At 51.3% G+C, this 72,089-nt stretch overlaps 5 non-coding genes across 5 annotated transcripts; all 5 read right to left on the bottom strand.

Annotated features, from left to right (window-relative positions):
- Positions 1-14,503: 14,503 nt before the first annotated feature.
- Positions 14,504-14,575, bottom strand: TRNAA-UGC (transfer RNA alanine (anticodon UGC)). Its single transcript has one exon. It is a non-coding gene; the product is annotated as a tRNA-Ala (tRNA).
- Positions 14,576-24,650: 10,075 nt separating this feature from the next.
- TRNAA-UGC (transfer RNA alanine (anticodon UGC)) lies at positions 24,651-24,722 on the bottom strand. The gene has a single exon. It is a non-coding gene; the product is annotated as a tRNA-Ala (tRNA).
- A 5,419-nt stretch (positions 24,723-30,141) lies between these two features.
- Positions 30,142-30,213, bottom strand: TRNAA-UGC (transfer RNA alanine (anticodon UGC)). Its single transcript has one exon. It is a non-coding gene; the product is annotated as a tRNA-Ala (tRNA).
- Positions 30,214-32,012: 1,799 nt separating this feature from the next.
- TRNAA-UGC (transfer RNA alanine (anticodon UGC)) lies at positions 32,013-32,084 on the bottom strand. The gene has a single exon. It is a non-coding gene; the product is annotated as a tRNA-Ala (tRNA).
- Positions 32,085-39,182: 7,098 nt separating this feature from the next.
- Positions 39,183-39,254, bottom strand: TRNAA-UGC (transfer RNA alanine (anticodon UGC)). Its single transcript has one exon. It is a non-coding gene; the product is annotated as a tRNA-Ala (tRNA).
- Between the last annotated feature and the right edge of the window lie 32,835 nt (positions 39,255-72,089).

Genomic DNA, 72,089 nt, shown 5'->3' with positions numbered 1-72,089 from the left:
TGAGGAAAACATGCATGCCATGATGGGGAAAACATGCATGCCAGGATGGGGAAACATGCATGCCAGGATGGAGGAAACATGCATGCCAGGATGGGGAAACATGCATGCCAGGATGGGGAAAACATGCATGCCAGGATGGAGGAAACATGCATGCCAGGATGGGGGAAACATGCATGTGTCACGCTCCCCGGGTCCCCTGCGCTGCCCTCCGGCTCACCTGTCACGCTCCCCGGCTCCCCTGCCTCGCTTCCCGGTTTCTTGGTCCGGTCACCGCCGCTCCCCGCTCTCCAGCATCCATTGCCGGCGCGTCCCCGGCGTCCTGGTCCCCGCTCCCGGCGCCCGTCGGCTTCTCAGCCCCAGCCCGGCCCTGCTGCTTCCTCCTCGCAGCTTCCTGCTCTGGCTTCTGGCACTCGGGCCGCGCGCATGCGCATTAGGGCGCGCGCGCGGTCATTGACCCTTTCTTAAAGGGCCAGCGTCCATTAACAGGAAATGATGCAAACAGGTACAGGGTATAAAGGGGTTTGATGTCCAAGGGGGCGGGGCCTGATCTCCGTGTTTCTTAAGCTAGGAGTCAGGTCTCCTGGTGTCTCTATGATATACTCACCTATCTCTCTTGTAGAGCCGTGCCTGCCTCGCCATCCGGTCCTGCCGAATCCCGAACCCCCGAACGCTGTCCATCTGCCATCCTGACAGTCCGTACCATCTCGGATCCCTGCGGTGACCCGTCATCCCGCTCCAAAGGTTCCGGACCCCGCCTGACATCTTCTCGGCTTCCGAACCTGAGCTGCGTCACCCGGACTACCATCAGTGACTCCATGGTCCCAGGGACTTCTCCGTTATACTCGTATGCACGGACTGTTCTGCTGCCTATAGTGCTCCAGCTACCGGACCCCTTACCACCATCTAGGAGTTCGGCCCAGTGGATCCACCTCCTGGGTCTGCCCGTCCACCTGGCCCTGACAGTAAGATCAGGCCATGGATCCCGCTGCAGCACTAGCAGCCGTACAGGAGGAACTCCAACGCCAGCGTGAGACTCAGACCCGCATGCTGCAATTCATGTCTTCTGTGGACGCCCGCCTGAACACGCTACAAGCAGCAGTTACGTCTTCAACATCCCGGGCTTCCACTAGTCAAGCCACGGCTCCAGCTCCCGTGGCGACTTCTTCAGAAGCTTCCAGACTTCGTTTGGCCTCACCTCCCCGGTACGCCGGAGACCCCAAGACCTGCAGGGGATTCTTAAACCAATGCTCCCTCCATTTCACGCAGCTGCCGCATTTGTTTGCCTCCGACCAAGCCAAGGTCGCCTTCATCATGTCCCATCTAGAGGGTGAGGCACTGGCGTGGATGAACCCCTTGTGGGAGAAGGGGGATCCTGTGAACACGAACATCCAAGAGTTCCTGCAGGCATTCCGTGGCACCTTTGATGAGCCCGGACGCGCCTCCGCGTCTGCTTCGTCTCTTCTCCGCTTACGTCAGGGGACTCTGACGGTGGGTCAATACGCAATCCGGTTTCGCACCCTGGCTGCGGAACTCGGCTGGAACAATGAGGCCATAACCGCCGCCTTCTGGGAAGGACTCTCGGGGCGAATTAAAGATGAGCTGGCGGGTCGTGACGTACCGACCACCCTGGATGCCCTGATTGCCCTAGCGACTCGAGTAGACATTCGCTTTCAGGAGCGATCCAAGGAAGTGTCCCGTGAGAGACGTCCGGTACGGCATTCCTCTCCTCCGCAGAAACCCTCCGTACTTCAGTCTTCAACAGCTGGGGCCCCCGTCCACGAGCCCATGCAGATCGACCGAGTGCGACAGTCTGAACAACGTCGAGAAGAGCGGCTCGCCAAGGGTCTCTGATTTTACTGCGGAGAGGGCACACACCTGCTACGCTCCTGTCCAGAGAGGCCGGGAAACTCCAAAGCCTAGGGTTGGTAGGAGAGGCCACCCTAGGTGCTGGGACTCTCTCAGACCCGGTTACGTGGACTGTGCAAGTGACAACGGGAGAGACGCGGTTCACGGCTGAGGCATACCTCGATTCCGGGGCAGCAGGCAATTTCATCCAGCAGGCCACGGTGGACAAGTACCAGGTGCCTGTTACTCCACTCGACAAGCCCCTAGTGATTGCCTCTGTGGATGGGAGACCCCTCTCTGACACCATCTCCTGGATCACCAGGCCGGTCGAACTGCGTATCGGTGCCCTGCACACCGAGAACATCGCTCTCTACGTCCTTCCACACATGTCCCATCAAATCCTGCTGGGACTTCCCTGGTTGCGGACACACGAACCATCAGTCAGCTGGGGTACTGGCGAAATCACCCGATGGGGCTCTTCGTGCCATGAGAAGTGTCTGAAGACCATACAACCCGTCCGACGACCTCTGGTTCCAGAGAACCTACCGGGACTGCCCTCGGCCTATTGGTCCTTCGCAGACGTCTTTGATAAAAAGGAATCTGAGGTACTTCCGCCACATCGTCCTTACGATTGTGCCATCGACCTGCTCCCAGGAACTACACCACCTCGAGGACGGATATATCCATTGTCTCCAGCCGAAACAAGGGCCATGTCTACTTACATCACAGAGAGCCTGGCAAGGGGATTCATTCGGAGATCCTCCTCTCCTGCTGGAGCAGGCTTCTTCTTCGTCAAGAAGAAAGAGGGCGACTTACGCCCATGCATAGATTACCGGGGATTGAATCAAATCACCGTAAAAAACAAGTACCCTCTGCCGCTCATCCCCGAATTGTTTGACCGGCTTAGAGGAGCTCGTGTGTTCACCAAGCTGGATCTTCGGGGTGCTTACAATCTGGTACGCATCCGCTCTGGGGACGAATGGAAGACCGCGTTCAACACTCGCGATGGGCACTATGAATACTGCGTGATGCCCTTCGGCCTGTGTAACGCCCCAGCCGTCTTTCAAGAACTGGTGAACGACGTTTTCCGGGACCTTCTCTACGTCTGTGTGGTAGTGTATCTGGATGACATCCTTGTCTTCTCTCCGGACCTCCAGACCCACAGAGAGAACGTACAGCTGGTTCTACAAAGACTGAGAGAGAACCGTCTGTACGCCAAGTACGAGAAGTGTGTCTTTGAGCAGTCTTCTCTCCCCTTCCTGGGGTACATCATCTCTGATACCGGACTGCAGATGGATCCAAAGAAGGTCTCCTCCATTCTCAACTGGCCTCCTCCTTCTGGACTGAAGGCAATCCAACGTTTCCTGGGATTCGCCAACTACTACCGCCAGTTTATCCCTCACTTCTCTGCTCTGACTGCTCCTCTCTCCGCTTTGACCAAGAAGGAGGCTAATCCAAAGGACTGGTCACCTGCGGCCGACGCCGCGTTTGGCTCTCTGAAGCGGGCATTTGCCTCCTCTCCTGTACTCCACCGTCCGGAGTTAAACCGCCAGTTCACCTTGGAGGTGGATGCCTCCTCCTCGGGAGCCGGAGCAGTGCTCATGCAGAAGTCCTCCTCCGGGAAGATGGTGACTTGCGGTTTCTTCTCCAAGAGCTTCTCAGCGCCTGAACGCAACTACACCATCGGTGACCGAGAGCTATTGGCAGTCAAACTGGCTCTGGAGGAATGGCGCTACCTTCTGGAAGGAGCAGTGTACCCCGTGATTATTTACACGGACCACAAGAACCTGGAATACCTGCGGTCCGCTCAGCGACTGAATCCACGGCAAGCCAGGTGGTCCTTATTCTTTGCCAGGTTTGATTTCCAGCTCCATTTCCGACCCGCGGACAAGAATGTACGCGCAGATGCCTTGTCCAGGTCTTTCATGCCCATGGAGCAGGAGGAGGAGACTACCCAACCCATCATCTGTCCTAGCAAAATCATTTCGGTGGCTCCTGTCACCCTGGCCCAGATACCGCCCGGGAAGACCTATGTCTCTGAGACTGACAGGCAAAAAGTGTTACACTGGGGTCATGCCTCGAAAACAGCCGGTCATGCTGGCCAGAAGAGAACATGGGGTGCGATTGTACGCCATTACTGGTGGCCATCCCTTCGCACGGACGTCGCTGCTTTTGTCTCTGCCTGCTCCTCTTGTGCCAGGAACAAGACGCCCAAACACCTGCCATATGGCCGTCTTCTGCCTCTGCCGATACCCTCAGTTCCGTGGCAACACATAGCGATGGACTTTATTACGGACTTGCCATTGTCCTCCGGACACACAGTCATATGGGTCGTGGTGGATCGGTTCTCTAAAATGGCTCATTTCGTCCCTATGGCTGGACTGCCCTCTGCTCAGGAACTCGCGGACGCCTATATACATCATATCTTCCGCTTGCATGGCTTTCCATCACACATCGTATCCGACAGAGGAACTCAGTTCACCTCCCGCTTCTGGAGGGTGCTCTGCAAACATCTGGGAGTGACTCTGGACTTTTCTTCTGCCTACCATCCTCAGTCAAATGGCCAAGTGGAGAGGGTCAATCAAATCTTGACCTCCTTCTTACGTCACTATGTCAACGCCCATCACGAAGACTGGTCCACGCTTCTTCCTTGGGCTGAATTCTCCCATAACCACCACATCAGTGAGTCGTCCTCCAGCTCTCCCTTCCATGTCGTTTACGGACTTCAGCCCTCCGTTCCATTGCCTGTATCTCCTTCTTCGGATGTCCCTGCTGCTGATACTGTAGCCCGTGACTTTGCAACCATTTGGGACTCTGTCAAGGTGTCCCTTGGGCGTGCTTCCCTGCGGATGAAGAGACACGCAGACAAGAGACGTCTGGACCCTCCGTGTTTCTCTCCTGGAGATCTAGTCTGGCTTGCTTCCAAGTACGTCCGGTTGAAGATACCATCCTACAAGCTGGGTCCTCGCTACATCGGGCCGTTTAAAGTCCTCAATAAGATCAATGAGGTCTCCTACAAGCTACAGCTCCCGGCCACGATGAGGATACCCAATTCCTTCCACGTCTCCCTGCTCAAGCCGGTTGTCCTTGGTCCCTTCTCCGCTGCGGCCAGTTCGGCTCCTCCTCCTATTGCCGATGACGACATCTATGCGGTAAGGGATATCGTGGCCATGAAGACCGTACGGGGTCGACAGTTCTTTCTGGTGGACTGGGCTGGGTATGGTCCTGAGGATAGGTCCTGGGAGCCCCGGGAGAATGTGGGTACTCCGCTGATCCGTGCCTTCCTGTCCCGGTTGCGGGGAGGGGGGCGTGGGGGGGGGGGTACTGTCACGCTCCCCGGGTCCCCTGCGCTGCCCTCCGGCTCACCTGTCACGCTCCCCGGGTCCCCTGCGCTGCCCTCCGGCTCACCTGTCACGATCCCCGACTCCCCTGCCTCGCTTCCCGGTTCCTTGGTCCGGTCACCGCCGCTCCCCGCTCTCCAGCATCCATTGCCGGCGCGTCCCCGGCGTCCTGGTCCCCGCTCCCGGCACCCGTCGGCTTCTCAGCCCCAGCCCGGCCCTGCTGCTTCCTCCTCGCAGCTTCCTGCTCTGGCTTCTGGCACTCGGGCCGCGCGCATGCGCATTAGGGCGCGCGCGCGGTCATTGACCCTTTCTTAAAGGGCCAGCGTCCATTAACAGGAAATGATGCAAACAGGTACAGGGTATAAAGGGGTTTGATGTCCAAGGGCGCGGGGCCTGATCTTCGTGTTTCTTAAGCTAGGAGTCAGGTCTCCTGGTGTCTCTATGATATACTCACCTATCTCTCTTGTAGAGCCGTGCCTGCCTCGCCATCCGGTCCTGCCGAATCCCGAACCCCCGAACGCTGTCCATCTGCCATCCTGACAGTCCGTACCATCTCGGATCCCTGCGGTGACCCGTCATCCCGCTCCAAAGGTTCCGGACCCCGCCTGACATCTTCTCGGCTTCCGAACCTGAGCTGCGTCACCCGGACTACCATCAGTGACTCCGTGGTCCCAGGGACTTCTCCGTTATACTCGTGTGCACGGACTGTTCTGCTGCCTATAGTGCTCCAGCTACCGGACCCCTTACCACCATCTAGGAGTTCGGCCCAGTGGATCCCCTGACAGCATGCCAGGATGGAGGAAACATGCATGCCAGGATGGAGGAAACATGCATGCCAGGATGGGGAAACATGCATGCCAGGATGGGGAAAACATGCATGCCATGATGGGGAAAACATGCATGCCATGATGGGGAAACATGCATGCCAGGATGGAGGAAACATGCATGCCAGGATGGGGAAACATGCATGCCAGGATGGGGAAAACATGCATGCCATGATGGGGAAAACATGCATGCCAGGATGTGGAAAACATGCATGCCATGATGGGGAAAACATGCATGCCAGGATGGGGAAAACATGCATGCCAGGATGGGGAAACATGCATGCCAGGATGGAGGAAACATGCATGCCAGGATGGGGAAACATGCATGCCAGGATGGGGAAAACATGCATGCCAGGATGGAGGAAACATGCATGCCAGGATGGGGGAAACATGCATGTGAGGATGGGGAAAACATGCATGCCAGGATGGAGAAAACATGCATGCCAGGATGGGGGAAACATGCATGCCATGATGCATACCTCCCAACTTTTAAAGAAGGAAAAGAGGGACAAAGTTTGCGGCGCGCGTAGCGCGCCGCGGCAAATTTTTAGGCCACGCCCCTAACCACACCCATTTCACAGTCACGCCCATATCCACTCCCCATCCACACCCATTCAGCACAAACACGCAGGCAGCCGGCGGGCCTCCAGCACGGACACGCAGGCAGCCGGCGGGCCTCCAGCACGGACACGCAGGCAGCCGGCGGGCCTCCAGCACGGACACGCAGGCAGCCGGCGGGCCTCCAGCACGGACACGCAGGCAGCCGGCGGGCCTCCAGCACGGACACGCAGGCAGCCGGCGGGCCTCCAGCACGGACACGCAGGCAGCCGGCGGGCCTCCAGCACGGACACGCAGGCAGCCGGCGGGCCTCCAGCACGGACACGCAGGCAGCCGGCGGGCCTCCAGCACGGACACGCAGGCAGCCGGCGGGCCTCCAGCACGGACACGCAGGCAGCCGGCGGGCCTCCAGCACGGACACGCAGGCAGCCACAGTGAGGCGGCCGGTCGCCTTCACAGACAGGCGGCCGGCCGCCTTCACAGACAGGCGGCGGGCCGCCCGCAGAGAGAGGCGGCCGGCCGCCCGCACAATGAGGCGGCGGGCCGCCCGCACAGACAGGCGGCGGGGGGCGCCCGCACAGACAGGCGGCAGGGGGGCGCCCGCACAGACAGGCGGCAGGGGGGCGCCCGCACAGACAGGCGGCAGGGGGGCGCCCGCACAGACAGGCGGCAGGGGGGCGCCCGCACAGACAGGCGGCAGGGGGGCGCCCGCACAGACAGGCGGCAGGGGGGCGCCCGCACAGACAGGCGGCAGGGGGGCGCCCGCACAGACAGGCGGCGGGGGGCGCCCGCACAGACAGGTGGCGGGCCGACCGCACAGACAGGCGGCCGGCCGACCGCACAGACAGGCTCCGGCCGGGGGTGAGGGGGGAGGGAGGGAAATCAGCGCTGGGGAGATTAGTTTACTGTACCAGCAGCAGCACAGGCAGCGCTCCTCTCTATGCCACGTCTACTAGGATGGTAGGAGGGAAAAGCAGGGAGGCGGAGAGAGAGTGGGTGGGCGGAGCCCGGGAGCCGGCCGTCCCGCCCGTGGCAACGGGACAAACAACGTAAAGCGTGAAAGTCCCGCTGTATCCGGGACGGTTGGGAGGTATGCAGCATGTTAGAATGTGTACATAAGATCCTGCTGGTGGTGGCCGCAGCTTATAGGCCCCAAATCTGGTGACAGGTTCCCTTTAAAGTGAACCTGTCAGGTGCAATATGCACTCAGAGCCAGGAGCAGTTCTGGGTGTATATTGCTAATCCCTGCCTAACCGTCCCTGTATACACTAGCATAGATAAAGAGATCAAGAACAAATATTTTTAAAGATCTTATATCTTATGCTAATGAGCGCGGGGACTAGTCACAAGGGCGTTACTTCACTTGGCTAGTCGGCTCGCATAGCATGTTAGCATGTTATTACGCCCCTGTGTGAGTACTAACACGCTATATGAGCCGACTAGCCAAGTGAAGTAACGCCCTTGGGACTAGTCCCCGCGCTAATTAGCATAAGATATAAGCTCTTTAAAAATACTTTTTCTATAGATGCCTTTATCTATGCTAGTGTATACAGGGACAGTTAGGGAGGGATTAGCAATATACACCCAGAACTGCTCCTGGCTCTGAGTGCATATTGCACCTGATAGGTTCCCTTTAAAGGGAAACTGTCACCAGAAATTTAGCAAAAAAAATAAAAGATTCCCCTCTGCAGCTCCTGGGATGAATTCTGGAAAGGTTCCTGTTGCTATTGTGCCCCCTTTGAGACCTAAAATAATATTTTATGAAGTCTTACCTTTTTGTATGCAAATCTGTTTTTATGGTCACGGGGGCGGGCTGCCTGGCGTCCGTTATTCCCCCTCCTGCCGCTGTACGCCGTCCCCCATTGCTCATTTCCATACATGAGGATGCCTTCCTCATGTAACTGTCCTCCTGAAGTTTTGTGCATGCCCAGTGCCACTCTCGCGGGACTGAGCACTGTGCAAAGTGTGAACGCTTTTGAGGTGATTGCGCAGGCGCGAGATTATGGGCGGCGCTGTGATTGTCATCAGCAGCGTCATCCAAGTACCCACCCATAATCTCGTGCCCGCGCTTCTCACTCTGCCTCCACCGTTATGCGCAAGCACTGGCCATATGAACCACGTTACCTATTACCATGGGCGCGAGATTATGGGCGGCGCTGTGATTGTCATCAGCAAAGTCATCCAAGTACCCGCCCATAATCTCGTGCAAGCGGTAATAGGTAACATGGTTCATATGGCCAGCACTTGCGCATAACGGTGGAGTCAGAGGGAAAAGTGCGGGCACGAGATTATGGGCGGGTACTTGGTTAACGCTGCTGATGACAATCACAGCGCCGCCCATAATCTCGTGCAAGCAGTAATAGGTAACATGGTTCATATGGCCAGCACTTGCGCATAACGGTGGAGTCAGAGGGAAAAGTGCGGGCACGAGATTATGGGCGGGTACTTGGTTAACGCTGTTGATGACAATCACAGCGCCGCCCATAATCTCGTGCCTGCGCAATCACCTGAAAAAGCGTTCACATGCGCAAAACTTCGGGAGGACAGTTACATGAGGAAGGCGTTCTTGTGTATGTAAATGAGCAATGGGGGACTGCGTAAAGCGGCAGGAGGGGGAATAACGGACGCCAGACAGCCCGCCCCCGTGACCATAAAAACACATTTGCATACAAAAAGGTAAGACTTCATAAAGTATTTTTGTAGGTCTCAAAGGGGGCACAATAACAACAGGAACCTTTCTAGAAGCAGCCCAGGAGCTGCAGAGGGGAATCTTTTATTTTTATTGTGAAATTTCTGCTGACATGTTCCCTTTAACTGGTAGGGGAGCCAGGATAAAGCAGAGCTGAAGCTGTTGGGAAGCTAGGACCCAGCAGCTCTGCTCCACAGGCAGGAGACCACTGATCGGTAAGCTAATAGAAGCCTGCAGATGCCACTCTGCATAGGTTATTACTGGCCAGTGCTATCTGCAGGAGAGAGAAGTGCTGATTGCACGGTCTCCTCAGCGTCCTGACTCCCCGCGTGTCTGCAGCAGTGAGAAGCCGCACAGGGGGAATCAGAGAACAGCTGCCGACAAACGCAGGCTCCAGGACTGGGGGGGTCGGCTCTGGGGGAGGGGGGATCGCTCTGCTGCAGGGAGGGGTCGCTCTGCTGCAGGGGGTGATTCATACCTCAGCAGCAGTCACAGGAGTAGGTGCGCGCTCGGCTCTGTAATGAATAGTAGAAGGGAGAAACAGCGAGGCGGGGCTACAGTGGGTGGGTGGAGCCGGGACAATCAGCCTCACGGGCGGGACCCGGGATCAAAGGCTCAGAAGAGGGACTGTCCCGCTGTATCCGGGACGGTTGGGAGGTATGAATTGATGGGGAAAACATGCATGCCATGATGGGGAAAACATGCATGCCAGGATGGAGGAAAACATGCATGCCAGGATGGAGGAAAACATGCATGCCATGATGGGGAAAACATGCATGCCATGATGGGGAAAACATGCATGCCATGATGGGGAAAACATGCATGCCAGGATGGGGAAAACATGCATGCCATGATGGGGAAAACATGCATGCCATGATGGGGAAAACATGCATGCCAGGATGGGGAAAACATGCATGCCATGATGGGGAAAACATGCATGCCAGGATGGAGGAAAACATGCATGCCAGGATGGAGGAAAACATGCATGCCAGGATGGGGAAAACATGCATGCCATGATGGGGAAAACATGCATGCCATGATGGGGAAAACATGCATGCCATGATGGGGAAAACATGCATGCCAGGATGGAGGAAAACATGCATGCCAGGATGGAGGAAAACATGCATGCCAGGATGGAGGAAACATGCATACCAGGATGAGGAAACATGCATGCCAGGATGGGGAAAACATGCATGCCAGGATGGAGGAAACATGCATGCCAGGATGGGGAAAACATGCATGCCATGATGGGGAAAACATGCATGCCAGGATGGGGAAAACATGCATGCCATGATGGGGAAAACATGCATGCCAGGATGGGGAAAACATGCATGTCATGATGGGGAAACATGCATGCCAGGATGGAGGAAACATGCATGCCAGGATGGGGAAACATGCATGCCAGGATGGAGGAAAACATGCATGCCATGATGGGGAAAACATGCATGCCAGGATGGGGAAAACATGCATGCCATGATGGGGAAAACATGCATGCCAGGATGGGGAAAACATGCATGCCAGGATGGGGAAACATGCATGCCAGGATGGAGGAAACATGCATGCCAGGATGGGGAAACATGCATGCCAGGATGGAGGAAACATGCATGCCAGGATGGGGAAACATGTATGCCAGGATGGGGAAAACATGCATGCCAGGATGGAGGAAACATGCATGCCAGGATGGGGGAAACATGCATGCCAGGATGGAGGAAACATGCATGCCAAGATGGAGAAAACATGCATGCCAGGATGTGGAAAACATGCATGCCATGATGGGGAAAACATGCATGCCAGGATGTGGAAAACATGCATGCCATGATGGGGAAAACATGCATGCCAGGATGGGGAAAACATGCATGCCAGGATGGGGAAAACATGCATGCCAGGATGGGGAAAACATGCATGCCAGGATGGAGGAAACATGCATGCCAGGATGGGGAAAACATGCATGCCATGATGGGGAAAACATGCATGCCAGGATGGGGAAAACATGCATGCCAGGATGGAGGAAACATGCATGCCAGGATGGAGGAAAACATGCATGCCAGGATGGAGGAAACATGCATGCCAGGATGGAAGAAACATGCATGCCAGGATGGAGGAAACATGCCACGATAGGGTACATTTACCAGGGAGGGGTACATTTACCTGGATGGGGTAAATTAACCAGGATTCGGAACATTTACCAGGAATGGGGTACATGCCGGGATGGGGGAACATTTACAAGGATGGGCAATATCTCAGGATGGGGTACATTTACCAGCATGGGGGAACATGCCAGAATGGGTAACATTTACCAGGATGGGGCCGTGATGGGCACAAATATACCAGAATGTAGGAAATATATATCAGGATGGGGGATATGTTTACCAGGAAGTGGCCCAGGATGGGGGACATAACTACACAATGAAGGGGGGGGGGGAGCCACTCGTACGTCTTTATGGGATTTCAAGATGTTCAGACTTTGAAATGTAGATGTGAATTACAGGTGACATCTGATTGCATTCCATGCTAAAATCTCTGTCTAATATGCTGCAATTTTTTTCCAGAAAGATCAATCCAACTGCTGTGTCTGGAAAGGGCAGGGGCTCAGCTTCAATGTGTGGTAAGCATGAGCGTGATGCCCCCTGCTGGAGAGAAGACGGCAAAGGTAAGGTTACAGTCAATTCTTTATATAATAGGATTGGTTGGCACTTCGGAAAAAAAATTGGGTTTAGGGCTACAGTTTGGGCACTCGGCCTGTAAAAGGTTCGCCGTGACTGACCTAGTGGATGCTTTACGGCCCCTGCACTTGCCTTTGCTCCGGCTCCCCCTGCTGGGGCTTTACAGGATCGTTTTACAGAAAACCTTAGTGACCTAAGAGAAGAGGAGGTAGAACGATTCCACCAAGATGTAGGAACTATAGAAGAAAGATACCGAGGACACTGCGATCCCCCCATGATGGCAGATTACTGCCGGTCTATTCAGAGTTATTACACCGGCGGAACTCACCGCTAATAATCTTTAACGTGACGCTATTGCGAGGTCTCTCAGTAACTGAACAGTATCAATGATAACTCTTTCTGGCTGTCATCTACATGCATGAATTTGTTTTAAAAACCAGAGCAAAAAAAAAAAAAGTTTAGTAGATATCAGTCCAAGTTTTTCTATAGGTCGCATGCATATACATGGGGTATATCACATCTCATTAACCCTAGAACTGATGGAAGAAAAATAAAGGCAGATTTAGAATCAGCGACAAAAACTGACCGAAAAATGGATTGAAGATCTCAGGCACCAATTCTCTTATTTCCCAGTGTTATTTTGAATGGGTTTATCTTTAAAATCAGAGATTTCTTAGACATTTTAGTCCTTACAACAACAAGGCCCAGACTGAACTGAAAACCCTTCCATTAATATTTTTATCTTTGGATAGATCGCCACCTAGTGTCCATCATATGTACAGTTAGGTCCAGAAATATTTGGACAGTGACACAAGTTTTGTTATTTTAGCTGTTTACAAAAACATGTTCAGAAATACAATTATATATATAATATGGGCTGAAAGTGCACACTCCCAGCTGCAATATGAGAGTTTTCACATCCAAATCGGAGAAAGGGTTTAGGAATCATAGCTCTGTAATGCATAGCCTCCTCTTTTTCAAGGGACCAAAAGTAATTGGACAAGGGACTCTAAGGGCTGCAATTAACTCTGAAGGCGTCTCCCTCGTTAACCTGTAATCAATGAAGTAGTTAAAAGGTCTGGGGTTGATTACAGGTGTGTGGTTTTGCATTTGGAAGCTGTTGCTGTGACCAGACAACATGCGGTCTAAGGAACTCTCAATTGAGGTGAAGCAGAATATCCTGAGGCTGAAAAAAAAGAAAAAATCCATCAGAGAGATAGCAGACATGCTTGGAGTAGCAAAATCAACAGTCGGGTACATTCTGAGAAAAAAGGAATTGACTGGTGAGCTTGGGAACTCAAAAAGGCCTGGGCGTCCACGGATGACAACAGTGCTGGATGATCGCCGCATACTTTCTTTGCTGAAGAAGAACCCGTTCACAACATCAACTGAAGTCCAGAACACTCTCAGTGAAGTAGGTGTATCTGTCTCTAAGTCAACAGTAAAGAGAAGACTCCATGAAAGTAAATACAAAGGGTTCACATCTAGATGCAAACCATTCATCAATTCCAAAAATAGACAGGCCAGAGTTAAATTTGCTGAAAAACACCTCATGAAGCCAGCTCAGTTCTGGAAAAGTATTCTATGGACAGATGAGACAAAGATCAACCTGTACCAGAATGATGGGAAGAAAAAAGTTTGAAGAAGAAAGGGAATGGCACATGATCCAAGGCACACCACATCCTCTGTAAAACATGGTGGAGGCAACGTGATGGCATGGGCATGCATGGCTTTCAATGGCACTGGGTCACTTGTGTTTATTGATGACATAACAGCAGACAAGAGTAGCCGGATGAATTCTGAAGTGTACCGGGATATACTTTCAGCCCAGATTCAGCCAAATGCCGCAAAGTTGATCGGACGGCGCTTCATAGTACAGATGGACAATGACCCCAAGCATACAGCCAAAGCTACCCAGGAGTTCAAGAGTGCAAAAAAGTGGAACATTCTGCAATGGCCAAGTCAATCACCAGATCTTAACCCAATTGAGCATGCATTTCACTTGCTGAAATCCAGACTTAAGACGGAAAGACCCACAAACAAGCAAGACCTGAAGGCTGCAGCTGTAAAGGCCTGGCAAAGCATTAAGGAGGAAACCCAGCGTTTGGTGATGTCCATGGGTTCCAGACTTAAGGCAGTGATTGCCTCCAAAGGATTCGCAACAAAATATTGAAAATAAAAATATTTTGTTTGGGTTTGGTTTATTTGTCCAATTACTTTTGACCTCCTAAAATGTGGAGTGTTTGTAAAGAAATGTGACAATTCCTACAATTTCTATCAGATATTTTTGTTCAAACCTTCAAATTAAACGTTACAATCTGCACTTGAATTCTGTTGTAGAGGTTTCATTTCAAATCCAATGTGGTGGCATGCAGAGCCCAACTCGCCAAAATTGTGTCACTGTCCAAATATTTCTGGACCTAACTGTATAACATTCCACGTAAAGGTAAAAGATACAGCAGGAGGGTGACATTTTGATATTTCCGTCACATAATTGAGTTGCTTACATTACATCCACATATGTGTTTAAAGTTCAGCAAATTCATGCATTTTAGAGAAAAAAATGCATTATCAAGAAAAATGTGGAGATGCCGGGGATTGTACCCGGGGCCTCATACATGCAAAGCATGCGCTCTACCACTGAGCTACATCCCCTGTATAAAGCATGCCCTCTACCACTGAGCTACATCTCCTGTATAAAGCATGCGCTCTACCACTGAGCTACATCCCCTGTATAAAGCATGCGCTCTACCACTGAGCTACATCCCCTGTATAAAGCATGCGCTCTACCACTGAGATACATCCCCTGTATAAAGCATGTACTCTACCACTGAGCTACATCCCCTGTATAAAGCATGTGCTCTACCACTGAGCTACATCCCCTGTATAAAGCATGTGTTCTACCACTGAGCTACATCCCCTGTATAAAGCATGCGCTCTACCACTGAGCTACATCCCCTGTATAAAGCATGCACTCTACCACTGAGCTACATCCCCTGTATAAAGCATGTGCTCTACCACTGAGCTACATCCCCTGTATAAAGCATGCGCTCTACCACTGAGATACATCCCCTGTATAAAGCATGTACTCTACCACTGAGCTACATCCCCTGTATAAAGCATGCACTCTACCACTGAGCTACATCCCCTGTATAAAGCATGCACTCTACCACTGAGCTACATCCCCTGTATAAAGCATGTACTCTACCACTGAGATACATCCCCAGTAAAAAGCATGCAATCTACCACTGAGCTACATCCCCTGTATAAAGCATGTGCTCTACCACTGAGCTACATCCCCTGTATAAAGCATGCGCTCTACCACTGAGCTACAGCCCCTGTATAAAGCATATACTCTACCACTGAGATACATCCCCTGTATAAAGCATGCGCTCTACCACTGAGCTACAGCCCCTGTATAAAGCATATACTCTACCACTGAGATACATCCCCTGTATAAAGCATGCGCTCTACCACTGAGCTACAGCCCCTGTATAAAGCATATACTCTACCACTGAGATACATCCCCTGTATAAAGCATGCGCTCTACCACTGAGCTACATTCCCTGTATAAAGCATGTGCTCTACCACTGAGCTACATTCCCTGTATAAAGCATGCGCTCTACCACTGAGCTACATCCCCTGTATAAAGCATGCGCTCTACCACTGAGCTACATCCCCTGTATAAAGCATGTGCTCTACCACTGAGCTACATCCCCTGTATAAAGCATGCTCTCTACCACCGAGCTACATCCCCTGTATAAAGCATGCACTCTACCACTGAGCTACATCCCCTGTATAAAGCATGCGCTCTACCACTGAGCTACATCCCCTGTATAAAGCATGCGCTCTATCACTGAGCTACATCCCCTGTATAAAGCATGCGCTCTACCACTGAGCTACATCCCCTGTATAAAGCATGTGCTCTACCACTGAGCTACATTCCCTGTATAAAGCATGCGCTCTACCACTGAGCTACATCCGCTGTATAAAGCATGCGCTCTACCACTGAGCTACATCCCCTGTATAAAGCATGTGCTCTACCACTGAGCTACATCCCCTGTATAAAGCATGCTCTCTACCACCGAGCTACATCCCCTGTATAAAGCATGCGCTCTACCACTGAGCTACATCCCCTGTATAAAGCATGCGCTCTACCACTGAGCTAAATCCCCTGTATAAAGCATGCGCTCTATCACTGAGCTACATCCCCTGTATAAAGCATGCGCTCTACCACTGAGCTACATCCCCTGTATAAAGCACGCACTCTACCACTGAGCTACAACCCCTGCATAAACCATGTGCTCTACCACTGAGGTACATCCTCTGTATAAACCATGCACTCTACCACTGAGCTACATCCCCTGTATATAGCATACACTCTACCACTGAGCTACATCCCCTGTATAAAGCATGCGCTCTAACATTGCGGTACATCCCCTGTATAAAGCATTCGCCCTACCATTGAGCTATATCCTCTGTATAAACCATTCACTCTACCACTGAGCTACATCCCCTCTTATATATGTTCACTACTATACAGTATAATACACGTTGCGTGCGCCATTATTATGCTGGTCCTATATGGGAGGTGGAGTATTCCACTATGTGATATTCATAAATGTTCCCATCATATCTGCTGAATCTTGGCTGTGTATAAAAATGTAAGGGACCCTATGCAGCATTTTTTAATTTAAATATTTAAAAAAAATAAAAAAAAAACAACAAAAAAAACAGCGTGCAGACCCCCCAATTTTGATACCCAGCCAAGATAAAGCAGACAACTGGGGACTGGTATTCTCAGGCTGGGGAGGCCCATGGGTATTGCCCCTCCCAGCCTAAAAATAGCAGCCCACAGCCTGTTTCCCCACCTTTATCTGCTCTCCCGGCTCCCAACCATGGTTTATCACTGACTCTGGTTTCTGCGCCCCTCCGTTCCTTGACGCTCTCTCTTGGCTTCTGATCCAGCTTCCCTTGACTCAGTCTCCGTGCAATCCCAGGTATCGCATCATCTCCTAGCACCGACCCCGGCTCGTATCCTCTTTCATCCACTGGGTGGGCACTTCACCTAGTGGATACTTTACGGCCCCTGCACTTCCCTGTGCTCCGGCTCCCCCTGCTGGGGCTTTACAGGATCGTTTTACAGAAAACCTTAGTGACCTAAGAGAAGAGGAGGGAGAACGATTCCACCAAGATGTAGGAACTATAGAAGAAAGATACCGAGGACACTGCGATCCCCCGATGATGGCGGATTACTGCCGGTCTATTCAGAGAGATTGCACCGGCGGAACTCACCGCTAACAATCTTTAACGTGACGCTATTGCGAGGTCTCTCAGTAACTGAACAGTATCAATGACAACTTTTTCTGGATGTCATCTACATGCATGAATTTGTTTTAATAACCAGGGCAAAAAAATAAATGTTTAGTAGGTATCAATCCTAGTGTTCGATTGGTCGCATGCATATACATGGGGAATATCACATCTATCACATTGATGGTGTTGGCCCTTTAAAGAATAATGAGGGTAAAATCATAGAAAGCGATGTGGGAAAAGCAAATGTTTTAAATACTTTTTTCTCAACTGTGTTCACACAGGAAAAGCATATGCCACAGGAAATGCAGAGTGATCATGTAAACGCTTCATTAAGTATCTCCAATGTAAAAAGAAGAAAAAACGGCACTCACCAAATCATTGCTGTGTAGGTTGCAGCTTTATTTCAAGCGCGGAGGTAACATGTGCGGTGGGGGCTGGTGGGGAGGGAGAGGACGCCGGACACGTCAGACGATGGCCGTTTCGCACTTACAAAGTGCTTCAGCTGGTCAGCTGGTTTGTAAGTGCGAAACGGCCGTCGTCTGACGTGTCCGGCGTCCTCTCCCTCCCCACCAGCCCCCACCACACATGTTACCTCCGCGCTTGAAATAAAGCTGCAACCTACACAGCAATGATTTGGTGAGTGCCGTTTTTTCTTCTTTTTACATTGGAGATAATCTGAACTTTATGCATATGTGCACCCCGGATCAGCTGTGATTCAGCCTGCATACTTGGATTCACTAAAAATCTATGGTTGTTGCTGAGTAGTGCCCTGCCCTCCTCTCATCCACTTTGAGCTTCATTAAGTATGACCTGCCTAACCCAGGAAGAAGTGCAGAACCGACTTAGTAACATTAAAATTGACAAATCACCAGGCCCTGATGGCATTCACCCTCGGGTATCTTATATTTAAAGACTCTATAGAAACTGGGTCTGTTCCACTGGATTGGCGGCTAGCAAATGTGGTACCAATATTCAAAAAAGGGTGTAAAAGGGAACCTGGAAACTATAGGCCGGTAAGCTTAACATCTGTTGTGGGTAAAATGTTTGAAGGGTTTTTAAGGGATACTATTATGGAATGTCTCAATGTTAATAATTGTTTAACTCCGTATCAACATGGATTTATGAAGGATCGCTCCTGTCAAACTAACCTGATCAGCTTCTATGAGGATGTAAGCTCTCACATGGACCGAGGAGAATCATTGGATGTCATTTATCTCGACTTCGGTAAAGCATTTGACACTGTCCCACATAAAAGACTAATAAGTAAAATGAGAAAGCTTGGGCTCGGGGAAAATGTGTGTAGATGGGTAGGTAGCTGGCTTAGTGGCAGAAAACAAAGAGTGGTTATTAATGGCGCATTCTCAGATTGGGCCAGGGTTACTAGTGGGGTGCCACAGGGGTCTGTATTGGGCCCCCTACTATTTAATATATTTATTAATGATCTGGTGGATGGTTTACACAGTAAAATATCAGTATTTGCAGATGATTCAAAACTATGTAAGGTAGTTAACACAAAGGAGGACAGTTTGCAACTACAGATGGATTTGAGTAAATTGGAGAATTGGGCTGAAAAATGGCAAATGAGGTTTAACACAGATAAGTGTAAGGTTATGCACATGGGAAGGAGAAACAGATGCTACGATTACTTACTAAATGGGAAACCGCTGGGGAAATCAGACATGGAAAAAGGCTTAAGGCCCCGTCACACTAAGCAACATCGCTAGCAACATCGCTGGTAACGAACAACTTTTGTGACGTTGCTAGCGATGTCGCTGTGTGTGACATCCAGCAACAACCTGGCCCCTGCTGTGAGGTCGTTGGTTGTTGCTGAATGTCCTGGGCCATTTTTTAGTTGTTGCTGTCCCGCTGTGAAGCACAGATCGCTGTGTGTGACAGCGAGACAGCAACAACTAAATGTGCAGGCAGCAGGAGCCGGCTTCTGCGGAGGCTGGTAACCAATGTAAACATCGGGTAACCAAGAAGCCCTGTCCTTGGTTACCTGATATTTACCTTAGTTACCAAGCGCAGCGGCGCTGGGGGCTGGTCACTGGTTGCTGGTGAGCTCACCAGCAACTTGTGTAGCGACGCTCCAGCGATCCCTGCCAGGTCAGGTTGCTGGTGGGATCGCTGGAGCGTCGCAGTGTGACATCTCACCAGCAACCTCCTAGCAACTTACCAGCGATCCCTATCGTTGTTGGGATCGCTGGTAAGTTGCTTAGTGTGACTGGACCTTAAGGCTATGTTCGCACGTTGCGTTTTTTACCGCGTTTCTGCAGCGTTTTTGGCAGCAGCGTTTTTGGGCAAAAACGCATGCGTTTTTGATTTCCAGCAAAGTCTATGGGAAAAGCAGAAATCCTGTCTGCACTTTGCTTTTTTTTCTGCAGCGTTTAATTTGCATATTTGTGGTCAAAAACCATGCTGAAAAAGAAGCAGCATGTCAGTTGTTTTTGCCATTTCTGCAGCGTTTCCTTAACATTGGAGTCAATGAGAAATGGCAAAAAGCAACCAAAATCACAATTCCTGCATTTTTCATGCTTTTTACCTGCTTTTCAACTGCGTTTTTGGCTCCAAAAACGCATGCTTTTCTGGGCAAAAATTAATGGGTTCTAATGTTCCTTTACACACACACAATAACCGAAAATTTTAATGTAAAAAATTAATAAACTTTAGCTATTTTTCTGTTAAAATGTGCATAACCACTATTATTACATTAAAAATGATAATTTCCCATATAATTTTATTAAAAGTTAATTTTATACTTTTTTTTCTCTTTTTTCATTCTTTTTGACTAATTCAGCTTTATTTCTCAGTGTCTTGATCTCAAAAACGCATCTGCAGAAACGCAGGTGAAAACGCAGGTAAAAAGCGCTAAAAACGCACTAAAAACGCGGTAAAAACGCATGCGTTTTTAGCGCTAAAAAATGGTCAAAAGCCATTTGGTCAAAAACCAAGGGAAGGAAAACGTGCAGAATAAACTGCAGGTACTCCGACGCAACGTGCGCACATAGCCTTAGTCTTCTCTTCTCTAGAGTAAATAGACCTAATGTTGATAACTAGTGATGAGCGAGTACCAAAAAGCTCAGGTGCTCGAGGCTCGGGCCGAGCATCCCAAGATACTCGTGTACTCGGCCCGAGCACCGAGCCCAATGTTATCCTATGGGAGACCCGAGTATTTTTATGAAATGACCCCCGGCAGCATGTAGAAACCCTAAAAATGTCGCAAAAGTCTCAGAAGAGTGCTCAAATGACATGGCATCAGCATGGGGAAGACCCCTTGAAGCATTTATCACTCAAAAGTCACAGCTGTGAACAATTTTGTCCGCGTTTTACGCCATTTTTACGGACTCACGAGAAAACCTTCCAAAATGACACCAAAATGAATTTTCATGGCGGAAATGTTAAGGGCACATACCCAATAGTGAGATAGAGCTGGTGTATGTTACTTTTTGAGATTAATACATGAAAGATTTTACGTAAAACATTGTGTGGCACTCCGATGTCCAAAACACACGTAGCGATGTCGGTCATTTTTTTTTTCATTCTCTCCCCCGTCGGTCGGTCTCGCTCTGTCTTGTCTGTCCCCCTCTCACAGTCTGTCGGTCATTCTCCCCCCTCTCTCTTACTTACCGTTCCCCGATCACTGCCGCGGCGCTGCACGACTGTTCGCTAAACTCCGGCGGCTTTTCCTCTTTTGAAAAAGCCGGCCGCTCATTAAACAATCTCGTATTCCCTGCTTTCCTGCTTTTCGGCGCCTATGATTGGTTGCAGTGAGACACGCCCCCACGCTGAGTGACAGGTGTCTCACTGCACCCAAACACAGCAGCCGGTGGGCGTGTCTATACTGTGCAGTGAAATAAATAATTAAATAATTTAAAAAAACAGCGTGCGGTCCCCCCCAATTTTAATACCAGCCAGATAAAGCCATACGGCTGAAGGCTGGTATTCTCAGGATGGGGAGCTCCACGTTATGGGGAGCCCCCCAGCCTAACAATATCAGTCAGCAGCCGCCCAGAATTGCCGCATACATTATATGCGACAGTTCTGGGACTGTACCCGGCTCTTCCCGATTTACCCTAGTGCGTTGGCAAATCGGGGTAATAAGGAGTTAATGGCAGCCCATAGCTGCCACTAAATCCTAGATTAATCATGTCAGGCGTCTCCCCGAGATACCTTCCATGATTAATCTGAAATTACCGTTAAAAAACACACACACCTGAAAAATCCTTTATTAGAAATAAAAAACACTAACAAAGTCCCTCATCACCAATTTATTAACCCCGACAAACCCTCCATGTCCAGCGTAATCCACGGACCTCCAGCATCGCTTCCAGCTGTGCTGCATGCAGGTGACAGGAGCTGCAGAATACACCGCCGCTCCGGTCACCTCCACGCAGCTAATGAAGACAGCCGCGCGATCAGCTGAGCTGTCACTGAGGTTACCTGGATCCAGCGGTGGATGCACCGATGGCCGCAGGTAACCTCAGTGACAGCTCAGCTGATCGCGCTACTCACCGCCGCTCTGGTCAGCTCCACGCAGCAACTGAGGTGAGTATAGCGATCAGCTGAGCTGTCACTGAGGTTAATCGCAGCCACCACTGGATCCAGCGGTGGCCGTGAGTTACCTGACTGACAGCAGCTGATCGCGCTACTCACCTCAGTTGCTGTGTGAAGCTGACCGGAGCGGCGGTGTCTTCAGTTGCTGTGTGGAGGTGACCGGAGCGGCGGTGTATTCTGCTGCTCCTGTCACCTCCATGCAGCAGAGCTGGTAGCGACGCTGGAGGACTGTGGAGTACGCCGGACATGGAGGGTTAGTCGGGGTTAATAAATTGGTGATGAGGGACTTTGTTAGTGTTTTTTATTTCTAATAAAGGATTTTTCGGGTGTGTGTGTTTTTTAACTGTAATTTACAGATTAATCATGGAAGGAATCTCGGGGAGACGCCTGACATGATTAATCTAGGATTTAGTGGCAGCTATGGGCTGCCATTAACTCCTTATTACCCCGATTTGCCAACGCACTAGGGTAAATCGGGAAGAGCCGGGTACAGTCCCAGAACTGTCGCATATAATGTATGCGGCAATTCTGGGCGGCTGCTGACTGATATTGTTAGGCTGGGGGGCTCCCCATAACGTGGAGCTCCCCATCCTGAGAATACCAGCCTTCAGCCGTATGGCTTTATCTGGCTGGTATTAAAATTGGGGGGACCGCACGCTGTTTTTTTTAATTATTTAATTATTTATTTCACTGCACAGTATACACACACCGGCTGCTGTGTTTGGGTGCAGTGTGACACCTGTCACTCAGCGTGGGGGCGTGTCTCACTGCAACCAATCATAGGCGCCGAAAAGCAGGAAAGCAGGGAATACGAGATTGTTTAATGAGCGGCCGGCTTTTTCAAAAGAGGAAAAGCCGCCGGAGTTTAGTGAACAGCTGTGCAGCGCCGCGGCAGTGATCGGGGAACGGTAAGTAAGAGAGAGGGGGGAGAATGACCGACAGACTGTGAGAGGGGGACAGACAAGACAGAGAGAGACCGACAGAGCGAGACCGACCGACGGGAGATAGAATGAAAAAAAAAATGACCGACATCGCTAGTAAAAAGCACAAAACGTGCGTTTTGGACATCGGAGTGCCACACAATGTTTTACGTAAAATCTTTCATGTATTAATCTCAAAAAGTAACATACACCAGCTCTATCTCACTATTGGGTATGTGCCTTTGACATTTCCGCCATGAAAATTCATTTTGGTGTCATTTTGGAAGGTTTTCTGGTGAGTCCGTAAAAATGGCGTAAAACTCGGACAAAATTGTTCACAGCTGTGACTTTTGAGTGATAAATGCTTCAAGGGGTCTTCCCCATGCTGTTGCCATGTCATTTGAGCACTCTTCTGAGATTTTTGTGCCATTTTTAGGGTTTCTCCATGCTGCCGGGGGGTCATTTCATAAAAATACTCGGGTCTCCCATAGGATAACATTGGGCTCGGTGCTCGGGCCGAGTACACGAGTATCTTGGGAGGCTCGGCCCGAGCCTCGAGCACCCGAGCTTTTTGGTACTCGCTCATCACTAGTTATCAACATTAGGTCTATTTACTCTAGAGAAGAGAAGACTTAGGGGAGACCTAATAAATATGTACAAATATATCAGAGGGCAATACAGAGATCTCTCCCATGATCTGTTTGTACTAAGGACTATGACAAGAACAAGGGGGCAGTCTCTTCGATTGGAGGAAAGAAAATTCCTACATCAGCATAGAAGAGGGTTCTTCACGGTAAGAGCAGTGAGGCTCTGGAACTCTCTTCCTGAGGAAGTGGTGATGGCCAACTCACTGAATGAATTTAAGAGAGGAATGGATGCTTTTCTTGAAAGCAACAGTATAGAAGGTTATAAATAGCATAATCTTACAGGTAGATAGAAGAGCGACCAAGATTATTAGAGGAATGGGGGGGCTGCAACTCCAAGACAGGTTATTAAACTTGGGGTTATTTAGTTTGGAAAAACAAAGGCTTAGGGGGGATCTAATCACAATGTATAAACATATGAGGGGACAGTACAGAGACCGTTCCAAAGATCTTTTTGCACCTAGGCCTGCGACTGGAACACGGGGGCATCCGCTACGTCTTGAGGAAAGAAGGTTTAATCATAATCACAGACGAGGATTCTTTACTGTACGAGCAGTGAGACTATGGAGCTCTCTGCCGCATGATGTTGTAATGAGTGATTCACTACTAACATTTAAGCAGAGCCTGGACGCCTTTCTTGAAAAATATAATATTACCAGTTATGTATATTAGAGTTTATGACAGGGTGTTGATCCAGGGAACTAGTCTGATTGCCGGATGTGGACGAAGGAAGGAAATTTTTTCCCCATTGGAACTTGTTTGACACATTGGGTTTTTTTTTGCCTTCCTCTGGATCAACATGTTAGGCTACGGTTGGAACTAGATGGACTTAGAGTCTCCCTTCAACCTTAAAAAAACTATGAAACTATAACTAAAACTATAAACTATCTCATTAACTAAATGATGGAAGAAAAATAAAGGCAGATTTAGAATCAGCGACAAAAACTGACCGAAAAATAGATTGAAGATCTCAGGCACCAATTCTCTTATTTCCCAGTGTTATTATTAATGGGTTTATCTCTAAAATCAGAGATTTCTTAGACATTTTAGTCTTTACAACAACAAGGCCCAGACAGAACTGAAAACCCCTCCATTATTATTTTTGAGTTTGGATAGATCGCCACCTAGTGTCCATCATATGTATAACATGCCACGTAAAGGTAAAAGATACAGCAGAAGGGTGACATTTTGATATTTTCATCACATAATTGAGTTGCTTACATTACATCCACATATGTGTTTAATGTTCAGAAAATTCATGCATTTTAGAGAAATAAATGCATTATCAAGAAAAAGTGGAGATGCCGGGGATTGAACTCGGGGCCTCATACATGCAAAGCATGCGCTCTACCACTGAGCTACATCCCCTGTATAAAGCATGCTCTCTACCACGGAGCTACATCCCCTGTATAAAGCATGCGCTCTACCACTGAGCTACATCCCCTGTATAAACCATGTACTCTACCACTGAGCTACATCCCCTGTATAAAGCATGTACTCTACCACTGAGCTACATCCCCTGTATAAAGCATGCACTCTACCACTGAGCTACATCCCCTGTATAAAGTATGAACTCTACCACTGAGCTACATCCCCTGTATAAAGCATGTACTCTACCACTGAGCTACATCCCCTGTATAAAGCATGCTCTCTACCACTGAGCTACATCCCCTGTATAAAGCATGCTCTCTACCACTGAGCTACATCCCCTGTATGAAGCATGCGCTCTACCACTGAGCTACATCCCCTGTATAAAGCATGCTCTCTACCACTGAGCTACATCCCCTGTATAAAGCATGTGCTCTACCACTGAGCTACATCCCCTGTATAAAGTATGAACTCTACCACTGAGCTACATCCCCTGTATAAAGCATGTGCTCTACCACTGAGCTACATCCCCTGTATAAAGCATTCACTGTACCACTGAGCTACATCCCCTGTATAAAGCATGCACTCTACCACTGAGCTACATCCCCTGTATAAAGCATGCGATCTACCACTGAGCTACATTCCCTGTATAAAGCATGCGATCTACCACTGAGCTACATCCCCTGTATAAAGCATGCGCTCTACCACTGAGCTACATCCCCTGTATAAAGCATGCGCTCTACCACTGAGCTACATCCCCTGTATAAAGCATGCGCTCTACCACTGAGCTACATCTCCTGTATAAAGCATGCGCCTCATATATGTGTATATATATATGTGTTGCATGCCTTTTTAAAAATTATTTATTTATATAAGTTTTAAAAAGCTGCATGGAGTCCATCGTATACTAATACACAGGGAAAATGACGCACACATTTGGAGCCTGCAGGCTGTAGGTGTCTGCTTTCTCTGCAGAGGGTATCAAAATGTGGGGGACCCAACATCTTTTTCAATTATTTAGTTATTTTTCCACTTTACAACCAATCACAGACACCGTCACAGAGAAGCAGTGAATATGCATGAGAGCTAATGAGCAGGCCCGGAAGTAGTGTGACGGCCACGCAGGAGACTCGGAAAGTAGAATTCTCCTATTGTCATCTCTATTTTCCTTCCTTTTACCTTTCTTTTATTTTTTATCCGGGTAGCCAAAGCTGAACAGTAACATGGACTTCCCTGAGAAGGATGCTAGGTGTCCGGTGCGGACCCCAAATTTTACAGTTTTGGTTCGCTCATCAGTACATAGCATAGCCATGCTGAAAAACTATGTGGGGCCAAAAATGTGGAAAACCGGGAAATGTGCGTTAAAGGGAAGGTGTCGCGTTTTTTTTATTTTTGTATTAAAAATAGTGATTATTAAATCAACTATTTCTAATACAAAATGAAAATCGCTGCTTATTTAGTTTTTATGTAATTCTTATTTCACTGGAGGCACTGGGGGCTGCCATGCTGGATTTGCCGTGTGTGTAACGACAGTAACTCCTTCCTTTATGGCAGCCCCTGTGCATAGACTCTGATAGTCGGGCTCCGACCCCTTGCCATACGTTACAGTGGGCGTCTGCTGTGACCTGGATGCGCCCCCTGGGCTGTCCAGAACACAACAGAGGGAGAAGATTAGTGCCATTATTGTGGAGCTCACAGCATGTGCTGTTTGCTCCACTTTACCCCTGTCACCCGCCGGGATGTGCGAGTACAGGCCGCCTCCCCTCCCCTCGTTACTGTCTCCAATGACATCCCATCCCTCCGTTCTCCCAAGTCCCCGCTCTGCCCGCTGCCGCAGCTCCCCCAGCTCTGCCCGCCACTGCTGTGTGTGTGTGTGTGTCACAAGGTCCCCATCAGGGGTGATTGTGAGTGTGTGTCGACGCTTGCGATGCTGTGCAGTGAGCTTCCAGTACCTGCGAGAGGATCACATGGGAAGCATGTGATATCTCCGGATATTGTGAGTGTGTGCGCGCGATTGTACAGGTATGTGCGATATCGTGAGTGTGTGTGTGAGTGTATGCGATCGGATGTGTGTGTATGCGATCGGATGTGTGAGTGTATGCGATCGGATGTGTGTGTATGCGATCGGATGTGTGAAATGTCGGCCGGACGCAGGGGAGGATGGCATGCAGCACAGCTGCCTGGAGCGCCCACCGGAGGTCACGGGAGGAATGATGTGAAAGGTGTGTGTGTGTGGCACAAGGTCCCCATCAGGGGTGATTGTGTGTGTGCATGCGCCACTGCATGTGAGTACCTGTGTGTGTGTAGCGGTGATACTGTCTGCTGAGCTGTGTATCTAATCCTGTCGTGTGATACTGTCTGCTGAGCCGTGTATCTAATCCTATGTTGTCTGATACTGTCTGCAGGGCTGTGTATCTAATCCTCTCCTGTGTGATACAGTCTGCAGGGCTGTGTATCTAATCCTATCGTGTAATACTGTCTGCAGGGCTGTGTATCTAATCCTATGTTGTGTGATACTGTCTGCTGAGCTGTGTATCTAATCCTATCCTGTGTGATGTCTGCAAAGCTGTGTATCTAATCCTCTGCTGTGTGATATGGTCTGCACGGCTGTGTATCTAATCCTATCCTGTGTGATACTGTCTGCAGAGCCGTGTATCCAATCCTATCGTGTCATACTGTCTGCTGAGCTGTGTATCTAATCATGTCCGGTGTGATACTGTCTGCTGAGCTTTGTATCTAATCCTCTCCTGTGTGATACTGTCTGCTGATCTGTGTATCTAATCCTCTCCTGTGTGATACTGTCTGCACAGCTGTGTATCTAATCCTATCCTGTGTGATACTGTCTGCACAGCTGTGTATCTAATCCTATCCTGTGTGATACTGTCTGCTGAGCTGTGTATCTAATCCTATCCTGTGTGATACTGTCTGTATAGCCGTGTATCCAATCCTATCGTGTTATACTGTCTGCTTAGATATGTTCACTACTATGCAATACATGTTGCGTGCGCCATTATTATGCTGGTCCTATATGGGAGGTGGAATATTCCACTTATGTGATATTCATAAATGTTCCCACCATATCTGCTGTATCTTGGCTGTGTATAAAAATGCGAGGGACCCTATGCAGCTTTTTTTAATTTAAATATTTTAAAAAATCCAATAAAACAGCGTGCAGACCCCCCAATTTTGATACCCAGCCAAGATAAAGCAGAGAACTGGGGACTGGTATTCTCAGGCTGGGGAGGCCCATGGGTATTGTCCCTCCCAGCCTAAAAATAGCAGCCCACAGCCTGTTTTTCCCCATCTTTATCTCCTCTCCCGGCTCCTAACCATGATTTGTCACTGACTCTGGTTTCTGCGCCCCTCGGTTCCTTGACGCTCTTTCTTGGCTTCTGACCCAGCTACCCTTGACTCAGTCTCCGTCCAATCCCTGGTATCGCGTCATCTCCTGGCACCGACCCCGGCTCGTATCCTCTTTCATCCACTGGGTGGGCACTTCACCTAGTGGATGCGTTACGGCCCCTGCACTTGCCTGTGCTCCGGCTCCCCCTGCTGGGGCTTTACAGGATCGTTTTACAGAAAACCTTAGTGACCTAAGAGAAGAGGAGGGAGAACGATTCCACCAAGATATAGGAACTATAGAAGAAAGATACCGAGGACACTGCGATCCCCCCATGATGGCGGATTACTGCTGGTCTATTCAGAGAGATTGCACTGGTGGAACTCACCGCTAATAATCTTTAACGTGACGCTATTGCGAGGTCTCTCAGTAACTGAACAATATCAATGACAACTTTTTCTGGATGTCATCTACATGCATGAATTTGTTTTAAAAACCAGGGCAACAAAAAAAAAAAGTTTAGTGGCTATTGTGGCGCCCCAGGACCTGGTCGCCACAACAGCATTGCCCTTCCAAAGGGTTAATGCTGAGCCTGGAGGTAATGGGGAGGTCCATTGGCCAGCAAGTTTAACATCCAACACAGTTCTCCCTCCGGCCAGCAGGGGGAGCTCTGAACCTGGAATTCCAGGGAGCATTCCTCAAGTCTGACCTGAGGGAGGAAGTAGTGGTCAGTCTGTAGAGAGAAGTGACAGTGAGCAGACGCAGAGTAGTGCTGTCCTGTGGATCTGGGGCCTAGAGCTGAAGAAGCTTGGCCCAGGGAAGCAGGAGTAGCAGAGAGGCAGCGAAGAGACTCGGACATCGGAGTCTGTGGCCACCAGGGCTTAAAATACTCCCTGGTAGCCGAATCCGAAGGGCAGGAGAGCTGCAAGCACCTGGCCCAAAAACATCCCAAAGGTACAGCTGCAGCATCAGGGCCCGGTGTGGACTCCAGCAGAGAAGCACCAGAGAGGGCCTGTGCAGCCTGCTACAGAGGGAAAGGGACGTACCATCGGTCCCAGCAGCAAAGAGGGCCATTGCTGGATTCAGAGAAGCAGGGTCCTATCATAACAAAGAAAAGAACAGAAGTAGGCCTCATACTCAGCTGGCCAGAAAGATCACCCCAAGTACTTCCAGGCCGACCGGATCCCCTTCACCACCTGTGACGTTCTCCCAGGACTGGACTGTTCCCAAAGTAAAAGAGGAGAAGGTAAAGAGACTGTTGTTTGTGCTTGGTTCTTTCATTGCCTGTCGGCCCTGCACCGTGTTAGCCACACAACACCATAGACTTTCACGAGCACTAACAGTGTTCCCGGGGTTCCGCTCCACCTGTGGGGAGCAGTACCACCATTGCTGCTATAACATCACCCCGGAGGCCTCACACAGCAGCGGCGGCTTAATAGCCGCAGACCACAGGTGGCGTCACGAAACATATACTTTAATTGCTCCCAAGTCACCAGCCCGATTAAAACTGACACCCACCAGGGCCACGGAGTCGGGCCCCGCCACCACTGACGTCCCCCGGACTAGTCCGGCCCGGATCCGGGTGTCCCATAGCCCTGGGGTGGGCGAGTCACTATCAGTCCAAGTTTTTCTATAGGTCGCATGCATATACATGGGGTACATCACATCTCATTAACCCTAGAACTGATGGAAGAAAAATAAAGGCAGATTTAGAATCAGCGACAAAAACTGACCGAAAAATAGATTGAAGATCTCAGGCACCAATTTTCTTATTTCCCAGTGTTATTATTAATGGGTTTATCTCTAGAATCAGAGATTTCTTAGACATTTTAGTCCTTACAACAACAAGACCCAGACAGAACTGAAAACTCCTCCATTATTATTTTTGAGTTTGGATAGATCGCCACCTAGTGTCCATCATATGTATAACATTCCACGTAAAGGTAAAAGATACAGCAGAAGGGTGACATTTTGATATTTTCGTCACATAATTGAGTTGCTTACATTACATCCACATATGTGTTTAATGTTCAGCAAATTCATGAATTTTAGAGAAATAAATGCATTATCAAGAAAAAGTGGAGATGCCGGGGATTGAACCCGGGGCCTCATACATGCAAAGCATGCGCTCTACCACTGAGCTACATCCCCTATATAAAGCATGTGCTCTACCACTGAGCTACATCCCCTGTATAAAGCATGCGCTCTACCACTGAGCTACATCCCCTGTATAAAGCATGCGCTCTACCACTGAGCTACATCCCCTGTATAAAGCATGCGCTCTACCACTGAGCTACATCCCCTGTATAAAGCATGCGCTCTACCACTGAGCTACATCCCCTGTATAAAGCATGCGCTCTACCACTGAGCTACATCCCCTGTATAAAGCATGTACTCTACCACTGAGCTACATCCCCTGTATAAAGCATGCACTCTACCACTGAGCTACATCCCCTGTATAAAGCATGCACTCTACCACTGAGCTACATCCCCTGTATAAAGCATGCGCTCTAACATTGCGGTACATCCCCTGTATAAAGCATTCGCCCTACCACTGAGCTACATCCCCTCTTATATATGTTCACTACTATACAGTATAATACACGTTGCGTGCGCCATTATTATGCTGGTCCTATATGGGAGGTGGAGTATTCCACTATGTGATATTCATAAATGTTCCCTCCATATCTGCTGAATCTTGGCTGTGTATAAAAATGTGAGGGACCCTATGCAGCATTTTTTAATTTAAATATTTAAAAAAAATAAAAAAAAACAACAAAAAAAAACAGCATGCAGACCCCCCAATTTTGATACCCAGCCAAGATAAAGCAGACAACTGGGGACTGGTATTCTCAGGCTGGGGAGGCCCATGGGTATTGCCCCTCCCAGCCTAAAAATAACAGCCCACAGCCTGTTTCCCCACATTTATCGGCTCTCCCGGCTCCTAACCATGATTTGTCACTGACTTTGGTTTCTGCGCCCCTCCGTTCCTTGACGCTCTCTCTTGGCTTCTGACCCAGATTCCCTTGACTCAGTCTCCGTCCAATCCCTGGTATCACGTCATCTCCTGGCACCAACCCCGGCTCGTATCCTCTTTCATCCACTGGGTGGGCACTTCACCTAGTGGATGCGTTACGGCCCCTGCACTTCCCTGTGCTCCGGCTCCCCCTGCTGGGGCTTTACAGGATCGTTTTATAGAAAACCTTAGTGACCTAAGAGAAGAGGAGGGAGAACGATTCCACCAAGATGTAGGAACTATAGAAGAAAGATACCGAGGACACTGCGATCCCCCCATGATGGCGGATTACTGCTGGTCTATTCAGAGAGATTGCACCGGCGGAATTCACTGCAATAATCTTTAACGTGACGCTATTGCGAGGTCTCTCAGTAACTGAACAGTGTCAATGATAACTTTTTCTGGATGTCATCTACATGCATGAATTTGTTTTAATAACCAGGGCAGAAAAAAATAGTTTAGTGGCTATCAGTCCATGTTTTTATATAGGTCGCATGCATATACATGGGGTATATCACATCTTATTAACCCTAGAACTGCTGGAAGAAAAATAAAGGCAGATTTAGAATCAGCGACAAAAACTGACCGAAAAATAGATTGAAGATCTCAGGCACCAATTCTCTTATTTCCCAGTGTTATTTTTGAATGGGTTTATCTCTAAAATCAGAGATTTCTTAGACATTTTAGTCCTTACAACAACAAGGCCCAGACAGAATTGAAAACCCCTCCATTATTATTTTTGTGTTTGGATAGATCGCCACCTAGTGTCCATCATATGTATAACATGCCACGTAAAGGTAAAAGATACAGCAGAAGGGTGAAATTTTGATATTTTCATCACATAATTGAGTTGCTTACATTACATCCACATATGTGTTTAATGTTCAGAAAATTCATGCATTTTAGAGAAATAAATGCATTATCAAGAAAAATGTGGAGATGCCGGGGATTGAACCTGGGGCCTCATACATGCAAAGCATGCGCTCTACCACTGACCTACATCCCCTGAATAAAGCATGTGCTCTACCACTGAGCTGCATCTTCTGTATAAGCATGCGCTCTACCACTGAGCTACATCCCCTGTATAAAGCATGCTCTCTACCACTGAGCTACATCCCCTGCATAAAGCATATGCTCTACCACTGAGCTGTATCTTCTGTATAAAGCATGCGCTCTACCACTGAGCTACATCCCCTGTATAAAGCATGCGTACTACCACTGAGCTACATCCCCTGTATAAAGCATGCGCTCTACCACTGAGCTGCATCTTCTGTATAAGCATGCGCTCTACCACTGAGCTACATCCCCTGTATAAAGCATGCTCTCTACCACTGAGCTACATCCCCTGCATAAAGCATATGCTCTACCACTGAGCTGTATCTTCTGTATAAAGCATGCGCTCTACCACTGAGCTACATCCCCTGTATAAAGCATGCGTACTACCACTGAGCTACATCCCCTGTATAAAGCATGCGCTCTACCACTGAACTACATCCCCTGTATAAAGCATGCACTCTACCACTGAGCTACATTCCCTGTATAAAGCATGTGCTCTACCACTGAGCTACATCCCCTGTATAAAGCATGTGCTCTACCACTGAGCTACATCCCCTGTATAAAGCATGCGCTCTACCACTGAGCTACATTCCCTGTATAAAGCATGTGCTCTACCACTGAGCTACATCCCCTGTATAAAGCATATGCTCTACCACTGAGCTACATCCCCTGTATAAAGCATGCGCTCTACCACTGAGCTATATCCCCTGTATAAAGCATGCGCTCTACCACTGAGCTATATCCCCTGTATAAAGCATGCGCTCTACCACTGAACTACATCCCCTGTATAAAGCATACGCTCTACCACTGAGCTATATCCCCTGTATAAAGCATGCGCTCTACCACTGAGCTACATTCCCTGTATAAAGCATGCGCTCTACCACTGAGCTACATCCCCTGTATAAAGAATACGCTCTACCACTGAGCTATATCCCCTGTATAAAGCATGTGCTCTACCACTGAGCTACATCCCCTGTATAAAGCATGTGCTCTACCACTGAGCTACATCCCCAGTATAAAGCATGCGCTCTACCACTGAGCTACATCCCCTGTATAAAGCATGCTCTCTACCACTGAGCTACATCCCCTGTATAAAGCATGCCCTCTACCACTGAGCTACATCCCCTGTATAAAGCATGTGCTCTATCACTGAGCTACATCCCCTGTATAAAGCATGCGCTCTACCACTGAGCTACATTCCCTGTATAAAGCATGTGCTCTACCACTGAGCTACATCCCCTGTATAAAGCATGTGCTCTACCACTGACCTACATCCCCGAATAACGCAGCAGGATGCTCAAGATGAGCTGTGCCCGCGATGATGTGTCCTCCTCTGTTCATCCTGAGCCACCTGCTTCATGAATCATGATTGTGACCTGTAAACAGCGTCTGTCATTGATTGCAGATAGACGCTGTCACACAGGCTGGGGGCAAGTGTGACTGCAACCAATCACAGGCGCCAGGATGGCGGGAAACGCAGGAAAAGCAGTGCACAGCCTCGCAAAAGCAGTGTACAGCTGCGCCAGAGCCTCGGTAACTACGGTATGAACACCTGGAATCACGGGCCCGGGTACCTTTAAAACTGTGCCGATCTGGACAGTCTGGGTCCACCCATCACTACTCATAAAAGATCCACACTTTGAAACATTCATTGAACAATGCTGAGGCAGATGTATGGTCTCCGTTCACTATGGTAGTACAGAATTTTTCTTGGGAATTATAGAGTATTATATTACATTATTATATTATAGTATTCTATTATATTACATTGAACTAGTAGAATGAATGTGATCTTCTTTCCAGCAGTTTGGCTGTACAATGAGTATCAAGGTGCATTATTGCCTCAGGCACTGGGATTGTTGAGTGAAGATCAGGGTGAAGGGTTTACCAAGATTTAAGAACTATAGAAGAAAGAAAACAAGGACCCTGGGATCCCCCCATGATGGCGGATTACTGCTGGTCTTATCAGAGTGATTGCACTGGTAAAACTCACCGCTAAAAATCTTTAAAGCGCAGCTTTTGCAAGATATTTCATTAAATGAAGTGTATCGATGACAACTTCTCATGCAAGTTTCATTCTTCTTATGTGATGTAAATTCTTCATAAATTAAAGAAATCTACAAGTATGAATTTGTTTTAATAACCAAAAAGGAAAAAAAAAAGTTTAGTAGATATCAGTCCAAGTGTTTCTATAGGTCACATGCATGTACATGGGGTATATCACATCTCATTATCTAGAACTGATGGAAGAAAAATAAAGGCAGATTTAGAATCAGCGACAAAAACTGACCGAAAAATAGATTGAAGATCTCAGGCACCAATTCTCTTATTTCCCAGTGTTATTTTTAAATGGGTTTATCTCTAAAATCAGAGATTTCTTAGACATTTTAGTCCTTACAACAACAACAAGGCCCAGACAGAATTAACCCCATAGCGACGGCCTAACATCTCAAGACGTCGGAAAAACAGGGTACTTATTCTGTTCCGACGTCTTGAGACGTCAGGCCGGAAAAAGCTTGTAGCGCCCCCCAGTGACGAAAAATCTCGGGGGTTTCAGCTACCGGAGGTAGCTGAGACCCCCAAGATTATGAATCGGGGTGTTTTTTTTGGACCCCGTTAATGCGATCGCCGGTATACACCGTATACCGGCGACAACATTAAAAAAAAAAAAATGGCCGGTAAAATTGATTTATTTCTCATCTGACGTGAACAAACATGTCAGATGAGAAATAAATATAATCCTCTAGTGCCCCCAAAGCCCCCGGTACCGGAGAGTCCCCCCACCACCCCTACCCCCCCCTCCGGAAAATCCAAGATGGCGCCGACGCGCGCTGAAAACTGCCGCCGCCGACGGCTCTGTATTCATTTCCCTCCGATCTGAAATGATCAAACATTTCAGATCGGAGGGAAATGTCCTCCCCCTGACCCCTCCTCCGGTACACCGGAGATCTCTGGTCCCCGGAGCCCCCTCCGGTTCTCCAGAGCCGCCTCCCCCCTCCCCCCTCCGGAGCGTGGAAAATGGCGGCCGCATTCATCCTACTCTTTCTGCCGCATGTGACACGTCACATGCGGCAGAAAGTTGTCCCCAGGTCCCCCCGTCACCCTCCGTCACCCCCCCCCAGCCCCCGGTCATACGTTACCTGTCTGCTGGTGCTCCGGCCCCGCGATCACGCCGCCTCCTTCTCTTGAATGCTGGCGGCGCATGCGCAGACAGCGGCTGTCAGCTGGATCCCTGCAAGCAGGGATCCTGCTGACGTCGCTGATGCACAGGCTCCACTGTGGACCGGGGGAGGGTGAGTGCAGTGATCTGCAGCCACACTCCTCACATGGAGAGGCTGCTGTTCCAGAAAATGGGGGGTACGTTCTGTGAGCGTGCCCCTCATATTCTGGAATGAGGTTACTGCAGGTCACTCTGCCCTAGGTTGGACCGGGGCAGTGTGAGTGCAGTATTCTCAGATTACTGCACCCACACTGCTCATGGAGAGCTTGCTCTTCCAGAAAATGGGGGATACGTTCCCTGAACGTGCCCCCCATATTCTAGAAGATCCAGAGACGGCGTGGGACCTCAAAAATGGATTACAGCGACCGAAATTTATTTATTTACAATAAATTGGTAAAAGAGGAATGTTTCGGGGAGTTTTTTTTCAAATAAATTTTTTTTTTGTCTTTATTTTTTTCTATTTCTTGACTGGGTTAGTGATGTCGGGTATCTGTTCAGATGCCGTGACATCACTAACCCCAGGGCTTGATGCCAGGTGACATTACAGCTGGTATCAACCCCATATATTACCCCGTCTGCCACCGCACCAGGGCGCGGGATGAGCTGGAGCGAAGCGCCAGGATTGGCGCATCTAATGGATGCGCCACTTCTGGGGCGGCTGCGGCCTGCTATTTTTAGGCTGGGAAGAGTCCAATAACCATGGCTCTTCCCACCCTGAGAATACCAGACCCCAGCTGTCTGCTTCACCTTGGCTGGTGATCTAATTTGGGGGGACCCCACGTTTTTTTTTTTTTTTTAAAAAACGCCTGGGGAGCCCTCCAAATTGATCACCAGCCAAGGTGAAGCTGTCAGCTGTGGTTTGCAGGCTACAGCTGTCTGCTTTACCCTAGCTGGCTATCAAAAATAGGGGGGACTCCACGTCGTTTATTTTAATTAATTTTTTGGGGGGCTAAATACAAGGCTAGGCACCCTTTAGTGCCACATGAAAGGCACTAAAGGGCGCCAGCTTAGAATATGCAGGGGGTGGGACGTTATATTTGTTTGACATCTATCCATTCATCCATTGTAGCATTTTAGGCTGGATGCCCACAATCGGGATTTGCAGCGTTTTGGGCGCAGAGTGTTTTCCCTGCGTCCATAACGCTGCATTGTGCAGTAGAAGCACAGTGGAAGGATTTTTAGAAATCCCATGCCCAATGTGCTTGCCCAATGTACTTCTCTTCTCCGCAGCATAAACCGACCTGTGGCGCAGCTTCCCGAGCCTCAGCATGTCAATTTATGCTGCGGAGATGAGTGTTCTCTGCAGGTAGCATAGAGCTCCACAGCGGCCTGAACCCAAATCGTGGGCATGGGCAGCTGCGTTCTCCCGTGGACAACACTCACATCTCTGCAGGAGGCTGACACTGTGTACTAGACGCCATGTCGCTGGATCATGGCCACATAGCCTAAAAGTGAGACATTTGTTGCTACAGCAACATTTTTGTGAAGTACCTGTGGATTCAAAATGCTACTATACTCCTGAATAAAATCCAGTTTCCAAAATGGAGTCACTTGTGGGGGGTTTCGAATGTATAGGTACCCAAGGGGCCCTGCAAATGTGACATGGTGCCCGCAATTTATCTCAACTTTTCCAGAATTCAAATGGTGCTCCTTCCATTCCAAGCCCTCCCATTTATCCAAACAGAGGTTTTTGGCCACATGTGGGGTATCCCTGTGCTCATAAGACATTGGATAACAACCTGTTGGGTCCACGGTTTGTTGTTGTCTCTTGAAAAAGTGAGAAATTTGATGCTGAAGCAACATTTTTGTGAAAAAAATGAAAATTTTCAATATGGCAACCTAAGCTTATCAAAATCTGTGAAGTATTTGTGGATTCAAACTGCTCACTATACACCTAGATAAAAGCCTTGAGGTGTCTTGTTTCCAGAATGGAGTCACTTGTGGGGGACAGCCACTGTTTAGGCACCTCAGGGGCTCTCCAAATGCAACCTGGCGTCCGCTATTGATTCCAGCCAATTTTGCAGTCAAATGGCACTCCTTCCCTTCCGAGCCCTGCTGTGCACCCAAACAGTTGATTTCCACCACATATAAGGTATCGCCAAACTCAGGAGAAATTGCACAATAAATGTTATGCTGAATATTTTCCTTTTACTCTTGTAAAAAAAAAAGCTACCTGGTTGAAATAACAATTTTGTGGTAAAATTTTATTTTTTTTTTTTCATGGCTCAACGTTATAAAATTCTGTGAAGCACCTGGGGGTTCAGGGTACTCACCAAACATCTAGATAAATTCCTTGAGGGGCCTAGTTTCCAAAATGGGGTCACTTGTGCGGGGTTTCTGCTGTTTAGGTACCTTAGGGGTCCTCCAAATGTGACATGGTGCCCGCAATCTTTTTCAGCCAAATTTCCTTTCCAAAATTCAAATATTGCCCCTTTCGTTCCAAGCCCTCCCATTTGTCCAAACAAAGGTTTCAGACCACATGTGAGGTATCACCGCGCTCATAAAAAAGTGGTTAACAAACCTTGAGGTCAAATTTTTGGAATTACTTCTTGAAAAAGTGAGAAAATTGATGCTAAAGCAACATTTTTGAGAAAATTATTAAAATTTTCAATATGACAACATAACGTTAACAAAATCTGTGAAGTACCTGTGGATCTAAAATGCTCACTATACCCCTAGATAGAATCCTTGAGGGGTCTAGTTTCCAAAATGGTGTCACTTGTGAGGGATTTCTTCTGTTTAGGTACCTTAGCGGACCTGTAAATGCAACATGGTGCCCGCAATCTATTTCAGCCAAATTTGCTTTCCAAAATTCAAATATTGCTCCTTCTGTTCCGAGCCCTCCCATTTGTCCAAACAGAGGTTTCTGATCACATGTGGGGTATTGGCGCGTTCATAAGAAAGTGGGGAACAAGTTTTGGGGTCCATTTTGATGTGTTATTTCTTCTAAAAGTGAATAAATTTGGGTTAGAGCAACATTTTTAGGTAAAATTTAATTTTTGCTTTTTTTTCATTCCACATTGCTTTTGTTCATGTGAAGCACCTGAAGGGTTAATAAACTTCTTGAACGTGGTTTTGAGTACTTTGGGGGGTGCAGTTTTTAGAATGGTGTCACTTTTGGGTATTTTCTATCATCTAGGCCTCTCAAAGTCACTTCAAATGTGATGTGGTCCCTAAAAAAATGGTTTTGTAAATTTTGATGTAAAAATGAGAAATCGCTGATAAACTTTGAACCCCTCTAACTTCCTAACAAAAAAAAATTTTGTTTCCAAAATTGGTCTGATGTAAAGTAGATAAGTGGGAAATGTTATTTATTAACTATTTTGTGTCACAGAAATCTCTGGTTTAACGGTATAAAAATTCAAAAGTTGAAAATTGCAAAATTTTCAAAATTTTTGCCAATATTCAATTTTTTTCATAAATAAACGCAAAAAATATTGTCCTAAATTTGGTACTAACACGAAGTCCAATATGTGACGAAAAAACAATCTCAGAATCACCGGGATCCGTTGAAGCGTTCTAGAGTTATAACCTCATAAAGTGACACTGGTCAGAATTGCAAAATTTGGTCTGGTCATTAAGGTGAAAATTAGCTCCGTCACTAAGGGGTTAAAAACCCCTCCATTGATATATTTGTGTTTGGATAGATCGCCACCTAGTGTCCATCATATGTATAACATTCCACGTAAAGGTAAAAGATACAGCAGGAGGGTGACATTTTGATATTTCCGTCACATAATTGAGTTGCTTACATTACATCCACATATGTGTTTAAAGTTCAGCAAATTCATGCATTTTAGAGAAATAAATGCATTATCAAGAAAAATGTGGAGATGCCGGGGATTGAACCCGGGGCCTCATACATGCAAAGCATGCGCTCTACCACTGAGCTACATCCCCTGTATAAAGCATGTGCTCTACCACTGAGCTACATCCCCTGTATAAAAAAAACCAAGGAGAAAAATTGTATGAAAAATACCCTGAATATAAATAAATAAATTGCAAGTGCTTAATAACAGGGTACTTAGTGTATACATTTTTGCAAAAAGGTAAAAAGCTGTCTCACCTCGTCACGGTGTACCCATCTGAGACAGTCCCTAACCTACTGAAGTTAAAAACATTATCAATACCTGACTTGTGTCATGTCAGAACTCCAATATGGATGGTGGCAAGTGGTTAGCTGTGTCCCAGATAAAATACACAGCAAAGTGAGACGCAATCAGCTGTTCAGTCTCAGTACTAGGAGGGCTGCACCCCCAACTTGCAACCAAGCAAGAAAACATACAAAAAACACAAAAACCTGAGCTGAAACAATGTTCAGTAAACATGCAACATTAAGCATGTGAATTGCAGCCTTAAGACTAGAAAAAACCAAGGAGAAAAATTGTATGAAAAATACCCTGAATATAAATAAATAAATTGCAAGTGCTTAATAACAGGGTACTTAGTGTATACATTTTTGCAAAAAGGTAAAAAGCTGTCTCACCTCGTCACGGTGTACCCATCTGAGACAGTCCCTAACCTACTGAAGTTAAAAACATTATCAATACCTGACTTGTGTCATGTCAGAACTCCAATATGGATGGTGGCAAGTGGTTAGCTGTGTCCCAGATAAAATACACAGCAAAGTGAGACGCAATCAGCTGTTCAGTCTCAGTACTAGGAGGGCTGCACCCCCAACTTGCAACCAAGCAAGAAAACATACAAAAAACATACATCCCCTGTATAAAGCATGTGCTCTACCACTGAGCTACATCCCCTGTATAAAGCATGCGCTCTACCACTGAGCTACATCCCCTGTATAAAGCATGTGCTCTACCACTGAGCTACATCTGTGAAGCCCTACAGGTGCGGTGCAGCAGTGTATTACCCTTAGGGACTCCACGGGATGGGACGGTCTGGTCACAGGTAGGGAACCTTCGTTTTGGGATTCGTCGTGACGCCACTCTCAGAATTGCGGTCAGTGAAGACCGCCACTGCAGGTTAAGGGATGCCTGGGGCTGATGGTGGGTGCAGTCGGTTGTAATAGCCTCCTGAGAGTAAGGCAAGCCCCAGGTCCCTGTGTATGTGTGTGGGACCACAGGTCGCAGAATGACTCAAACACAGTCCAAGAAGTCTTTTAACGTGTTTACTCACTGTTTGGAGGTCACGGTGAGATGCCCGGGCGGCACTGTGATAACCAGGTGGAACCAGGAATTCCAGGAGGCCGTTCTGAGGGTAGCTGTCCACTCGCCCTCCTTGCACTCTTTCTTTGTTTGGGAGGATCCCTTGCTTGAAGCGTGGTAGGACTCCTCCAGGGAAGCTGTTACTACCCTGCTCCCCTCTCTCTGGCCCGTCTGCCGGCAGCGTGGCCTTGGTGGGATGGCTTCTGGCCCTGTCCCCTTATGGGCCTGGTGATTGCTGCTTGGCTCGAGCTCTGTGTAGTAGTGGTGAGGGCATGAAGTACCCCCACCTGTAGGTTAAGCAGCTCTGGATGATCTGCTGCCTGTACTGGGGATCTGTTTCCCCTTGCGTGCTCGGATACCAGGATCTCCGTACTCAGCCACCCCTCTCTCTGGATGTCTTTCAGGCCGACCCACGGTACCCTTTCTCCCCCGCTTCCAGCTACTGCACTCCTCAGGACCTGGCCGACACCAGAGCCCCCTCTCTGCTTCCTTCCACACCCTTCAACCTCCAGACTCCTTCTTTCCTTCCTCTCTCCTGCTTCCTAGCAACCAGCCTCTGAACACACCCCTAGCTGGGAATTGAAAGTTAACCCCTACTGGCTACCCAAGGGTCCCTTCTAGTGGTGTGGGAGACCTGGTCACTATGTGTTTGTGTGTGCACCTCATCCTGGCCTTTGGAAATTACCTGGAAGCATTGTCCCCGCATGGGTGCAATACTCTGTGGTGCCTGACCAGGTCAGGGGCGCCACAGTCCCCCTTAGTTATCATCAGCACGTCCTCGGGCTGCAAAGACAAGAGAAAAAGGTAAATACAAACTTTTCCCACACAGGGGCAATCATTTACATTTAAACATACCAGGTACCATTTCACCACCAACCACCCACATGTCCGAAACCCACCCAAAAACCTCCAGGAGGTAGGTCGCCGGTCCTTTTGGTGACCAGGTCTGGGCCATCACATTCCCCAGACCTTTCCTCCAATCTTCCTCTCCTGAGGAGAGTGGTGTAAGGTAGGCCCCATAAACAGGCGTACCCGCTTCCGAGTGTTGGAGGGCAGGCCCCATAAACAGGCGTGCCCCTGGTTGGTGCAGAGCCATGCCCCTCAACAGGCAGACCCTGTGGTTGGTACCAAGGAGGTAACTTTTTTTACAATGCAAGAGTTTGTGGTTAAAGCCAGTTCATAACCGATGGTCCATTTTTAAAGTGTACGTAAACTAGTGCAAAGAAAACATTTTAAAGAGGTCTCACAATAGTCCTTGTGGGCACATTTCACTTAAACGTTACTTAACTGTAAACAGGTGAAACATTACATTTCATACCGTCACTTTGAACTAAACTGTACTTTCCCTATAGCGTAATGGGAGCTGACCAAAGTTGCTGCGGGTTGATCTACGCAGTACTATACTGCCATCTGTCTGAGGTTGTGTCCTCCCACCCGATGTATGTGTCTCAATGTGAATAATGGGTGTACTGGGTATTGATACCAGTGCATGGTCTTCTGCTTCAGCTACATTTGGCTCTTCCAGGTTCTGAACAGGTTCTTCTGGTTCTCTTACTTCTCTAGATTGAGGGAATGTAATGACTGGAATAACTACTGCTCCATTGTATTGAGGCCAACTTGCTGGGAAATCTCCAAGTACAGTATGGATCATCTTTTCTTTTGGTTCTTGAACTGGCAAAGGGTTGGGAATTTCTTCAGGGGTTCTTAGTTGTTCAGGACATTTCTTTAGGCGATCTCTAGAAACGACAGCTGTTGTTTTTTCCTCCATCTTTGCTGATAAGGCATGTCTTTTCACTGCTAAGCGTCGATGGTAACACAGTATAGGGTTCTTCTTCCCAGTGATTGTCAAGTTTATGATGTCTTCTCTTTCTCTTGAGAACTATATCTCCTGGCATCAAAGGAACAGCAGGTGCTTTTCGATTGTAGGCTTTTTCTTGTTTCTCACGCTGCTGAGTCAGGCTTCGCTCCACACACTCTTGTACTTTCTTGTATTGGGCTTGGCGGTTGGAATCCCAATCAGCACCTTGTAGATGGTCTTCAGGGGTCTCAACTCCCATTTCCAGATCTACTGGCAATCTCCCGGGTCTGGCCCTCATCAGGTATGCCGGTGTGCAGTTCGTGGAACTCACAGGGATGTTGTTATACATGTCCACTAGATCGGGCAGTTTTTCTGGCCACTGACTTCGTTCTTCTAGTGGGAGAGTCTTCAGAAGGTCGAGAATGATGTGGTTCATCTTCTCACACATGCCATTGGTCTGAGGATGGTAAGGCGTGGTACGGATCTTCCTGCAGCCGTAAAGGTTGCAAAACTCCTTAAACACTTCAGCTTCAAAGGCTGGTCCTTGGTCAGTGAGCACTTGATCTGGGTAGCCATGTGGTCGACAGAAATGTGTCTGGAAAGCTTTGGCTGCAGTCTGACCGGTCAAGTCCTTGACTGGTACTACCACCAGGAATCTGGAGTAGTGGTCAACCATAGTGAGAGCGTAGTTGTAGCCTTGTCTGCTGGGTGCCAACTTTACATGGTCCAGGGCCACGATCTCCAGGGGCCGTTTAGTTTGGATTGGCTGGAGTGGTGCTCTCTGGCTGTGCTGGTCTTTTCTTCTAAGATTGCAGGGCCCGCAGTTTCGACACCACTTCTCTAGGGCAGATCTCATGCCCACCCAGTAGAATCTTACTTTAAGTAGGGCCTCCAGTTTCTTCCAACCAAAGTGGCCTGCACCATTGTGATAGGCTTCTAGCACCATCCTCGTATCCTTCTGTGGTACAATCACTTGCCACACCTTCTCATGCGTCCTCGGGTCAATGATGCTCCTGTAAAGTTTGTCTTGATAGATGAATAATCGACCCCTCTCCTTCCATAGGTACTGTGCCTCAGATGGGGCTCCTTTGTCAAGGCTGGCGCCAGGCTGGTTGATCAGTTTCTTTACCAAGCCTACCGCTGGATCATTTTCCTGGGTCTCCTTCCAGTTGTAGTGAGGTAGTGGGTTCAGGGTCACCTCTTGGCGGTTGGCACGCAACTGCCGGCACTGTTTTGCTCCATGGCGATGGAACGCTGGCAGCTCAATCTCTTCAAGATCATCTACATCTTCACCCTCGTCTGCTAGGTGAGGCATCCTGGACAGAGCATCTGCGTTGCCGTTCTTGCGGCCAGCTCGATACTTGACAGTAAAGTCATAATTCGCCAGCCGGGCTACCCAACACAGCTCCATGGCACCCAATTTAGCAGTATCCAAGTGGGTCAGGGGGTTGTTGTCCGTGAAGACTGTGAATTTGGTGGCTGCCAGGTAGTGCTTGAACCGCTCTGTGATAGCCCATACCATGGCCAGGAACTCTAGCTTAAATGAGCTATAATTTTCTGGGTTTCTTTCAGTAGGCCTGAGCTTCCTGCTGGCGTAAGCAATCACACGCTCTTTGCCTTCCTGCACCTGTGAAAGCACTGCTCCCAGTCCCACATTACTGGCATCTGTATACAGTACAAATGGTAGACTGTAGTCAGGGTAGGCTAGGATCTCTTCACCCGTCAAGGCCCCTTTCATTTGTCTGAAGGAGTGTTCTTCTGCTTCTCCCCAGTGAAATGGCGGGCCGGAGGTCTTTCCTTTCTTCTTTGGGTGGCCTACCAGGAGCTCTTGCAAAGGCGCTGCCATTTTCGTGTAGCCCTTGATGAACCTTCTGTAGTAGCCTACCAAGCCAAGGAACTGGCGTACCTCCCGGACGGTAGTAGGTGTGGGCCACTCCTGGATGACTGTGACCTTCTCTGGGTCCGGTGCTACTCCTTCTGCACTGACCACGTGACCTAGGTACTGGACCTTTGGCTTCAGTAAATGGCACTTGGATGGTTTCAGCTTCATTCCATATCGGGATAGCGCTTCAAAGACTTCAGCCAGGTGTTTCAGGTGGTCCTCGTAGGTCTTGGAGTACACGATGACATCATCCAGGTAGAGCAGGACGGTTTCAAAGTTGAGGTGCCCTAGGCAGCATTCCATAAGCCTCTGGAAGGTCCCGGGGGCATTGCAGAGTCCAAATGGCATGCTGTTGAACTCACAGAGGCCCATTGGGGTGGTGAAGGCCGTCTTCTCCCGATCTTCTTCTGCTACAGATACTTGCCAGTAGCCACTAGTAAGATCTAGGGTAGAAAAGTAGTTAGAGGTTTTCAAGGCAGCGAGGGATTCCTCTATCCTTGGCAAAGGGTAGGCATCCTTGTGTGTTATCTGATTTATCCGTCTGTAATCCACACACATCCTCATCGTGCCATCCTTCTTCCTCACCAGGACCAGGGGAGCTGCCCAGGGGCTGCAACTGTCCCTTATGACTCCTGCCTCCTTCATGTCCTTCAGCATGTCCTTTGTGCGCTGGTAATGGGCTGGTGGAATAGGCCTATGTCTTTCCTTAATGGGAGGATGACTGCCTGTGGGTATGTGATGTTGCACCCCTTTGATCCTACCAAAGTCTAGTGGGTTCTTACTAAAGACCTGCTCGTATTCCTGCACGACCCTGTAAACCCCATGTTTCTGGTAGACGGGTGTAGAGTCGGTCCCCACGTGGAGTTTCTGGCACCAGCCCTCTAACTGCTTTTGGGAGGTCTCGCCCTCTTTTGAGTCAGCTTGTGTCAGGGGACCTACAGGTGTTATAGCGTCATTTGAGCATGTAAACAGTTTGGCTATGGTAGCGTACCTTGGCAGTCTGGCTTCCTCCTCCCCACAGTTCAACACTCGTACAGGCACTCGTCCCTTGTGTACATCAACTACCCCCCTGGCTGTCAGAATCGTGGGCCAGTGGTCTGAATGAGTGGGCTCTAGTACAGCCTGGTAATCCTGTCCTCTGAGACCTACCGCTGCTCTACACCACATCATCATTTCACTCCGTGGGGGTATCACAATGGGGTTAGCATCCATCACCCGCACACTACCAATCTCACCGCCAGTCTGTTTTACCTGTTGCTTCCTCAGAATGATTCGGATCTCCTTTTGCAAGGCTCTTTGCGACCCGCCCTCAGCACCTTCAACAATCTGGTGAAGCAACAACAACACTTCCCCTAGGCAATTTTCTATGACATTAGTACCTAAAATCATTTGCGGGTTCCTTTCTCTAATATCAGTGTCCACAACAATCAGTCCTTGTCCCTTCATTTCCTGCCTTCCCACCTTTATGGTTACCTCCTTGACCCCAATCTGGTCTATAGGTTGTCCGTTGGCAGCATAGATGGTGAGGGAGGGGTCCGGTGGTCGGAGATCGTCGTCCGACCAAAACCTACGATACAGGACATACGGGATCGTGGTTACCTGAGAGCCGGTGTCCAATAATGCCGGGGTAGGGATCCCATCCAGGACGATGGACAGGACAGGACGTCCACCCACGTACTGATCATGGCAGCGACCTGGGCCTGATCTTCTTAATCCTGAGGACTGGCCCTCGGCCCCAGGTTTGGCTCGTTTAAAGGGCAAGCCCTTGCATAGTGAGCTGCCTCCTGGCAACGACGACAGATGGGTTGTCCAGATGAGTCATAGCGATCACTGCTCCTGCCTCGGGTTGTAGGACCTCTTCTCCTCCGCATCCAAGGGACGTCCTCTGGGCTGTCAGCTAGCAGGATCCGATGAGGGACTTTGGTTTCTGAGGGCAACTGCATTGCTTTCAGGATTTGTGCGACATCCTTAGTGAGCTGTTGCACCTGGGAGGATAGTGTATTTATAGCCTCTGCTGGCGCGTTGAGTCCTTTTGCAGTTACCAGGGACTGCGAGGAGGATTCCGCTCCTGCAGCCGTGGAACTGGCAGGCCATGCGGGTGCGACGGGGTCTGTGTCCACAGGAGGTTGGAGTGCTTTCACTGCCCTGTCTTTCAGAATGGCAAAGTCCACGTCAGGGTGTTCCAGGGACCACAGCTTCATCTGCTTCCCATCCTCAGGAGAGCGCAGGCCCCGCAAGAATTGTTCCTTTATCATCCGGTTTCCTTCCTGATCACTGACAGGGTCCACCAGCTTGAGAGCCCGTAGTGCAGCCTGCAGCCTGAGGGCATAGTCTCTTATGCTATCTTGGGGCTTCTGACGGCAGTTATAGAAGTCCGTCCTCAGCTCTCCCTCTGTGCGGTGATCAAAAGCAGCTGCTAGTTTGGCAAAGATGGTCTCAACAGAGCCCCGGTCATCATTGGTCCAGGACTCAGCCTCCAACTCTGCTGCTTCAGTCAATTGTCCCAGCACCACAGCGGCCCTCTGCTTACCAGTCATCGCGTGCATGTCTAGCAGGGTGTTGATCTTCTTCTTAAACCCGGTCAGCGTGTCTATTTTACCGGCGTATTGGGGCAGCCATTGCGCTCCTGGGACATACAGTAAGGAAACTGGCATTATGGGGGAGACTTCGGCCGGCGCAGCTGCGACCGCGGCACCGGCACCAGGCGCTGCTGCGTCCAGCGCGACGGGGGCGGGCATCGCTTGGGCTGCGTCGCCCTGACCAGGGGCATTACCTCCTGCAGCGTCCATTTTTCTTCAAAAAAAACCAAAAATCTGCGCGCTCCCTTTCCACTTCCTGGGTCAGAACGCTCTCCGAATTGTGGGGATTCTGGGGCGGCCACACCTCTTCATGGGCGGTGCTCTTTTCCCTTGCGCAGGCTGCAGCGCGCGCTTTTGAAGATGGCAATATGGCGGCGGTTCAATTTTTGCGGTCGGACCTCTGAGGCGCACGGTCACCTGTCTGAACAGGTCTAGTCCAAATCCTGTTCGTGACGCCAGATATGTGAAGCCCTACAGGTGCGGTGCAGCAGTGTATTACCCTTAGGGACTCCACGGGATGGGACGGTCTGGTCACAGGTAGGGAACCTTCGTTTTGGGATTCGTCGTGACGCCACTCTCAGAATTGCGGTCAGTGAGGACCGCCACTGCAGGTTAAGGGATGCCTGGGGCTGATGGTGGGTGCAGTCGGTTGTAATAGCCTCCTGAGAGTAAGGCAAGCCCCAGGTCCCTGTGTATGTGTGTGGGACCACAGGTCGCAGAATGACTCAAACACAGTCCAAGAAGTCTTTTAACGTGTTTACTCACTGTTTGGAGGTCACGGTGAGATGCCCGGGCGGCACTGTGATAACCAGGTGGAACCAGGAATTCCAGGAGGCCGTTCTGAGGGTAGCTGTCCACTCGCCCTCCTTGCACTCTTTCTTTGTTTGGGAGGATCCCTTGCTTGAAGCGTGGTAGGACTCCTCCAGGGAAGCTGTTACTACCCTGCTCCCCTCTCTCTGGCCCGTCTGCCGGCAGCGTGGCCTTGGTGGGATGGCTTCTGGCCCTGTCCCCTTATGGGCCTGGTGATTGCTGCTTGGCTCGAGCTCTGTGTAGTAGTGGTGAGGGCATGAAGTACCCCCACCTGTAGGTTAAGCAGCTCTGGATGATCTGCTGCCTGTACTGGGGATCTGTTTCCCCTTGCGTGCTCGGATACCAGGATCTCCGTACTCAGCCACCCCTCTCTCTGGATGTCTTTCAGGCCGACCCACGGTACCCTTTCTCCCCCGCTTCCAGCTACTGCACTCCTCAGGACCTGGCCGACACCAGAGCCCCCTCTCTGCTTCCTTCCACACCCTTCAACCTCCAGACTCCTTCTCTCCTTCCTCTCTCCTGCTTCCTAGCAACCAGCCTCTGAACACACCCCTAGCTGGGAATTGAAAGTTAACCCCTACTGGCTACCCAAGGGTCCCTTCTAGTGGTGTGGGAGACCTGGTCACTATGTGTTTGTGTGTGCACCTCATCCTGGCCTTTGGAAATTACCTGGAAGCATTGTCCCCGCATGGGTGCAATACTCTGTGGTGCCTGACCAGGTCAGGGGCGCCACACATCCCCTGTATAAAGCATGCGCTCTACCACTGAGCTACATCCCCTGTATAAAGCATGCGCTCTGGCACTAAGCTACATCCCCTGTATAAAGCATGCACTCTACCACTGAGCTACATCCCCTATATAAAGCATGCGCTCTACCACTGAGCTACATCACCTGTATAAAGCATGTGCTCTACCACTGAGCTACATCCCCTGTATAAAGCATGCGCTCTACCACTGAGCTACATCCCCTGTATAAAGCATGTGCTCTACCACTGAGCTACATCCCCTGTATAAAGCATGCGCTCTACCACTGAGCTACATCCCCTGTATAAAGCATGCGCTCTGGCACTAAGCTACATCCCCTGTATAAAGCATGCACTCTACCACTGAGCTACATCCCCTGTATAAAGCATGCGCTCTACCACTGAGCTACATCCCCTGTATAAAGCATGCACTCTACCACTGAGCTACATCCCCTGTATAAAGCATGCGCTCTACCACTGAGCTACATCCCCTGTATAAAGCATGCGCTCTACCACTGAGCTACATCAACTGTATAAAGCATGCGCTCTACCACTGAGCTACATCCCCTGTATAAAGCATGTGCTCTACCACTGAGGTACATCCCCTGTATAAAGCATGCGCTCTGGCACTAAGCTACATCCCCTGTATAAAGCATGTGCTCTACCACTGAGCTACATCCCCTGTATAAAGCATGCGCTCTACCACTGAGCTACATCCCCTGTATAAAGTATGCCCTCTACCACTGAGCTACATCCCCTGTATAAAGCATGCACTCTACCACTGAGCTACATCCCCTGTATAAAGCATGCACTCTACGACTGAGCTACATCCCCTATATAAAGCATGCTCTCTACCACTCAGCTACATTCCCTGTAAAAAGCATGTGTCGCGGGCGGAGGAGGGGACGCCACGCTCTCCCACTGCTCGGGTCCGGCTGCCGCTGCTGCCGCGGCCGCTGTTGCTCGGTGGCTCGAGCGATGGGCCGGATCCCGGGATCTCCTCGCCCATGAGTGAAAAGGGGATTGGTTTTGGGGATTTATTGTCCGTGACACCACCCACGGTTGTGGTGATTGTGTGGACACCACCGCTGCTCGGTATGGGGATCCCGGGAGTGGTGGTATGGAGCAGCTAGATGTTGGCCCTCCCCTCCGTGGGTAGGGGGTTGGTGGTCCCGGGGCCCGATGATGGGGAGTTAGGATGGTGGACAGGCGGGTTATGGGGCCTGTGGAGGTGCAGGGACGCAGGGGCAGCGCTGTGCCGCACAGCACGGAGGTACTCACTCAGCCCAAGGATGATGACACAGTTCACGGTAAACAAGCGGCTGGTTGGACGGGTCCCTCGGACGGCTGCGGTGTTGATGTTCCCTGCAAGTTAGCGGTGACTGTCTCTTCCCTGCACCTAGAAACGGTTGTTGGTAGCGATGGATTCCCACCGGTAACCCACTCCCCAGCTTGGATATGAGCCAGAGGAGCCCCTCTTTTGCCTGCAGGCGCTGGCCCTGGGAAACTGGTGCCTTGGCGGTGGCGGTGTCTCCCCAATATGGTTGGACGGTTGCCTTCAATCGGGACTTTGGCTGTTGGGAGACCCGGAGGTCCCCTTCACTGACGGATCTGGCAAATTGTACGGCGACTCCAAGCCTTTCCGGGATCCGAAAGGCCCCTGTCTCAGTCCGGGGCACACACCCGGACCAACTTCAGGCTCTGTTGCTGTCACTTTTCTCCTTCTACTTCCACTACTCAAACTACTCTCTTTTCCCTCCAAACTCTATCCGCCTGGTTTTCCCGCCTCCAGGACTGTGAACTCCTCGGTGGGCGGAGCCATCCGCCTGGCCCACCCCCTGGTGTGGACATCAGCCCCTGGAGGAAGGCAACAAGGATTTTGTGTTCTGACCTTGGTGTGCCTGCAGGGAATGTGGGGTGTGTGGTGGTGTCATGACCTGTGACCCCTGGCTTGCCCAGGGCGTCACACATGCACTCTTCCACTGAGCTACATCCCCTTTATAAAGCATGCTCTCTACCACTGAGCTACATCCCCTTTATAAAGCATGCACTCTACCACTGAGCTACATTCCCTGTAAAAAACATGCGCTCTACCACTGAGCTACATCCTCTGTATAAAGCATGCCCTCTACCACTGAGCTACATTCCCTGTATAAAGCATGCTCTCTACCACTGAGCTACATCCCCTGTATAAAGTGTCGCGGGCAGAGGGGACACGCTTGACACGCTCGGGTCCGGGGCTTCTGCTGCTGCTGCTCGGTGGCTCGAGCGGTGGACCGGACCCGGGGACTCGAGCAGCGCTCCTCACCCGTGAGTGAAAAGGAGGTGGTATGTTTAGGGAGATTGTTCGTGACGCCACCATGGGACGTGGTGATGATGGCACCACCGCTGCTGGTAACGGGGATCCCAGGAGAGATGGTAGGGTGCAGCTAGGATGTTGTCCCCTCCGTGGGTAGGGGGGTTGGTGATCCCAGGGCCCGGTGGTGTAACGGGGAGGCCAGATGGCTGGGGTGCAGGGACTGCGCGGCGCGGTGCCGGACGGCACTGGTGTACTGACTCAGACAATCACTAACAGAGTCGTTGGTAAACCAAAAACGGCCGGATGGACGGGTCCCGCAGCCGGATGCAGTGTTGTTGTTGTTGTGCTCTCCCCAGACGGCTGATGGTGGCTGTCTTTCCCTGTACCCGTGTACAAGTTCTTGACTCCTGTGGTTGCCCACCGGTAGTCCGCTCCCCGGCGTATAGGTGCCGTAGGAGCCCGTTTTGCCCACAGGCGCTGGCCCTTGGATCTCTAGCCTGTGGCGGTGGCTGTATATCCTCTCTGGGTGGACTGTTGCCTTCAATCGGGACTTGGTTGTTGGGAAACCCCTGGGGTTCCTGTCACATTCGGATTTGACTATTGACGGCGGCTTCAAGCCTGGTCGGGGTCCGATGGCCCTGCCTGTGTGCTTATCTTCACTCCGTTCCCCGGTCCAATACCGGCGGGCCGACGCCCGACCCTGGTCCTTACGGCTCTGCGGAGTTACACCAACTCCTGCAGACGGCCACCACCGTCTGCCAACCTTGCTGTCAGTGCCTGGGCTCCAACCCAGACACTTTGCAGACCTTTTTACTCCTCTCACTTTCACCTCCAAAACTGATCTGTCACTTTTCCCGCCTCAAGGCCTGTGAACTCCTCAGTGGGTGGGGCCAACCGCCTGGCTCCGCCCCACCTGGTGTGGACATCAGACCCTGGAGGGAGGCAACAAGGGTTTTTGGTTGACTGGTGTAATTGCCTAGGGTTGGGTGGTGTAACTGCCTAGGGTGGGGTGTGTGTGTGTGTTGTTATGTATGTGACTACCTGGCTAGTCCAGGGCGTCACACTCCCCCTTGGTAAAATGCAGACCATCCGCGGGCTGCCCGTCCATCACCGGTTTTATTTTTCAAACTGTAAAAAGATAAATTAACATATTAAAACATTCAACATACGCATATTTTCAAGTCTTCCCTTACGGGAGGTGCATTGTTTTTTAACGTTTCAAACATTTTTATTAAACAGACGGGTTCATGGTCATCTGCTCCCCCACCCAAATAACCTGATCCTTGATGCTGCTCCTAAGAAACGGGCAGCACCCCTCTTCCCCAGTCCTGGTCCAGGTTACCCAAGCGGGAACGGGTACGGTATCTCGCACCCGGCTGCCACTTGAGGGGGCCCCTGAACCCCGGAGGATGGCCACCGGTCCCGGTAGTGGCCGGACCCCAGCCTGCTCCGCTGCGGGTACCTCCTCCAATCTGCCTCTCCGGAGGCGGCACGGACGGAAAACCAACCCACAAATTATTTACAAACCCACTAGTTCGTGGATGGCCTGCAAGTTCTCGGCCATGTTCATGAGCAGTTTCTCATGTGGGTGATGAAACACATAGAGTCCCTCCGGGGACAACTTGCCGGCAACGGCCGTGATAATCACTGACGACAATCAGATGAAAAACTCGGTTGATTGGTATTCATTCAAAGTGCTGAGGGTCCCAACGGGGACAACTTGGATGCAACAGAAGACCGCTGCCACTACTTGAGGTCACACTCATCCGGGACCTCCTCCAGCTCGATATCCGGATGGCACGGTGGAGGAGGGGGCTGGGGCCGCATCTGCACACCGCAGCTTTCCCTCTGTTTAACGTCCAGGCGAACCAGCCCCTCTCCTCGCAATGTCGGGTGTAGGTCACCAGGTCGCCTGGCAACAGATCGCGACCTGGGTGGCCCGTTGGGAGGTGCGAGTTTACGTCGCGGCGGTCCACAAACACTTCGGCCTCCAGGCCCAGCTCATAGATGAAACCGAACCCCCTTCGCGGGTCAAACTGCCGGACTTGGCCCTCATACACCGGGCCCCGCACCCGAAAGGTGGCGTTGCGGAGAGCGTCTTTCTCTTTGATGACTCGCGCCATCACTTCGACCCTCTGCTGCTCCCTAGCGGCAATTTCTCAGCCCAACTGGCTTGGCTCCCTGTCCCAGTAAGGGGCGTTGGCATTCCCCTGCACTCGAGTCGGGCCCCGCTGGACCACGCCCACACCGGCCACAACCGGTACTTTCTTGTGGGGGTCCTGCGGTGACGTGGCCTGGACTGCTGCTTTGCAGTAATGACCCGGCGCAGCCTCAGCCGAGGCGTGGGATTCAGGGACAGCTGGCCTCACCGGTTGGGCCTTCGGGCCTGCAGCGGCCGGTTCTTCCACGGCCGTGTGGACTGCCGGGGCCTGGACGGTCTCGGGTGCGGCTGCATCCGGGGCCGACGACTTCGCTCCACGGACGAGCACCTCCGACGGGGTCTTCCACGGCAGTGGAATCGGTACGGGCCGTCCCCGGTATCGCCCACAGGCTGGTCCTCTAGGGCGGACGGGTTGGATTCCGCTACCGGTGTAGGGGGTAGCGGACCGAGTGAAGGGGCAACAGCAACCGGTACGGATGGCGGGGGAGACAGTAGGGTGAGTGGATGCAGACCGGGCCCCTCGGCCGCAGCGACCGGACCTTCTCGGACACAGGGGCGTGGGTCGCTTACCCGCTCCTCCAACACTGCCTCCACCTCGTGTCTCCGCATGGCCGCCGCCACTTCCTCCATCTCGGCCACCCAGCACTCCATCAAGAACCGGACCTGGTTTTGCAAGCGGCAGCACATTTGTGCGGTCCGGGCTTCCACTCACGCCGCTGTTCCTGGCGTGGGTTCGGGAATTTTGGCATCAAACGGGACAGACATGCTTGCTGGCAGGCTTCCAGGAACCGGATATGTTGCAGAGTCCTGGCGTCCCCGCTTTCTATGCCCTCGGCTACATTAGGAAAGCTCTCACCTGGCCCCCCTTGGTTCTTTCTAGCACTTCCGCTTGTTGGGGGCGGGGCTTCGCTTTCGCGCCTTCCCTGCTCGGGAAAGACGCTAGAGTGGGAAATCTTTGCGCCAAAGATGGCGGCGATTCAAATTTTTCCCCGGACGCCGCCGGCGGGGACTGCAAGGTGCACTTGTACCGGTAGGTAGACTGGTTCTATCCTGTTCGTGACGCCAAGTTGTTGAGGGCGGAGGGGACGCGCTCGCCACTCTTGGGTCCGGGGCTTCTGCTGCTGCTGCTCGGTGGCTCGAGCGGTGGACCGGACCCGGGGACTCGAGCAGTGCTCCTCACCCGTGAGTGAAAAGAGGGTGGTATGTTTAGGGAGATTGTTCGTGACGCCACCCACAGGATGTGGTGATGATGGCACCACTGCTGCTGGTAACGGGGATCCTGGGAGAGATGGTACGGTGCAGCTAGGATGTTGTCCCCTCCGTTGGTAGGGGGGTTGGTGATCCCGGGGCCCGGTGGTGTAACGGGGAGGCCGGATGGCTGGGGTGCAGGGACTGCGCGGCGCGGTGCCGGACGGCACTGGTGTACTCAATCAGACAATCACTGACAGAGTCGTTGGTAAACCAAAAACGGCCGGATGGACGGGTCCCGCAGCCGGATGCAGTGTTGTTGTTGTGCTCTCCCCAGACGGCTGATGGTGGCTGTCTTTCCCTGCACCCGTGTAAAAGTTCTTAACTCCTGTGGTTGCCCACCGGTAGTCCGCTCCCCGGAGTATAGGTGCCGTAGGAGCCCATTTTGCCCGCAGGCGCTGGCCCTTGGATCTCTAGCCTGTGGCGGTGGTTGTATATCCACTCTGGGTGGACTGTTGCCTTCAATCGGGACTTGGTTGTTGGGAAAACCCTGGGGTTCCTGTCACATTCGGATATGACTATTGACGGCGGCTCCAAGCCTGGTCGGGGTCCGATGGCCCTGTCTGTGTGCTTAGCTTCACTCCGTTCCCCGGTCCGGTACCGGCGGGCCGACGCCCGACCCCGGTCCTTACGGCTCTGCGGAGTTCCACCAACTCCTGCAGACGGCCACCACCGTCTGCCAACCTTGCTGTCAGTGCCTGGGCTCCAACCCAGACACTTGCAGACCTTTTTACTCCTCTCACTTTCACCTCCAAAACTGATCTGTCACTTTTCCCGCCTCCAGGCCTGTGAACTCCTCAGTGGGTGGGGCCAACCACCTGGCTCCGCCCCACCTGGTGACCTGGTGTGGACATCACACCCTGGAGGGAGGCAACAAGGGTTTTTGGCTGACTGGTGTAACTGCCTAGGGTGGTGTGTGTGTGTGTTGTTATGTATGTGACTACCTGGCTAGTCCAGGGCGTCACAAAACCATGCGCTCTACCACTGAGCTACATCCCCTGTATAAAGCATGCACTCTACCACTGAGCTACATCCTCTGTATAAAGCATGCGCTCTACCAATAAGCTACATTCCCTGTATAACGCATGCGCTCTACCACTGAGCTACATCCTCTGTATAAAGCATGCGCTCTACCACTGAGCTACGTCCCCTGTATAAAGCATGCGCTCTACCACTGAGCTACATTCTCTGTAAAAAGCATGCACTCTACCACTGAGCTACATTCCCTGTAAAAAGCGTGCGCTCTACCACTGAGCTACATCCTCTGTATAAAGCATGCCCTCTACCACTGAGCTACATTCCCTGTATAAAGCATGCGCTCTACCACTGAGCTTCATCCTCTGTATAAAGCATGCGCTCTACCACTGACCTACATTCCCTGTATAAAGCATGCGCTCTACCACTGAGCTACATTCCCTGTATAAAGCATGCACTCTACCACTGAGCTACATTCCCTCTATAAAGCATGCGCTCTACCACTGAGCTACATCCCCTGTATAAAGCATGCGCTCTACCACTGAGCTACATCCCCTGTATAAAGCCTGTGCTCTACCACTGAGCTACATCCCCTGTTTAAAGCATGTGATCTACCACTGAGCTACATCCACTGTATAAAGCATGTACTCATTCCCTCCTGTATTTGCCTACTACTCAGGAGACAATACACGTTGTGTGCACCATTGAACCAAGGAATTGAATCACAGGCCTGTCACTCACCATAAATATGTCTTTGCTTATATGTGGCGCCCCTGACCTGGTCAGGCACCACAGAGTATTGCACCCATGCGGGGACAATGCTTCCAGGTAATTTCCAAAGGCCAGGATGAGGTGCACACACAAACACATAGTGACCAGGTCTCCCACACCACAAGAAGGGACCCTTGGGTAGCCAGTAGGGGGTTAACTTTCAATTCCCAGCTAGGGGTGTGTTCAGAGGCTGGTTGCTAGGAAGCAGGAGAGAGGAAGGAGAGAAGGAGTCTGGAGGTTGAAGGGTGTGGAAGGAAGCAGAGAGGGGGCTCTGGTGTCGGCCAGGTCCTGAGGAGTGCAGTAGCTGGAAGCGGGGGAGAAAGGGTACCGTGGGTCGGCCTGAAAGACATCCAGAGAGAGGGGTGGCTGAGTACGGAGATCCTGGTATCCGAGCACGCAAGGAGAAACAGATCCCCAGTACAGGCAGCAAATCATCCAGAGCTGCTTAACCTACAGGTGGGGGTACTTCATGCCCTCACCACTACTACACAGAGCTCGAGCCAAGCAGCAATCACCAGGCCCATAAGGGGACAGGGCCAGAAACCATCCCACCAAGGCCACGCTGCCGGCAGACGGGCCAGAGAGAGGGGAGCAGGGTAGTAACAGCTTCCCTGGAGGAGTCCTACCACGCTTCAAGCAAGGGATCCTCCCAAACAAAAAAAGAGTGCAAGGAGGGCGAGTGGACAGCTACCCTCAGAACGGCCTCCTGGAATTCCTGGTTCCACCTGGTTATCACAGTGCCGCCCGGGCATCTCACCGTGACCTCCAAACAGTGAGTAAACACGTTAAAAGACTTCTTGGACTGTGTTTGAGTCATTCTGCGACCTGTGGTCCCACCCACATACACAGGGACCTGGGGCTTGCCTTACTCTCAGGAGGCAATTACAACCGACTGCACCCACCATCAGCCCCAGGCATCCCTTAACCTGCAGTGGCGGTCCTCACTGACCGCAATTCTGAGAGTGGCGTCACGACGAATCCCAAAACGAAGGTTCCCTACCTGTGACCAGACCGTCCCATCCCGTGGAGTCCCTAAGGGTAATACCCTGCTGCACCGCACCTCGGGGCCCCACATATCTGGCGTCACGAACAGGATTTGGACTAGACCTGTTCAGACAGGTGACCGTGCGCCTCAGAGGTCCGACCGCAAAAATTGAACCGCCGCCATATTGCCATCTTCAAAAGCGCGCGCTGCAGCCCGCGCGAGGGAAAAGAGCACCGCCCACGAAGAGGTGTGGCCGCCCCAGAATCCCCACAATTCGGAGAGCGTTCTGACCCAGGAAGTGGAAAGGGAGCGCGCAGATTTTTGTTTTTTTTTTTGAAGAAAAATGGACGCTGCAGGAGGTAATGCCCCTGGTCAGGGCGACGCAGCCCAAGCGATGCCCGCCCCTGTCGCGCTGGACGCAGCAGCGCCTGGTGCCGGTGCCGCGGTCGCAGCTGCGTCGGCCGAAGTCTCCCCCATAATGCCAGTTTCCTTACTGTATGTCCCAGGAGCGCAATGGCTGCCCCAATACGCCGGTAAAATAGACACGCTGACCGGGTTTAAGAAGATGATCAACACCCTGCTAGACATGCACGCGATGACTGGTAAGCAGAGGGCCGCTGTGGTGCTGGGACAATTGACTGAAGCAGCAGAGTTGGAGGCTGAGTCCTGGACCAATGATGACCGGGGCTCTGTTGAGACCATCTTTGCCAAACTAGCAGCTGCTTTTGAACACCGCACAGAGGGAGAGCTGAGGACGGACTTCTATAACTGCTGTCAGAAGCCCCAAGATAGCATAAGAGACTATGCCCTCAGGCTGCAGGCTGCACTACGGGCTCTCAAGCTGGTGGACCCTGTCAGTGATCAGGAAGGAAACCGGATGATGAAGGAACAATTCTTGCGGGGCCTGCGCTCTCCTGAGGATGGGAAGCAGATGAAGCTGTGGTCCCTGGAACACCCTGACGTGGACTTTGCCATTCTGAAAGACAGGGCAGTGAAAGCACTCCAACCTCCTGTGGACACAGACCCCGTCGCACCCGCATGGCCTGCCAGTTCCACGGCTGCAGGAGCGGAATCCTCCTCGCAGTCCCTGGTAACTGCAAAAGGACTCAACGCGCCAGCAGAGGCTATAAATACACTATCCTCCCAGGTGCAACAGCTCACTAAGGATGTCGCACAAATCCTGAAAGCAATGCAGTTGCCCTCAGAAACCAAAGTCCCTCATCGGATCCTGCTAGCTGACAGCCCAGAGGACGTCCCTTGGATGCGGAGGAGAAGAGGTCCTACAACCCGAGGCAGGAGCAGTGATCGCTATGACTCATCTGGACAACCCATCTGTCGTCGTTGCCAGGAGGCAGGTCACTATGCAAGGGCTTGCCCTTTAAACGAGCCAAACCTGGGGCCGAGGGCCAGTCCTCAGGATTAAGAAGATCAGGCCCAGGTCGCTGCCGTGATCAGTACGTGGGTGGACGTCCTGTCCTGTCCATCGTCCTGGATGGGATCCCTACCCCGGCATTATTGGACACCGGCTCTCAGGTAACCACGATCCCGTATGTCCTGTATCGTAGGTTTTGGTCGGACGACGATCTCCGACCACCGGACCCCTCCCTCACCATCTATGCTGCCAACGGACAACCTATAGACCAGATTGGGGTCAAGGAGGTAACCATAAAGGTGGGAAGGCAGGAAATGAAGGGACAAGGACTGATTGTTGTGGACACTGATATTAGAGAAAGGAACCCGCAAATGATTTTAGGTACTAATGTCATAGAAAATTGCCTAGGGGAAGTGTTGTTGTTGCTTCACCAGATTGTTGAAGGTGCTGAGGGCGGGTCGCAAAGAGCCTTGCAAAAGGAGATCCGAATCATTCTGAGGAAGCAACAGGTAAAACAGACTGGCGGTGAGATTGGTAGTGTGCGGGTGATGGATGCTAACCCCATTGTGATACCCCCACGGAGTGAAATGATGATGTGGTGTAGAGCAGCGGTAGGTCTCAGAGGACAGGATTACCAGGCTGTACTAGAGCCCACTCATTCAGACCACTGGCCCACGATTCTGACAGCCAGGGGGGTAGTTGATGTACACAAGGGACGAGTGCCTGTACGAGTGTTGAACTGTGGGGAGGAGGAAGCCAGACTGCCAAGGTACGCTACCATAGCCAAACTGTTTACATGCTCAAATGACGCTATAACACCTGTAGGTCCCCTGACACAAGCTGACTCAAAAGAGGGCGAGACCTCCCAAAAGCAGTTAGAGGGCTGGTGCCAGAAACTCCACGTGGGGACCGACTCTACACCCGTCTACCAGAAACATGGGGTTTACAGGGTCGTGCAGGAATACGAGCAGGTCTTTAGTAAGAACCCACTAGACTTTGGTAGGATCAAAGGGGTGCAACATCACATACCCACAGGCAGTCATCCTCCCATTAAGGAAAGACATAGGCCTATTCCACCAGCCCATTACCAGCGCACAAAGGACATGCTGAAGGACATGAAGGAGGCAGGAGTCATAAGGGACAGTTGCAGCCCCTGGGCAGCTCCCCTGGTCCTGGTGAGGAAGAAGGATGGCACGATGAGGATGTGTGTGGATTACAGACGGATAAATCAGATAACACACAAGGATGCCTACCCTTTGCCAAGGATAGAGGAATCCCTCGCTGCCTTGAAAACCTCTAACTACTTTTCTACCCTAGATCTTACTAGTGGCTACTGGCAAGTATCTGTAGCAGAAGAAGATCGGGAGAAGACGGCCTTCACCACCCCAATGGGCCTCTGTGAGTTCAACAGCATGCCATTTGGACTCTGCAATGCCCCCGGGACCTTCCAGAGGCTTATGGAATGCTGCCTAGGGCACCTCAACTTTGAAACCGTCCTGCTCTACCTGGATGATGTCATCGTGTACTCCAAGACCTACGAGGACCACCTGAAACACCTGGCTGAAGTCTTTGAAGCGCTATCCCGATATGGAATGAAGCTGAAACCATCCAAGTGCCATTTACTGAAGCCAAAGGTCCAGTACCTAGGTCACGTGGTCAGTGCAGAAGGAGTAGCACCGGACCCAGAGAAGGTCACAGTCATCCAGGAGTGGCCCACACCTACTACCGTCCGGGAGGTACGCCAGTTCCTTGGCTTGGTAGGCTACTACAGAAGGTTCATCAAGGGCTACACGAAAATGGCAGCGCCTTTGCAAGAGCTCCTGGTAGGCCACCCAAAGAAGAAAGGAAAGACCTCCGGCCCGCCATTTCACTGGGGAGAAGCAGAAGAACACTCCTTCAGACAAATGAAAGGGGCCTTGACGGGTGAAGAGATCCTAGCCTACCCTGACTACAGTCTACCATTTGTACTGTATACAGATGCCAGTAATGTGGGACTGGGAGCAGTGCTTTCACAGGTGCAGGAAGGCAAAGAGCGTGTGATTGCTTACGCCAGCAGGAAGCTCAGGCCTACTGAAAGAAACCCAGAAAATTATAGCTCATTTAAGCTAGAGTTCCTGGCCATGGTATGGGCTATCACAGAGCGGTTCAAGCACTACCTGGCAGCCACCAAATTCACTGTCTTCACGGACAACAACCCCCTGACCCACTTGGATACTGCTAAATTGGGTGCCATGGAGCAGCGTTGGGTAGCCCGGCTGGCGAATTATGACTTTACTGTCAAGTATCGAGCTGGCCGCAAGAACGGCAACGCAGATGCTCTGTCCAGGATGCCTCACCTAGCAGACGAGGGTGAAGATGTAGATGATCTTGAAGAGATTGAGCTGCCAGCGTTCCATCGCCATGGCCAACCGCCAAGAGGTGACCCTGAACCCACTACCTCACTACAACTGGAAGGAGACCCAGGAAAATGATCCAGCGGTAGGCTTGGTAAAGAAACTGATCAACCAGCCTGGCGCCAGCCTTGACAAAGGAGCCCCATCTGAGGCACAGTACCTATGGAAGGAGAGGGGTCGATTATTCATCTATCAAGACAAACTTTACAGGAGCATCATTGACCCGAGGACGCATGAGAAGGTGTGGCAAGTGATTGTACCACAGAAGGATACGAGGATGGTGCTAGAAGCCTATCACAATGGTGCAGGCCACTTTGGTTGGAAGAAACTGGAGGCCCTACTTAAAGTAAGATTCTACTGGGTGGGCATGAGATCTGCCCTAGAGAAGTGGTGTCGAAACTGCGGGCCCTGCAATCTTAGAAGAAAAGACCAGCACAGCCAGAGAGCACCACTCCAGCCAATCCAAACTAAACGGCCCCTGGAGATCGTGGCCCTGGACCATGTAAAGTTGGCACCCAGCAGACAAGGCTACAACTACGCTCTCACTATGGTTGATCACTACTCCAGATTCCTGGTGGTAGTACCAGTCAAGGACTTGACCGGTCAGACTGCAGCCAAAGCTTTCCAGACACATTTCTGTCGACCACATGGCTACCCAGATCAAGTGCTCACTGACCAAGGACCAGCCTTTGAAGCTGAAGTGTTTAAGGAGTTTTGCAACCTTTACGGCTGCAGGAAGATCCGTACCACGCCTTACCATCCTCAGACCAATGGCATGTGTGAGAAGATGAACCACATCATTCTCGACCTTCTGAAGACTCTCCCACTAGAAGAACGAAGTCAGTGGCCAGAAAAACTGCCCGATCTAGTGGACATGTATAACAACATCCCTGTGAGTTCCACGAACTGCACACCGGCATACCTGATGAGGGCCAGACCAGGGAGATTGCCAGTAGATCTGGAAATGGGAGTTGAGACCCCTGAAGACCATCTACAAGGTGCTGATTGGGATTCCAACCGCCAAGCCCAATACAAGAAAGTACAAGAGCGTGTGGAGCGAAGCCTGACTCAGCAGCGTGAGAAACAAGAAAAAGCCTACAATCGAAAAGCACCTGCTGTTCCTTTGATGCCAGGAGATATAGTTCTCAAGAGAAAGAGAAGACATCATAAACTTGACAATCACTGGGAAGAAGAACCCTATACTGTGTTACCATCGACGCTTAGCAGTGAAAAGACATGCCTTATCAGCAAAGATGGAGGAAAAACAACAGCTGTCGTTTCTAGAGATCGCCTAAAGAAATGTCCTGAACAACTAAGAACCCCTGAAGAAATTCCCAACCCTTTGCCAGTTCAAGAACCAAAAGAAAAGATGATCCATACTGTACTTGGAGATTTCCCAGCAAGTTGGCCTCAATACAATGGAGCAGTAGTTATTCCAGTCATTACATTCCCTCAATCTAGAGAAGTAAGAGAACCAGAAGAACCTGTTCAGAACCTGGAAGAGCCAAATGTAGCTGAAGCAGAAGACCATGCATTGGTATCAATACCCAGTACACCCATTATTCACATTGAGACACATACATCGGGTGAGAGGACACAACCTCAGACAGATGACAGTATAGTACTGCGTAGATCAACCCGCAGCAACTTTGGTCAGCTCCCATTACGCTATAGAGAAAGTACAGTTTAGTTCAAAGTGACGGTATGAAATGTAATGTTTCACCTGTTTACAGTTAAGTAACGTTTAAGTGAAATGTGCCCACAAGGACTATTGTGAGACCTCTTTAAAATGTTTTCTTTGCACTAGTTTACGTGCACTTTAAAAATGGACCATCGGTTATGAACTGGCTTTAACCACAAACTCTTGCATTGTAAAAAAGTTACCTCCTTGGTACCAACCACAGGGTCTGCCTGTTGAGGGGCATGGCTCTGCACCAACCACGGGCACGCCTGTTTATGGGGCCTGCCCTCCAACACTCGGAAGCGGGTACGCCTGTTTATGGGGCCTACCTTACACCACTCTCCTCAGGAGAGGAAGATTGGAGGAAAGGTCTGGGGAATGTGATGGCCCAGACCTGGTCACCAAAAGGACCGGCGACCTACCTCCTGGAGGTTTTTGGGTGGGTTTCGGACATGTGGGTGGTTGGTGGTGAAATGGTACCTGGTATGTTTAAATGTAAATGATTGCCCCTGTGTGGGAAAAGTTTGTATTTACCTTTTTCTCTTGTCTTTGCAGCCCGAGGACGTGCTGATGATAACTAAGGGGGAATGTGGCGCCCCTGACCTGGTCAGGCACCACAGAGTATTGCACCCATGCGGGGACAATGCTTCCAGGTAATTTCCAAAGGCCAGGATGAGGTGCACACACAAACACATAGTGACCAGGTCTCCCACACCACAAGAAGGGACCCTTGGGTAGCCAGTAGGGGGTTAACTTTCAATTCCCAGCTAGGGGTGTGTTCAGAGGCTGGTTGCTAGGAAGCAGGAGAGAGGAAGGAGAGAAGGAGTCTGGAGGTTGAAGGGTGTGGAAGGAAGCAGAGAGGGGGCTCTGGTGTCGGCCAGGTCCTGAGGAGTGCAGTAGCTGGAAGCGGGGGAGAAAGGGTACCGTGGGTCGGCCTGAAAGACATCCAGAGAGAGGGGTGGCTGAGTACGGAGATCCTGGTATCCGAGCACGCAAGGGGAAACAGATCCCCAGTACAGGCAGCAAATCATCCAGAGCTGCTTAACCTACAGGTGGGGGTACTTCATGCCCTCACCACTACTACACAGAGCTCGAGCCAAGCAGCAATCACCAGGCCCATAAGGGGACAGGGCCAGAAGCCATCCCACCAAGGCCACGCTGCCGGCAGACGGGCCAGAGAGAGGGGAGCAGGGTAGTAACAGCTTCCCTGGAGGAGTCCTACCACGCTTCAAGCAAGGGATCCTCCCAAACAAAGAAAGAGTGCAAGGAGGGCGAGTGGACAGCTACCCTCAGAACGGCCTCCTGGAATTCCTGGTTCCACCTGGTTATCACAGTGCCGCCCGGGCATCTCACCGTGACCTCCAAACAGTGAGTAAACACGTTAAAAGACTTCTTGGACTGTGTTTGAGTCATTCTGCGACCTGTGGTCCCACCCACATACACAGGGACCTGGGGCTTGCCTTACTCTCAGGAGGCAATTACAACCGACTGCACCCACCATCAGCCCCAGGCATCCCTTAACCTGCAGTGGCGGTCTTCACTGACCGCAATTCTGAGAGTGGCGTCACGACGAATCCCAAAACGAAGGTTCCCTACCTGTGACCAGACCGTCCCATCCCGTGGAGTCCCTAAGGGTAATACCCTGCTGCACCGCACCTCGGGGCCCCACATATATGCTAAAAATACCGCTGTTCTCCTGCCATTTCTTGAGTTGATGCTTTAGCTGAAACTTCACTTTGGCTCTGGAAGAGTGAACTAGTTTGTGCTCCACATCTAGTGTTTACTTCTGTCGCGGGCGGGGAGGACACCGCCGCTGCTGCGCGCTCGCTAACGCTCGGGTCCGGCGCTGCTGCTCGGTGGCTCGAGCGGTGGGCCGGATCTGGGGACTCGAGCGGCGCTCCTCACCCGTGAGTGAAAAGGGTGGTTGGTTTGGGGGATTTAGTCCGTGACGCCACCCACGGGTTGTGGTGAAGATGGGCACCACCGCTGCTGGTGACAGGGATCCCGGGATCGATGGTAGGGAGCAGCTGGGATGTTGTTTTCCTCCTCCGTGGGTAAGGGTCGGTGGTTCCGGGGCCCGATGGTGTGATGGGGAGGCAGGGTTGGTGAGGTGCAGGGTTGCAGGGACAGCGAGGCGCGATGCCGGATGGCACGGGTGTACTCACTCAGTAACAGATACACAAAGTCCTCGGTAAACCAAACGGCTGGATGGACGGGTCCCGCAGCCGGCTGCAGTGTCTCTCCCCGGACAGGTGATGGCGGCTGTCTTTCCCTGCACCTTGATGTACTCGTTTGACTACGATGGATCTCCAACGGTAGTCCGCTCCCCGGTGTATGGATGCCGAAGGAGCCCGTTTGCCCGCAGGCGCTGGCCCTTGAGTCTCTAGCCTTAGGCGGTAGCTGAATACCCTCACGGTGTGGGCGGTTGGTTGTTAGGAAACCCCTGGGCTTGCGGTCACACTCGGATTTGACTATTGTCGGCGGCTCCAAGCCTGGTCGGGGTCCGATGGCCCTGCCTGTGTGTGCTGGCTTCACTTCGCTCCCCGGTCGGTACCGGAGGGCCAACGCCCGACCCCGGTCCTACGGTTCCGCGTTGCTTCACCACTCCTGCAGACGGCCACCACCGTCTGCCAACCTTGCTGTCAGTGCCTGGGCCACAACCCAGACACCCAAGTGCTTACTCCTCAAACTCCAAAACTCAACTCTCTACTGACACTTTTCCCGCCTCCAGGCCTGTGAACTCCTCGGTGGGTGGGGCCAACCGCTTGGTTCCGCCCCACCTGGTGTGGACATCAGGCCCTGGAGGGAGGCAGCAAAGATTTTTGTTTGGCTAATAGTACCGTCTAGTGGGGGTGGGGGTGTGTGTGTGTTACCTGTGACGACCTGGCTAGTCCAGGGCGCCACATTCCCCCTTGGTGAAATGCAGACCGTCTGCGGGCTGCCCGTCCATCACCGGTTTTATTTTTTTTTTCAAAACTGTAAAAACATAAATTAACATGTGAACATTTCAAACATATAAGCATTTTTGCTAAGTCACTTAAACGTTGCACATATAAAAACACTTTTAATAATGACAGACGGACGGATGTCTTCCGCTCTCCCACCCAAGCAACCTAGCCCTGATGCTGCCCCTAAGAAGTGGGCAGCACCCCTTAACCCCAGTCCAGGTTCAGGCTGCCTGAGCGGGAACGGGTATGGTTACTGCCACCCGGCTGTCACTTCAGGGGACCCCACGTCCAAGGGGGACCCCTGACCCCCGGAGGATGGCCACCGGTCCTGGTGGTGGCCGGGTCCCAGCTTGCTCTGCTGCGGGCCCTTCCTCCAATCTGCCTCTCCGGAGGCGGCAACGGTTTCCATCCCACAAAACTATTTACAAGCCCACCAGTTCGTGGGTGGCCTGCCAGTTCTCGGCCATGTCCATGAGTAGTTCCTCATGTGGGTGGTAAAAACACACAGAGTCCCTCCGGGGACAACTTGCCGGCAACGGCCGGAATAATCACTGTAGCTAATCAGATGATCTTCGGTTGATTTTTGTCATTCCTTTAAACTGCTGAGGGTCCCAACGGGGGACAACTTGCTTGCAACGGCGGACCGCTGCCACTACTTGAGGTCACTGTCGCCGCTCTCTTCTTCCAGATCTGCCTTGGGACTGTACGGTGGAGGAGGTGACCGGGGCTGCTCGAGGTCATCATGGCTCACCCTTCTCTGGACATCCAGGACGAACCAGCCTCTCTCTCCCAGGTGGCAGGTGTAAGTCACCAGGTCACCCGGCAATAGGTCGCGACCTGGGTGGCCCGTGGGAAGGTGTGAGTTGACATCGCGGCGGGCCACAAACACTTCGGCCTCCAGGCCCGGCTCGTATATGAATCCGAACCCCCTCAGCGTGTCAAACTGTTGGACTTCGCCTTCGTACAACGGGCCCCACACCTGAAAGGTGGCATGACGGAGTGCATCTTTTTCTTTAATCACTAGCGCCATTGCTTCGGCCCTCTGCTGCTCTCTGGCGGCAATCTCCCGGCCCAACGGGTTTGGTTCTCTGTCCCAATAAGGGGCGTTGGCAGACCCCTGCGCCCGGGTCGGGCCCCGCTGGACCGCACCCACACCGGCCACTACCGGTACACTCTCGTGGGGGTCCTGCGGTGACGTGGCCTGGACTGCTGCTTTGCAGTGACGGCCCGGCGCAGCCTCAGCCGAGGAGGGGAATTCAGGGACAGCTGACCTCACCAGTTGAGCCTTCGGGCCGGCAGCGGCCGGTTCTTCCACGGCCGGGCGGACTGCCGAAGCCGGGACGGTCTCGGGTACGGACACGCCCGGGGCCGACGGCTCCTCGTCGCAGCCGGCTACTTCCCGCAGGGCCTTCCATGGTAGCGGGAGGGACACAGGCCGTTCCCGAAAAACGCCCCCAGGCCGTTTCTCTAGGGCGGGCGGGTTGGATTCCGCTACCGGTGTTGGGGGTAGCGGACCGAGCGGAGGGGCAACAGCAACCGGTACGGATGACGGGGGAGGCAGGAGGGTGAGAGGGCGCAGGCCGGGCCCCTCAGCCGCAGCGGCCAGTCGTTCTCGGACACAGGGGCGTGGGTCGCTTACCCGCTCCTTCAACTCTGCCTCCACCTCGCGTCTCTGCACAGCCGCCGGCACTTCCTCCATCTCAGCCACCCAGCGCTCCATCAAGAACCGGACCTGGGCTTGAAGGCGGCAGCACATTTGTGCGGTCCGGGCTTCCACCCACGCCGCTGTTCCTGGCGTGGGCTCGGGGATTTCCGCGGTGCCGGACGGACGGGACATCGTGCGCAGCAGTGTTCCAGGAACCAAATGCTTGCAGAGTCCTGGCGTCCCCGCTTTTATAGCCTCGGCTACATTAGGCAGACACACACCCGCCCCCCCTTGGTACTCTTCAGCACTTCCGCTTGTTGGGGGCGGGGCTTCGCTTTCACGCCTTCCCTGCTCGGAGAAGACGCTCGAGCAGGAGATTTTCGCGCCAAGATGGCGGCGCTTCAAAATTTTCGGCCAGACACCGCCGGCAGAGATCACAAGGCGCACTTCTACTGGTAAGTAGAGAGGTTCAATCCTGTTCGTGACGCTATGTTGTCGCGGGCGGGGAGGACGCCGCCGCTGCTGCGCGCTCGCTAACGCTCGGGTCCGGCGCTGCTGCTGCTCGGTGGCTCGAGCGGTGGGCCGGATCCGGGGACTCGAGCGGCGCTCCTCGCCCGTGAATGAAAAGGGTGGTTGGTTTTGGGGATTTAGTCCGTGACGCCACCCACAGGTTGTGGTGAAGATGGTCACCACCGCTGCTGGTGACGGGGATCCCGGGATCGATGGTAGGGAGCAGCTGGGATGCTGTTTTCCCCCTCCGTGGGTAGGGGTCGGTGGTCCCGGGGCCCGGTGGTGTGACGGGGAGGCAGAATTGGTGAGGTACAGGGTTGCAGGGACAGCGCGGCGCGATGCTGGATGGCACGGGTGTACTCACTCAGTAAGAGATGCCCAAAGTCCTCAGTAAACCAAACGACTGGATGGACGGGTCCCGCAGCCGGCTGCAGTGTCTCTCCCCGGACAGGTGAGGGCGCTGGCCCTTGGGTCTCAAGCCTTAGGCGGTAGCTGTATACCCTCACGGTGTGGGAGGTTGCCTTCTATCGAGTCTTTGGCTGTTAGGAAACCCCTGGGGTTCCGGTCACACTCGGATTTGACTATTGTCGGCGGCTCCAAGCCTGGTCGGGGTCCGATGGCCCTGCCTGTGTGTGCTGGCTTCACTTCGCTCCCCGGTCAGTACCGGCGGGCCAACGCCCGACCCCGGTCCTATGGTTCCGCGTTGCTTCACCACTCCTGCAGACGGCCACCACCGTCTGCCAACCTTGCTGTCAGTGCCTGGGCCACAACCCAGACACCCAAGTGCTTACTCCTCAAACTTCAAAACTCAACTCTCTACTGACACTTTTCCCGCCTCCAGGCCTGTGATCTCCTCGGTGGGTGGGGCCAACCGCCTGGCTCCGCCCCACCTGGTGTGGACATCAGACCCTGGAAGGAGGCAACAAGGGTTTTTGGTTGACTGGTGTAACTGCCTAGGGTGGGGTGTGTGTGTGTTGTTATGTATGTGACTACCTGGCTAGTCCAGGGCGTCACAAAAGCATGCGGTCTACCACTGAGCTACATCCCCTGTATAAAGCCTGCACTCTACCACTGAGCTACATCCTCTGTATAAAGCATGCGCTCTACCACTAAGCTACATTCCCTGTATAACGCATGCGCTCTACCACTGAGCTACATCCTCTGTATCACCTGTATCTGTGGACATCAGGCCCTGGAGGGAGGCAACAAGGATTTTTGTTTGGCTAATGGTACTGTCTAGTGGGGGTGGGGGTGTGTGTGTGTGTTACCTGTGACGACCTGGCTAGTCCAGGGCGCCACACTTCCATTACTTGTTATTGATCTTTGATCAGGGCACAATAATTCCGGTGCCCCCGGAGAGCTCAGATCTCCATATTACACCAGCTCCAGGTAACTACAGGTATCTAAGCCATGAGTATGTGACGCCCCTGGACTAGTCCAGGGTGTCACAGGGAACTGCACTATTCTCTATCCTTGGTGCAGGGCCCACCCTCCTTGGTTCCGGGGTCCGCAACAGTGATTCTGTACTAACAGCACAAATCCTAGTCACCCAAACACTACACTTGTCAGGCACACCAGGGGCGTGGTTCCAGCTGGGAAAGGAACCGCCCACCTATGAGTCAGACAGGCTGGTGGGAGGAGTCAGTTAGACAGTTGGTAGTAACTGAAAAAGAGAGAGGACCTGGGGATTAAGAGCTCCCTGAGGAGAGCCTGGCTGGGTCGCAGACAGTGGCCTGTACTTGACGGCTCAGAGATTAGCGGCGTCAGCACAGCGGAGGGATAGGACTTCCCACACAGAGCAGTCACAGAAAATCCCACGTGCCAGCTGCTAAGAGCAGGTCCCAATTAAAAAGAGGGACGGGACCCGAAGGTTTCAAGCCAACGGGGCCAGGGACACACATAGTACACAGTGTATGGAGGAAGGCTCCAGTCCACCACAGAATCACTGAAAGGGACCACCGCACGTGCAGTCACCGAGTGCAGCAGTACCAAGAGACTTTGTTTACCTCAGAGTCTGTGTCCACTGAATGCGTCATCACACCTGAGTAAGTACCCTGGCTCCCCAGCGCCCTGCCGGCCCTATATCAATATAGACTTCCTACCTATTCCCTACCCTGAGTCCCGGGGCCCCTACCTGCGGAGGGAATCACCACCAGGCTGCCCCAACACCATCAGCCCCGGCACTCCCATACAGCAGCGGCGGTATTCCTTATTACCGCACACCGCAGGTGGCGTCACAAATATTCTCCCCCGTAAAAAACCTTTTTGTTTTTCATCAAAGTGTCTGCCGAGCAGTCCGACTGCTGCTAGGGCGTCACACATTGATTTTTGGCGTCACGAACAGGATTGGACTGGACCCACTAACCTGGGTGACGTGCGCCTTCTCCAAAACTGTTGAGCCCAAAGTGAATAAAAAAAAAAAAAATTCAGTTGCCGCCATCTTGCTGCTGAAAACCAAGGGGGCATAGAAAGATGTCGGCGCCGGGTGAAGCGAGCGCAGCGGCAGTTCCCCCTCAAGATCAAGGTGACATGGACGCACGAGCGACCGCGCAGATAATGCCAATGACTTTACCGTATGTGCCAGGCGCTACCTGGCTACCACAATATGATGGTTCCCCTGACACTCTGCAAGGATTCAAAAGAAAAATCCGCACACTCCTGGATATGTTTGGGATGAATGACCGGCAGCAAGCGTCTGTACTACTCGGCCAGTTATCAGGCGCCGCAGAGCTGGAGGCGGAGACCTGGACAGATCAGGACCGGGCCTCAGTAACTGCCATTTTTGAACGTCTGCGACTTTCCTTTGAAAACCGCACTGAGGCAGAACTCCGGATAAAGTTTTACAACTGCAAGCAGCGCCCACAAGAAAGCATTAGAGACTATGCTCTGAGGCTGCAATCAGCGCTACGGACTCTCAAACTAACCATTCCCATCAGTGAAGCTGAAGGAAACAAGGTGCTTGTTGAACAGTTTCTGCAAGGCCTGGGGTCAGTGGAGGACCGCAAGCAGCTACGGCTGTGGACTCTGGAATATCCTGCAATGGACTTTGCTGTTTTAAAAGACCGAGCCATCAAGGCTTTGCAAACCCCAGAGCCAACTGATTCTCCTGCTACGTCCTGGCAAGTCGGCACTTCTCCTCTACATGTGCCACCTCCTGTTAGAGCACTGCCAGAGCAAAAGACCCCAGCAGCGCCTGCAGGCGATACCAGTGATTTGTCTTTACAGGTGCAGCAGCTGAGCAGTGATGTTGCAAGGATCCTAGAGGCAATGCAGCTCAAGCCCAAGACCAAGCCGGCGGAGAAGATCCAGCTTGCTAACTGCCCAGATGACGTCCCTTGGATGAGAGGGAGGACCTCGACATACAGAGGAAGGAACCGTGACCGGTATGAAAACCTTGTTTGTTATAGGTGCAACAAGACTGGTCACTACGCCCGTTATTGTCCTTTAAACGGGCCACCCCTGGGGCCAAGGGCCACTCCCCAGGACTAAATCAACAAGGCCCAGCAGACTGGCGGGAGCAGTATGTTGGAGGAAGGACCATCGTTTCCATCACCTTGGATGGGATTCCGACTTCAGCACTTCTTGATACCGGCTCCCAGGTAACAACTATACCCCAAGTACTGTATACCAAATTCTGGTCAACTGAGGAACTCGCCCCACCGGACAATGACCTCACCATTTATGCTGTAAATGGTTTACCAGTAACACAACTCGGGTTCAAGGAGGTAACCATCAAGGTGGGCAGGGTGGAGTTAGCACGCCAAGGACTCATAGTAGTGCAGAATGACCCTAGTGACCGGAACCCTAAGATGATTTTGGGGACTAATGTTATTGAGAATTGTATGGGGGAAGTATTGTTTCTTCTCCAACAGCTCTCTGAAACTGCAGGAACGGGACGCCAGAGGGTCCTGCAAAGAGAGATTCGAGACCTCCAGCAGAGGCAACAGGTAAATTTGTCTGGTGGGGAAATTGGCGGTGTACGGGTAATGGATGCAGCTCCTGTGGTAGTGCCCCCACGGAGTGAGATGATGATATGGTGCAGGGCAGCTGTAGGCTCCCGTGGACAGAATTACCAGGCAGTGGTAGAGGCCCTGCCTTCAGAGCACTGGTCTACAGTACTGACAGCCAGAGGGGTAGTCGATGTCCGTAAGGGGAGAGTGCCCGTGCGAGTGTTGAATTGCGGGGAGGAAGAGGTTAGACTGCCCAGGTATGCTACCATAGCCAAATTGTACACTGTGAGTGAGAATTTCATCCAGACAGTAAAGTCCTCAGCCACACCAGATCAGTCAGCCACAGACAGTTCCCAGATTCAGCAAGAACAGTGGTGTCAAGAGTTACATGTAGGTACTGACTCCACTCCACTACATCAAAAACAAGGGGTCTACAGGGTGGTTCAGGAGTATGAGCAAGTGTTTAGTAAACACCCATTAGACTTTGGGAGGGTGAAAGGGGTTCAGCATCATATACCCACAGGCATTCATCCACCTATAAAGGAAAGGTATAGGCCCATACCACCTGCTCACTACCAGTGTGCCAAAGACATGCTGAGAAGTATGAAGGAGGCTGGGGTCATCCGTGATAGTTGCAGCCCCTGGGCAGCCCCGCTAGTCCTAGTGAAGAAGAAAGACGGCACTATGAGGATGTGCGTGGACTATAGGCGAATTAACAACATCACACATAAGGATGCCTATCCACTGCCCAGAATTGAAGAGTCCTTGACTGCATTAAGATCTGCAAATTACTTCTCTACCCTTGACCTCACTAGTGGTT

The sequence above is a fragment of the Anomaloglossus baeobatrachus genome, chromosome 3 (assembly GCF_048569485.1).
Source record: "Anomaloglossus baeobatrachus isolate aAnoBae1 chromosome 3, aAnoBae1.hap1, whole genome shotgun sequence".
Lineage (NCBI taxonomy): Eukaryota > Metazoa > Chordata > Amphibia > Anura > Aromobatidae > Anomaloglossus > Anomaloglossus baeobatrachus.
Note: the sequence above shows the minus strand (reverse complement) of the source record. Positions and strands in the feature narration are given on the sequence as shown.